General features: G+C 39.3%; 1 long non-coding RNA gene across 1 annotated transcript; it reads left to right on the top strand.

Moving 5' to 3' along the window:
• The first annotated feature begins 42,849 nt into the window (after positions 1–42,849).
• On the top strand, positions 42,850–45,031 carry LOC131179554 (uncharacterized). The gene is made up of 3 exons (XR_009148445.1): positions 42,850–42,987; positions 43,433–43,490; positions 44,756–45,031. It is a non-coding gene; the product is annotated as an uncharacterized LOC131179554 (long non-coding RNA).
• Positions 45,032–72,089: the final 27,058 nt, after the last annotated feature.

Below are 72,089 nucleotides of genomic sequence, written 5' to 3'. Positions count from 1 at the left end.
GCATGCAAGTATTTATAGGGAACGGGTGCTCTCAATGAAGGGTCAAAATCTCTCCTGGGGAGACGGAGGGTTTGGATTCAAAAGGACATAATCCGATGTCTGAGAATTAAAGAGAATCAAAATGGAGGGTTGATATTTCATTCAGAATATCCGTCCTTTCTTCTCTCAATCCAACGACTCAGGGTCTTGCCTTATAAGATGGATCCGAGGGCTGGGAATGAAAAGCACCGAACCTATCATCTGCCTTTTGATCCAAGGGCTCTGGGTCCATCCTTACAAGTATGATCAACGATGGAGATCGAGGTGTACAGGATTGCCATAACTATTTTGGCGTCAGTCAGCTAGGTGGGCAATTCTGCAAATGAGGCGTTCGGTGGAGATTTGATCACTCCTGCAACGCTTTAACTAACTCGGCTTTGATTATGAAGAGAGTTAATTGAAAGTTATTTTAATCCCTCTGTGTTTTTTGATCTCTAATTCTACCGATCTCTCTATTATGACCTTCTTCTTTTCCGATCTCTCTCATATCGGGTCCCCCATCGCTTCTCGATCTCTCCCATTCTAGATTTTCTTATTATCTGACCTGCCTAGGTCAAAGCAATTAATTCTTCAGTTACCGATGCATATGCTTCGGTTTCTGCATTTAATAAATGCTCAAGCCCTATATCTATACACCAATGAGAAATCCCCTTCATACTTCACTTCTCCTCCTTCAGTTTCTCCATTTCTCTAATTCTAGCTTCTTTAGTAATAATTCTGATTATGGTGACTACTTTTGATCTTTTTTCTACTGTTTTCTTCACCCTTCGCCTGAAAATTTATGATCCCAGCGATTGGAGAACCATGAGGACAACATCTAATGACAGTGAGGGAACCAGACTAATTTACCGATCAAGATCGAAAGTGACGATCGTGCCGATCTCGAATCGGTCTATCGATATAATCGGTGAACCAATCTCGGGCAAGAGGACTGCTAATTTCAATCTTAATATCAGTAACCGCCTCTTGAAGTTCATTTGGCTCCCAACCACACTGGGCATCCCAACTGCAGCTCGGTTCTGTTTGATAACATCGGCGATGACTCTGCTCAATATCATGGGAGTCATAGTCACCCTATCTGAGCTGCACATCTATCCAACACTTGTGGCTGGCTTTCTAATCAAACACATCTTTTGATTCAGCCACAAGACTAGGCTTTGACATAGGCCACTACTAGGTAAGATGTAGTGCTGATTGTTAGAGATTGCTCAAATGATGTAATCCGATCTTTTGAGATCGCCCTAATAATGTAATCCGATCTTTTGAGATCGCCCAACTGATGTAATTTGATCTTTTGAGATGGCCCAACTGATGTAATCCGATCTTTTGAAAATGAAATGAAATTTTATTTAATTTTTTTTTAATTATCGCATTATTTATTTTTCTATCTCTGAGAAGTGCATCCGATCTGGTCACTATCTGCCAACCCCTAAGTCTGAAAATTTATTCCATTTAGCCGATCTCATTTGTTTGATTTTTTATATGTTTCTAGAACCTTCTTGCGATATGTCAAGGAAGCAACTCGATTCCGTTAACCAATGCGTCGCTTGGGACTTCGCGATCATTTAATGCCCAGACGGGTATAAATAGGGGTGAAGTGAGTCAGTCATTTTCTTATGTCATTTTTAGAACCTCTCCTAGCAATCCAAGCATTTTCTCTGGTTTTCTCAAGTTTTTCGGCACTGATCACATTTCGATAAGGATTTTGATTCCCTTCTAGGTTAATTTCTTTTGTTTTCCCTAAAAATGAGAGGTGCCGAGGGTCAGAGAACTACTAGCCTGCCTTCCGTTCACATCTCGTAGACATCAAATGAAGTTGAGGTAATTAGGCCAAGTGGACGACCTGAACCTTTTGCAACCTCCGTCCCAGCTCGTGGTCAGGCGGCTCAATCCAAATAGGCCTCTACTTCGAGGAAAGAAAATGTCCCCCTGAATGAATTGCCATTGATCCTTAAAGAAACTAACCTGCAGTCCATTAGTCAAGAGTATAACCTCTGAACCGACTCTTTTGAGCATATACGATGCCATGGCGATCTCCGAGCCGATCATTTCTTTGAAGAAAATGACGCGATCATGGTGTATGAGAAGCAATTGAAGGGCGGACTTTGGTTTCCCTTGGACGATTTCTTTAAGGCCGTTCTGAAGCTTTATCATGTAAGCATAGCCCAATTTCACCCTAATTCATGGCAGATCCTGGTGGCTTTCTGAGGGTTATGCCGAGCTAAAAAGCTCGAGCCTACAGCGAAGGTTTTTGCTGAGTTGCATAGGCTTACTCTCCGGAAGGACGACGAGTACTGGTTCTTCCAAGCTAAACCACACTGTGGACTTTTTACCGACCTCCCCTCTTTGCTATATTGAGGAGCAAGATCCCAAATGGCTTCGAAGGTTTCCCACGCAGCTGGCAATACCTGGTCCCCTCGGCTCCAAAGAAGATCACTTTGAATAGTGATGAGGATGCCATGGTAAAGGAATTGAAGGAGCAGGCGACCACCCATAAGTATTCTAGCCTAGATGCCATAATGGCCGAACTGAAGTGGTGGCTTATGCTGGTGATTGCTAATGAAAATTACGAGCTGTAACTCTCTGACCTTAGACTCGGGATCAGTATGACTTGAATCTTTAATCTCCTAACTTAAGTGAACTCACTAACTTTTTTTCATGCAGGTATGGCTGGAGGTGAAAGCGTGAAGGAGGGTCGTAAGAGAAAGAGAGAGATCGCCCAGAAAGTTTAGGAAATGAAGATTGCTGAGATGTCCCAAACACCAAGGCGAGACTCAGTAAAAGTGCCCGGCTCTTCGTCCCGTCCTTCAGAACAACCGATCCCATAGGTGGAGGTTGCTCCCTCCCCTCCTCGATAGGAAGAACAGCCACCTCCGCCTGCTTCCTCTGAGGGAGGCCCTTCTCGATCTACTGTGAAGACCCTATCCCATGGTGCCCAAGTCCTCATTCACTCTCTCGAGAAGAACCGATCAGTTCGGGGGAACCCTGGTCTAGCCAAGGTTTTGGGAGCTACCATATGCCTCCAGGATGACCGGAACAGGCTGACCCCCGATAGTATTGATGATCTTCTGACCCAAACGATGAGTTTGAGAGTAGAGAGCTTGGTGAATCAATACATAATCAGGGAAAAGGCCCATCTTCTGAGGCAGGAAATTCTGAAGGCGGTCCAGGATGTTGCTTTTGCCCAAGCCCAACTTTCGTCCGCCCAGGACTATATCACTGAGATTGAGGGTTGAATGAAATCCTATGAGGACAGGTTAACCAAACTGGAGTGGGAACTAGAAGAAGCTCAGGCCCTCTGAACTGCTAATGTCACTCGCCTTACCAAAGAGATCAGAGTGAAAGAAGAAGAAGCTTTGACGAGGGAAGCTGGTGCCCATGTGAATGCACATGGCAATCTACTGGCCGAGCTTGAAAGGCGTTATCCTAGGGAAGACTTCTCCTGGATGATAGATCTTGCTCCTAGAGATGAAGAGGGGAGCGAAGAGGAGCTCGAGAGAGAGAGAGAGGATGAGAGGAATGATGATGTATCTGGAAAGCAGGCTGGGGGAGACCCTCCAGCCAAATGATTTGTAAATTTTCTTTGAAATGAAATGAAGTCCTCTTTTGTTCAATTTCTTAATGAGATCGAAAAGTGTCCAAATTGTATGAGTACTTAATTGTTTTAAAAGCAACCATTAAGCTAAGTATAAGAGATCGAAAAAACATTACACGTAAGCTTGAAATCGGACTAAGCCATGACCAAATGCCGGGAAAGAGTTTAAAACATTTGAATTGGAAAGACTCGATATTGATTTGAATTCTAAATATTGGGATCATCATTAGACCTGGTAGAAATCTTAACTTCATTTTAAAGAATATCTGGAGCATTCAAGTGAGAAGCTGGATCATGACATTAGCCAAATGAAGTTTCACAATATTTGTAAAAATAGATCGGAAGCAAGACTGGATGGTTCGGGGACCCCTTATTGATTTGAACCCCTCTGATAAGAGATCGAAAAAACCATTAACTAAGCATAGGATCGGTTTATTCCATGGTCAAGCGATCGGTGAGTTCAAAAAAGTCATTTGTGAACGAAAGACATCGGTTAAGAACGGATGATAAAGTCGATTTCAAAGTCCCTTGACTTCGGTGGTTGGCCAAAATATAGTGTCGACAGCTACCCCTCTTTACATGATTTCTATTAAAGGGAATGAAATTCTCTCGTATAGGAATTATGTAAAGATTTGGACCCATATTTTGGGCAATTGGGGTGTGGAAAATTAAAACGCTGGGAATTAAAATTAATTTGGAAATCAACTTGGATCAAGGAACCAGAGGTTGATGACAGGAAATTAAAATGCTGGAATTAAAATCAACTTGGATCAAGGAATCAGAGGTTGATGATAGGAAATTTAATATGCTGAAAATTAAAATCAACTTCGATCAAGGGAACTAGAGGTTGATGACAGGAAATTTAAAATGCTGAAAATCAAAATCAACTTGGATCAAAGAACCAGAGGTTGACGATAAGAAATTTAAATGCAAGAAACTAAAATCAACTTGGATCAAGGAACCAGAGGTTGATAACTGGAAATTAAAATGCTAGAAATTAAAATCAACTTGGATCAAGGAACCAGAGGTTGATGACAAAAAATTAAAATGCTAGAAATTAAAATAAACTTGGATAAAGGAACCAGAGGTTGATGACATAAAATTTAACATGCTGGAAATTAAAATCAACTTGGATCAAGGAACCAGAGGTTGATGACTGAAAATTAAAATGCTAGAAATTAAAATCAACTTGGATCAAGGAACCAGAGGTTGATAACTGGAAATTAAAATGTTAGAAATTAAAATCAACTTGGATCAAGGAACCAATGTTAATAACAGGAAATTTAAATGCAAGAAACTAAAATCAACTTGGATCAAGGAACCAGAGGTTGATGACTGGAAATTAAAATAAACTTGGATCAAGGAACCAGAGGTTGATGACAGGAAATTAAAATGCAAGAAATTGAAATTAACTTGGATCAAGGAACCAGAGGTTGATAACTAGAAATTTAAATGCTGGAAATTAAAATGCTAACAAAGCAAGGCTAACCTGACACAAGAAGTTCTTCCGCGTTGAAGTGTACTTAGTAAGATTCTGAAGATAAACAATTAATGGAGGACGAGTCCCAAGACTTGACCTACAACTTTTCCTTCCCTTACTTATTTCCCAGGATGCCCTTTTTGGTTTTCACTCCTTTCTTATTTGTAAAAAGTGCCCTTACAGGTTTTCTCATCTGCATGTTTTACTAGGAGCGCCCTTTTTGGGTTTTCACCCTTAGCCCTTTTTTGTTTTTTTTTTTTTGTTTTTTTTTTTTTGGGCATCGATCATTTCCTGCAAATCTCATAGCAAAGTACATGAGGCTATCAATATTCAAATCCTAATCTTATGACAAAGTTTTAATAGATTAATAGCGCATAAATAAAGGCGTAGAAGAAAGATAAAATTATAGTGTGGGTATATAAAAAAGACAAATTAGAGTGTAAGTATATAAGAAAGATAAATTAGAGTGAAAGAACAACTTTATTATGGTTTGAGAACAAAGGTACAGTTTCAAAGGAAAAGGGTACAAGGATAAATCTCACAAATTTCTTGTAGCTGATTTTGAACTCACTTGACTTCCATTATTTCAAGTAACCCTTTTGATGAACATTCGTGCTGTGGCGACTTATTTCCTTTCCTGGTCCTGTGCTCCCTCTCTTATTTCTCCATTTTCTGGTTCTAGAAGCGCCCTTTTGGGTTTTCACCCTTAGATTTTTTTTTTAATTTATTTTTTTTTTCAGGATGCCTTTTCGGGTTTTCATCCTTCACTCATTTTGCAGAAAGTGCCCTTGTGGGTTTTCTCCTCTTTCCCTCATTTTGCTAGGAGCGTCCTTTCGGGTTTTCACTCCTATGTTTTTTATTTATTATTATTATTTTTTTTAGGCATAATACCTTTTGACAGCATCTGCATTCATGGGTTTTGGGAATTCTTCACCATCCATGTGAGTCAAGATTAGTGCACCACTAGAAAATGCCTTTTTGACTACATAGGGTCCCTCGTAAGTTGGCGACCATTTGCCCCGAGCATCATATTGATTTGGAAGAATCCTTTTCAAAACCAGATCTCCCGGTTGGAATTCGCACTGGCGAATGCCTTTGTTAAATGCCCTAGCCATCCTTCTTTGGTATAATTGCCCATGACACGCTGCTGTTAGTCTTTTCTCGTTCAACAAATTCAATTGGTCCAACCTTGATTGAATCCATTCCGACTCATTGATTCCTGATTCTTTCAGTATCCTCAGGGAAGGAATTTCCACTTCAATAGGCAAAACAGCCTCCATTCCGTAAACCAATGAGTATGGAGTTGCCCCAGTTGATGTTTTCATGGAGGTTCGATAAACATGAAGGGCGAAGAGAAGCATATCATGCCAATCTCTATAAGTGATGGTCATCTTCCTAATTATTCTCTTGAGGTTCTTATTAGCGGCCTCCACTGCTCCGTTCATTTGGGGATGATATGGCGAAGAATTGAGATATCGAATTTTATACTGGTTGCATAAACTCCGGATCTTTGGACCATTCAAATTCTTGGCATTGTCAGTGACAATTTTGTTGGGGAGGCCGTGTTGGCAGATGACATTATTCTTGAGAAATTTGAGGAACGTATTCTGCGTGATATAGGCATATGATGTCGCCTCAACCCATTTGGAAAAGTAATCAATAGCCACCAAGATGAACCTGTGCCTATTGGATGCCTTAGGGTTAATGGGACCAATTACATCGATGCCCCACATTATGAAAGGCCAAGGTGAGACAAGATTAAACAATTAATGAGGCGGAACATTTATCGGATCTGCATAGATTTGACATTTATGACACTTCCGAAAGTACTCGATGTAGCCTTTCTCCATAATAGTCCAGAAGTATCCCCGTCTCATGATTTGCTTGGCCATCATATGCCCATTAGTGTGGGTTGCGCAATTCCCCTCGTGAGTCTCGAAAAGGATCCTCCTCGCTTCTCTTGCATTTAAGCATCTCAACAATTTGCCATTGGAGCTTCTTTTGTACAGAATTTCACCACTGGGGAAGTATTCCAAAGCTAATCTCCTGACATCCTCCTTTCATTTCTGCTTGCCCCTGGAGGGTATTCTCTGGTTTTGATGTAGACCTGGATGTCATGATACCAGGGCTTACCATTGTTTTCTTCCTCGACCACGAAGCAATAAGTCGGTTCACTCCTTGCTTTGATTTGCAATATCTGTGTTGTCTGTCCCTCTTCCATCTGAGCCATGATAGCCAGAGTGGCCAATGCGTTCGCAAACTGGTTCTTGTTGTGATTGAGGTGAGTGAAGGAAGTCTCCTCAAATTTCTTGATCAATTCCAGTAGGTACTTTTAATATGGAATCAGCTTCGGGTCCTTGGTTTGACATTCTCCCTTGACTTGATAAATGATCAAGGCCAAATCTCCATACACCTCTAACTTTCTGACCTTCATTTCAATGGCGGCCTGTAAACCCATCACACAGGCTTCGTATTTTGCGACATTATTGGTGCAGTCAAATCTTATCTTGATAACTATCGGGAAGTGTTTTCCGTCAGGGGATACCAACACGGCTCTGATTCCATTACCAGATAAATTGACTGTTCTGTCAAAATACATTTCCCATATATCAGTCGGTTCCTTATCCTCACTGCTGACTTTATTAACATGCTCATCGAGGAATTCGAAATCTAAGGCTTCATAATCTTGGATCGAGTTTTCTGCTAGGAGATCAGCAATTACACTCCCTTTTACTGCCTTCCTGGTCATAAAGACAATGTCATATTGAGAGAGTATGACCTGCCATTTTGCTATCCTCCCTGGCATGAACGGGCTTTCAAATACATACTTGATGGGATCCATTCGGGAGATGAGCCATGTCTTATGATTCAACATGTAGTGTTTGAGCCGATTTGCCGTCCAGGCCAATGCGCAACAAGTTTTCTCTAGGAATGAGTACCTTGACTCACAATCATTGAATTTCTTACTCAAATAATAAATGGCCCTCTCCTTTCGCCCTATGTCATTGTGCTGTCCCAGAACACACCCCATCGAACTCTGTTAAATCACCATGTATAGAATCAATGGCCTTCCTGCCACTGGAGGGACCAATATTGGCGGGTTTGACAGGTACTGTTTAATTTTCTCGAAGGCCTCTTGACAAACTGGATCCCATCGAGTAGTGTTGTTCTTTCTGAGTAGCTTAAAGATGGGTTCAGCTTTAGTAGTAAGGTTGGAAATGAATCTCGAGATGTAGTTCAGCTTTTGCAGGAAACTGCGCACCTCCCTTTCTGTCTTTGGGGATGACATTTCTTGAATGGCTCGAACTTTGTTTGTATCCACTTCTATTCCCTTTTCACTCATTATGAATCCCAATAGCTTTCTAGATCTAGCCCCAAACACACACTTGGCTGGGTTCAATTTTAGCTGATTCTTCCTGAGCCTTTCGAATACTTTTCTCAACACTTATACATGAATTTCTCCCTCTCTGGACTTGATGATCATATCATCCACATACACCTCCATGTCTTTATGCATCATGTCGTGGAATAATGTGACCATGGCGCGTTGATAAGTAGCCCCAGCATTCTTTAACCCAAATGGCATGACCCTATAACAGAATACCCCCCACTGAGTGATAAAAGCAGTCTTATCTTTGTCTTCTTCATCCATGGGGATTTGGTTGTAACCGAATGCCCCGTCAATGCACGAACATCTACCCAATCCCACAGCGTTGTCTACTAGCACATCTATATAAGGGAGAGGGAAATCATCCTTCAAGCTCGCCTTATTGAGATCTCTATAATCAACACATACCCTGACTCTTTCGTCCTTCTTCGTTACCGGGATAATGTTGGCTATCCATTGAGGGTATTTAACCACTTCCAGGAATCCAGCATCATACTGCCTTTTAATTTCATCCCTAACCTTGAGCAATGTGTTGGGGTTCATTCTCCTTAACTTCCATTTTACTAGAATTGTCCCAGGGATCAGAGGGATCTTGTGAGTTACTATTTAAGGATCCAATCCAGGCATATCATCATAGCTCCATTAGAATACATCGATGAATTCCTTGAGCAAGCTGACTATACTCTGAAATTCCCCATTATTTACTACTTTAAGTTCCTTTTTTATTTCATTAGTCCCTAGATTTATGGTGTGCGTTTCATCCCCACAAGATACCAGGGAAGGTTCATCTTTTTCACCCCATTCTTCTATAGGTTCTTCTTTAGAATCACTTAAAATAATGGCAGTTATGGGAGTTTCAAAATTAACACAAGGAACTTCTGAGTCAATTGAATTATCAGGTGTGAGTCGATCAATAGTCCTGAAGAAATGAGAGTGGAATATATTAAAAGAATGGATTTTAAGGAAAAGAGAATTGGATGCAAAACGTGCTATTAATTCATTAATTCATTTATCATAAAAAAAGGGTCCATTTACAGCACTACACTTATCACCATGGACAAAATGATCAAGTGTTGATAACAAAATGTACTTTACTCGAGATTGAGCACAGGAATGTTTTCTACTGCCCAATTATCCAGCTCTTGCCCCTCAACAATTGGTGAGATCAGGGATTCATATAGGGAGTCCAGTTGTATGACATCAATGGATTGGTTTTCACCTTCCTCTATATTCTTGATGGTTGGTTTGGTGAAAACATCTGTGATTTTTGGGACAACTTTCATTTTCCTAACTTTTCGGTCAAACCTTTGATCCCGGAGCATGTTCCTCATCCAGAATCGCCCATCCATGAGAGCACCTTCTCCATATCCCAAGCCGAAGTGATCGATCTTCTAAATAGCCAATATGGGTTCAACAATTCCCTGCAACGTAGCGCCCAATCCCTTGCCCATCTTGTACCCGCTCTTAAGCATCAGCTTTGCAACCATAGCCGCAGCCCCTTCTTCCCTCAGGGTAGCTTCTTGTAATTCTAGTGCCTAGAAAGAACATTCCAAGGACTTTTTAGTTGTTTTCACATAAGGAACTGATTGCGGCTTGGTGACTAGCATGGCTTCCTCCCCCTTTACAGTGATGATTTTGCCGCCCATAATGTATTTAATTCTCTGGTGCAGGGTCGAAGGCACAGCATTTGCTGAATGGATCCATGGTCTCCCCAGCAGTATGGTGTAGGCTGGCTCAATATACATCACTTGGAATGTGACGTTGAAAGTACATGCCCCAACTTGGAGAGGTAAATTGATGTCCCCGAGTACTTCCCTCCTTGTACCGCTAAAGGCTCTCACCACTATGGCACTTTGATGTATATTTGATCGGTCGACAGATAGTCTTGCAAAGGTGGCATTGGGTAAGACATTAAGGGCAGATCCGTTGTCAATCAAAACCTTGGCAACTATGCACCCTTTGCATTTGACTGTCACATGTAGAGCTTTGGTGTGCTTCAAGCCAACCCAGTCTGTCTCTTCTTCCGAGAAAGTGACAAAACTAGATGCCTGGATTTGCCCGACTATTTTCTCAAATTGCCCCGGTGTGATATCAGGGTTCACAAAGGCCTGATCCAGAATTTTCTACAAGGCTTGACGATGCACCTCCGAACTCAGAATTAGTGACAGTAATGAAATCCGAGCAGACGTCTTTCTCAATTGTTCAACAATGTCATACTCACTCTGCTTCATTATTTGAAGTAATAATTCTTCCTCTTCCTGTGGTCCAGCAAGGTCTCCCTTCTAGACTCCTATAGCCTCATCCTCCGTGTTTTCTTGTGGTTCTCCCATTTTTACTTGCCCTTTTTTCTTTTCCCTATCCTCATTTTCGTAACATCTCCCGCTTCAAGTTATAAATTCTACCTCTTGATCTGGTGGGGAGGAGTTACTGTTTGTTTTTGGGTTTGATTGGGGAGTAGCGTCGTTGGAGGGTCCAGTATAAGTCATCCTAAAGTGCTCGTGAGGATCGAAAAACGGTTTAGGAGGGGTTATGGATTGAGTATGTGTATAGTTAAGGGTCGAGGCCAAGGTACTGCTAGATGCCACTTGAGTAAAGACTTGAAGATTGTAGTTCCAAGGCACTGTGTAGGTGTTTGTGACTAGGAGTTGAAGCAGAGTTCGGATGACTGTTATTGGTGGCATGGGTGTTGGCATGCTAGGAGCAGAGAAGGTTAATCTGGGATTGGGGGTGGATGCATTCTAGCCAAACCTAGCTGTGTTCACTTCGCCTTCCAACCTCAGTCTCCGTTAACATCTCAAGGTTTTGAGTGATAGCATCCTCCGGACTTCCTGTTTGAACCCTTCACATTTGCTCAGCTCATAATCATCTGCTCCTCCATGGTAGGGGCATCCTGTTTCATTTTTTGACCCTGGTGTCTGAGGGCAGAGGTAACCTTCCCTCACTGCTATTGCAAAAATTTCCTCGAAGTGAGGAATCAGTTGATCTACCTCCAAGGTTGACCTTTCTTCTTCAGATTTTATCATGTTCACGCCATTTCCCGTACCATGATTGGGCAATGGGTTTGAAGTGACATTGGGGAGAGAACTGTTCCCTTCAATCTTTAACCAACCGTTTCTGATCAAGGCCTGTATTCTTCCCCTAAGAGCTCCACAGTTGTCAGTAGAGTGCCCGAGTGCCCTGCCATGGTATTCACATCGGGCATTGGCGTCATACCACCTAGGATAGGGTGGCTGAATTGGGTCTAGGGGGATAGGCACTTTCTAATTTATACCAAGGAGGTATCGGTATATTTCACTGAGTGGAAGGGGGAGAGGGGGATCAGGGTTTCTCTGTGGTCTAGGATTATTTTAGGGAGGAGGTGGTCTTGATGGAACTAGTTGGGCAGGTGGCCTAGGGTTGAAAGTTATTTGCGATGGATATTATGGGCGTGGGTGAGGATAATTTGAAAAAGGGGGCAGGATGTTAGCTATTACTGGGCCTTGAGTAGGAGGGTATGGCCAGAAATTATTTTGAGAGAATGGAGGTTGGTTTTGTCGAGTGATGGAGTGCACATCACCTTCTTTCTTCTTATCAAAACTGGCAGTCTTCTTTGCTGGATTCTCAGTCAACTCATGTAATCGTCCTAACCTTAAGTTAGCTTTGATTCGTTCACTAGCTTGGATGATGTCTGAGAAGCTATTGGAGGTGTTACCAATTATCAAATTGAAATATGGAGCTTTTAACGTCTCAATGAATAGAGAGCAGAGTTCATTGTCAGTTACCGGAGGATATACTTCCGCTACTTTCTCTCTCCATCTCTAGGCATACTCCTTAAAGCTTTCCCTCTCTCTTTGCACCAGATTTTGGAGGTCTCTCCTTGTAGGGGCGATGTCACAGTTGAATTTGTACTATTTTACGAAAGCATCTGCCAAATCTTTCCAGGAGCATAGTTTGCTCTTGTCTAGTTGAATGCACCATCACAGGGCTGCCCCGGAGAGACTCTCGTAGAAGAAGTGGACCAGAAACCTGTCATCTTCAGTGTGGGTAGACATCTTGGCTATGTAAGTTGCCAGATGGATGCGGGGATCTTAATTTTTGGTATACTTGTCGAAGTCTGGAACTTTGAACTTTGGTGGCACTACCACATCTGGTACCAATCTCAGCGACGATACATCTACTGAGCCGTACATATTCAGTCCCTCTATTGCTCTTAATCTCTCTTCCATAGCAGATAACTTCTCATTCTATCTTGTTTTACTTTCTCCTCCTACTGCATGAACTATTCCCCCAGTTGGGAAGTAAGGGGCAGGGTGAACTGGAGGGATTGGGATAAAATGGTGTAACTCGGTATTTGAGACAGCGGGTAACATGGAAAAGGTAAGTCATTATTTGGGAGGGTCAGATTGACAGTGATTATCGAATCCAGAATGGATGGTTAAAAAGTGAAAGAGGTTGAAGCTTGGTGGGAATCAACCATTGTAGGAAGTGGGGGAGGTAGTGGCAAATTTGGTTCGGATGCAGGCTTATTTTGGGATATCTCCTTCATCAGTTTCATGAGCTTTGAGACTTAATCTCTTAATTCGGAAACTTGTCCCTATAGGTTCTAGACTTGTTCCTGATCTTCCATTATCTTCTTCGTTCGTGATCTTATTAAGTACACTCGTCTTGGTCGAACTGCTTGTTCAGTCAGGCATGCTTTGCTTGAAGCAATGTTGATTTCCTATGATAAAAATCGTTAAACGAATTTCAAATTTTGTTAAAATTAAAGGTCCTAACTTGGACAAAGGATACGATGGCGTATGAAAGCCAATAATGGAATCTGTAAAAGGATAATTATGTCAATTTTATTATGGCATCGCTCGATAGTCTAACGGTGAATGACTGGATCGAATACGTGTCTATGACACTTGTCTATATGGCACATTCGTCTTTTCGTACAACCCTAGCGAGGATAGTTCCTACGAGAGTCATACTATTTATTCACATTTTGCTAAACAATGGCCCAAAGTGATTCATTAATCAAATAGTTCATACATAGCATTTTTACATTTGCCTAGGCTCAGGGAGGCTTTACAGAATGCAATGACATCTTTTGAGGTACTCATAGAGACTTTCTTCTTGTCTAACGGGGTTGAATGTTCTCAAGGCATATTCAGATTCTGGCAGGAGCTCTTGCTTTCCTTGTGCTATCATTCTCTCTAGCTGATCAACATTTTCCCTCAGCTCTTGATGGAGAGTAGCTTGTCTTTCCTTTTCTTTTCTTTCTTTAGCACACTCCTTCAAAATATCATTGATAAGCTATGTTTGCTCCTTTAGTTCAAGCTTCTTCCTTTTGCCCTCTTGTTTGTACTCTTCCATGTGTATCTCTTGGTATTCTAATTTCTCTTGCAACTCGCCATTCCAAACTCCCGCCTCATTTATTGCACCTTGGAGGGAGATCTTTTCCTTCTCCCACCGCATTTCTTTTTCCTCGAATTTCACCTTCTCTGTCATCGCTTCTTCCTTGAGCCTTTTTACCTCCCTTTTAAGGATTTGCTGTTAGTCTTCCAACTGCCTTATCCGTTCTAGTAATTATTGATTCTCGATATCCGATCTTTGTAGAGAGCTGACCAATTGAGCATTAGCTTCTTCTGAAAGGATGTTCTGATGAGGGGTGCTACCTTTAGGTTCTGTTGGCTCTGCAGTTGGGTTTCCTTGATCTCTACTGGCCCTCCATCTAAGGTAATTTTTTGTGTTGCTCGGCTCTTTAGGCGATCTTTCAATCATAGTGACGCTCTCCTAGGATTTGGGGAATACTTTCAATTCTTCCTCGCTACCGAGCTCATGATAGAAATGAGTTTGATGGAGTTCTTCAACACTGAGTGTGGATTGGGTTGAACCGAACTGCCTCATTACCAAAGCCGGGGCATAACTTGTGTATCCAGTCACTCTGATCAAAGATACTGAATGATTCCTCCCTGTACTGAACAAAATAGGCTGACCCAACGTCCACAATTTCCTCCAGCAATAGTTGTGACTGTTGAAGCCTAGAATCTGCTCTTACCACTGCAGCTCGTTCTTTGGACTGATTGCTAATCTGGCCATCTTCTCAATAAGTGGTAGGTCAGGATACCAAGTTAATCCCTTAGTCTCCAGTGGACACATGTGACTGAGGGTCCAAATGTATAGCAATTGAGAACAGCACTTAAAAGATCCCCTGCGTTGCCGTCGATAATAAGTAAGAGTCAATAGGGTCTTTGCAAGGATTGCTGGTATTGAGTTGACCTTTTGCTTTTCTACTACCTAGAACATTTCCGTGACACTGCTAGTTATAATTCCCAAAGGTCGAGGGAATAAAATCATGCCGTAGATCACTAGAGCCAGTGCTAACAAAGCTTGCTCCCCTTGTTTGTTCTGGATGTACAGATCCAACTACTTCTTGAGGTAGGTCCAATACCATCCATGTGTGTTTTCTTTGACAGTTTCTCTTGCCTTTGCTTCCTCAGCAGAGACCCCTAACATATGCACGAACCATTTCCAAGGCTGCCTATGCTTTAAGTGCAGGTAGATCTGATTCTGTGCTGCATAAGGAATTTCTAGCAGCGCCTGATATTCCTCCATGGTGGGGGTCGTGTCAATATTATTGAAGGAGAATACCCCATACTTGGGATTCCAAATTGACAGCATGGCTTTTAGTGCTGGAACTTGGACTCTAACCAGTATCAAGGTTGCAATCCTTCCATATTTTTCCTCGAACTTTGCCTTGACGTGATCGAGAAGCGATTTCCAACTGCTGGATAGACCCTCGAGACCGATCATTCTGACTTCGACCTTGCTTGGATCTAATAGAGGTAATAGGCCAGTATCTGCCCTAGTGGCATCACTCTGTGGGGACTCTGAACTATGAAGCGGTTTGAACCATGGTCTAGCATTTTGTTCATGTCTAGGAACTTCTTCCATTGACTGACTCGAGGATGCCATGTTAAAGTTTTTGTTTATCCTCTTACATACCTCAATTTGTAATGCCCACGGAGAAAGTTTGTCAGCAGAACAAATTCAAGTAATTTTGAATTATATTGTTGGCTCGGCGATATCTATACACCTATCAAAGTAGAAAGGTGTTTAGATCAACCTAATAGTATGATTCAAAATTACCCTCAAGAATTTTAAAAAAAATACAAACAAAGTAGGGTGAAAGCAAGTATATCCCTTTTGTCCTAAAATAGGGAGAGTCCTAGTACCGGGTATGTGGTATCTAATTGAATAGTCCTATCTTACAAGGTAGTTTGCTACGGCTTCCAGCTACTGTGATAGTTCAGCTCAAGGTCTAATTTTCTAAAAGCCACAGGTTCCCAAATTGCCCTTACTGTAAACAATAGAGCCCCATTCCACCACCATGATACTAATGGGAGAATTCCACGGGTATTGTAAAAGATGGAACAAGTTTCAATCTAAGCAGAAGCCTTCACAGATACTAACGGGGTAAAACCCACGGGTACCGCTGCATAACCCGCTCCTATTTCCCTAAAGGGTAAAGAAGCCTGGGTATAGGGCTGAAGTGTGTGAGGACATTGTGTAAGTAATTAGTGTGTGAAGGGATATATTTACCTCTTCCATATGAGGGGGGAGTTTTTTTTTTTAGACGAAAGTTGCTGTGACAATTAAGATAATTAAATAAGCAAAAATTTGGTTAGTAAGAATAATAATAATCAATATGTCCAGATTTTCGAATTTTGCAAGTTAAACCCTCCTAATTACAGTTTTAATTTATAAGAGCATAAAACTAAATCTGTTTTTGGACCTCTAAACCAGGGTATAATTTTAATCCCCAGTGGAGTCGCCAAGCTGTCGCAAGGGTTTTTGCGGTCGCCTGGCGAGCACTCACCAAAGTGGGAAAGATGAGGAGTCGCCACTTTAATTTTGAGGGAAATTAAAGAAAACCATTTGTGAAGATAATTTAAGGAGAAACCACTTCGAAAATAGAGATTCTAGGTTCGGGGTCCATATACGGATGGGGAAGGTGTTAGGCACTCCACCTTGTCCCTCAATGAGGGTAAGCAGATTTAACATTATGCTCTTTATAAATTGAAATTGGTAATTTGGGGGTTGGAGTGAAGATGTTATTCCTTAATAAGGGAAAAAGGAATATTTGATATTTCACTATTCAGGGCTGCTCAAGGACATGAGTACATGAGATAACCCTTAGTGAGTGAGTGTCGGATAGCTGATTTTGTCTAAGGGTTACTTTATGTATTGAAGTTGTGGTGTTTTAATTCAGGTTTTAGTTAAGAGAATTCAGGTAAGGACTCTCTCCCGATCCCTTGATGTATTAATTTAAGTGCGAGATTTCGGATAAGAACTCTCCTCCGATCTCTATATATTTTATTAAAATTTTGGCTGAGAATCAGGTAAGAACTCTCTCCCGATCTCTTAAAGCATTCTGTTCAAAATTTTGGGTGAAGGATCTCGGATAAGAATTCTCCTCCAACCTCCACATTTTTAAGATTTTGGCTGAGAATCAGGTAAGAACTCTCTCTTGATCTCTTTAATATATGATGTTTTAAAAAAATTAGGCCGAGATCGGGTGAGGACTTTCCCCCAAATCTCTTAATGTGTTACATCAAAAATTAGATTGAGTTCGGGTAAGAACTCTCCCCCGAACTCTTAATGTGTTTATCATAATTGCATTTTATAAGAACTTTGAACTGAAGATTCTAGTGACCGAGGGCATAAGAAACCCGTGCAAAACTTTTCCTAACCCACTGAACCTTTAATTAGAGGATAGAAGCAAGACCGAACTTCTTATCGACCGAACTATGTGATCGCCTTACCAGAACTCTTTGATTAGCGATGTCTGAGCTCTTTTAGTCGCTAGTCAGGGATCCAATCCTATCTCGACTCCTGATCTATTACATTATCACCTGGGCTCGTTCTGTGGCCCGACCTCATAACTTATTTATTTGACCTGCTATTCTTATTTCTAATTTATTTGACCTTTTGCTATGCCTATCTTTTGTCATTTTTTATTCATTCAGGCTTGAGGTTCTCATGTTAGGATATTTCTACCAATATCTTTTAGATTATCTACATGTTGTCCATGACCTGAACATCCATGCTCTAAAGAAATGAAAACTATGAGGAGATAAATAGAGTTTACGAATGAATAGAAAAAGAAGACTCAGGAAATGACTATTGGCTTGGACAATCTACTTTAGGATTTTAGTGTGACTAAATATAACAAAAATTTTAAGAATAAAAATGGAGAAAATTAAAGCACGAGTATTCGACAAAATGACAATCTAAACACTTACCTGTGAGAAGTTGAGGAGACGGATGGAATGACATCGAAATCCACAACTACTGTAGAGTTGAAAACTGACGACCGAAGGACTACTGCTTATTTCAAAGTAATGAAAACCAGGTCAGAATGCAATTGAGTCGAAGTGATGGGAACCGGGTCGGAATGAAGTTAAGCTAGGAGAATAATATACTGATGTTAGGGTGGTGAAGATGAAACTGAACAAAAAATGGTCTTGCAGAGTAATGAATAGACACTAAAATGAAGAATTTTATGGTCCAAAACTCTTTCAATGAAGATACTTAAGAAAACTAGTTTCTAAAGTTTCTCGATTCTACAAAAGTTCAGAATGGCAAAGTAGCAAGACTGAATCAAATTTCAGAGTCTTTCCACTATAATCACCACAACCTTTTTTGTCCGTCCCTTCTACAGTATTGCATGTAGGTATTTATAGGGAATGGGTGCTCTTAATGAAGGGTCAGAATCTCTCCTGGGGAGACGGAGGGTTTGGATTCAAAAGGACATAATCCGATGTCTGAGAATTAAAGAGAATCAAAATGGAGGGTTGAGATTTTGTTCAGAATATCCGTCCTTTTTTCTCTTAATCCAACGGCTTAGGGTCTTGCCTTATAAGATGGATCCAAGGGCTATGAATGAAAAGCGCCAAACCTGTCATCTACCTTTTGATCCAAGGGCTCTGGGTCCATCCTTACAAGTATGATCAATAGTGGAGATCAAGGTGTACAGGACTGCCATAACTATTTTGACATATGTGGGCGATTCTGCAAATGAGGCGTGCGGCGGAGATTTGATCATGCCTGCAATGCTTTAACTAACTCGGCTCTGATTATGGAAACAGTTAATTGAATGTTATTTTAATCCCTCCATGCTTTCTGATCTCTATTTCTTTCGATCTCTCTATTATGACCTTCTTCTTTTCCGATCTCTCTCATATCGGGTCCCCCATCGCTTCTCGATCTCTCCCATTCTAGATTTTCTTATTATCTGACCTGCCTAGGTCAAAGCAATTAATTCTTCAGTTATCGATGCATACGCTTCGGTTTCTGCATGTAATAAATGCTTAAGCCCTATATATATACACCAATGAGAAATCCCCTTCATACTTCACTTCTCCTCCTTTAGTTTCTCCATTTCTCTAATCCTAGCTTCTCCGGTAATAATTTCGATTATGGTGACTGCTTTTGATCTTTTTCTGACTGTTTTCTTTGCCCTTCGCCTGAAAATTTATGATCCCGATGATCGGAGAACCATGAGGACAACATCTAATGACAGTGAGGGAACCGAACTAATTTACCGATCAAGATCGAAAGTGACGATCGTGCCGATCTCGAATTGGTCTACCGATATAATCGGTGAACCGATCTCGAGCAAGAGGATTGCTAATTTCAATCTTAATGTCGGTGACCGCCTCTTGAAGTTCATTTGGCTCCCAACCACACCGGGCATCCCGACTGATGCCCGGTTCTGTTCGATAACATCGGCGATGACTCCGCTCAATATCATGAGAGTCATAGTCACCCTATCTGAGCTGCACATCTATCCAACACTTATGGCTGGCTTTTTGATTAAACACATCTTGATTCAGCCACAAGACTAGGCTTTGACATAGGCCACTACTAGGTAAGATATAGTGCTGATCTTTAGAGATCGCCCAAATGATGTAATTCGGTCTTTTGAGATCACCCCAATAATGTAATCCGATCTTTTGCGATCGCACAACTGATGTAATTCGATCTTTGAGATCGCCCAACTGATGTAATCCGATCTTTTGAAAATGAAATGAAATTTTATTTAAATATTTTTGTTTTATTATCGCATTACTTATTTTCTGATCTTTGACAAGTGCATCCGATCCGGTCGCTATTTGCCGATCCCTGAGTCTGAAAATTTATTCCATTTAGCCGATCTCATTTTTTTGATTTTTTTATATGTTTCTAAAACCTTCTTGCGACGTGTCAAGGAAGCAAGCCGATTCTGCTAACCGATGCGTCGCTTGGGACTTCGCGATCATTTAATGCCCAGACGGGTATAAATAGGGGTGAAGTGAGTCATTCATTTCCTTATGTCATTTTTAGAACCTCTCTTAGCAATCCCAGTGTTTTCTCTCATTTTCTCAAGTTTTTCAGCACCGATCACATTCCGGTAAGGATTTTGATTCCCTTATAGGTTAATGTCTTTTATTTTCTCAGAAAATAATTCCAAGCCAAGCCGCACTTTGGGCTTTTTACCGATCTCCCCTCTTTATATTGAGGAACAAGATCCCAAATGGCTTTGAAGGTTTCCCACACAGCTGGCAATGCCTGGTCCATTCGGCTCCAAAAAATATCACTTTGAATAGTGATGAGGACGCCATGGTAAAGGAATTGAAGAAGCAGGCGACCACCCATAAGTATTCTAGCCTAGATGCCGTAATGGCCGAACTGAAGTGGTGGCTTATGCGGGTGATCGCCAATGAAAATTATGAGTTGCAACTCTCTGACCTCGGTCCCGGGATCGGTATAACCTGAATCTTTAATCTCCTGACTTAAGTGAACTCACTAACTTTTTTTCATGCAGGTATGGCTAGAGGTGAAAGCGTGAAGGAGGGTTGTAAGCGAAAGAGAGAGATTGCCCAAAAGTTTGGGAAATGAAGATTACTGTGATGTCCTAAACGCCAAGGTGGGACTCAGCAAAAGTGCTAGGCTCTTTGTCCTGTCCTTCGAAATAGCCAATCCCAGAGGTGGAGGTCGCTCCCTCCCCTCTTCGACAGGAAGAACCGCCACCTTCATTTGCTTCCTCTGAGGGAGGCCCTTCTCGACCTATTATGAAGACCCTATCCCGTGGTGCCCAGGTCCTCATTCACTCTCTCGAGAAAAACCGCTCGGTTCGGGGGAACCTTAGTCTACCCAAGGTTTTGGGCGCCACCATATGCCTCCAGGATGACTGAAACAGGTTGGCCCCCGATAGTATTGATGATCTTCTGACCCAGACGATGAGTTTGAGAGTAGAGAGCTTGGTGAATCAACATATAATCAGGGAAAAGTCCCATTTTCTGAGGCAAGAAATTCTGAAAGCGGTCTAGGATGCTGCTTCTGCCCAAGCCCAACTTTCATCCGCCCAGGACTATATCACTGAGATTGAGTGTCAGATGAAATCCTATGAGGATAGGTTAATCGAACTGGAGCGGGAACTAGAAGAAGCTCTGGCCCTCCGAACTGCCAATGTCACTCGCCTTATCGAAGAGATCAGAGTGAGAGAAGAAGAGGCTGTGACAAAGGAAGCTGGTGCCTATGTAAATGCACATGGTGATCTGCTGGCCAAGCTTGAAAGGCATTATCCCGGGGAAGACTTCTCTTGGATGGTGGATCTTGCTCCTAGAGATGAAGAGGGGAGCGAAGAGGAGCCCGAGAGAGAGAGAGAGGATGAGAGGAATGATGATGTATCTGGAGAGCAGGCTAGGAGAGACCCTCCAGCCGAATTATTTCTAAATTTTCTTTGAAATGAAATGAAGTCCTCTTTTGTTCAATTTCTTGATGAGATTGGAAAGTGTCCAAATTGTATTAGTACTTAATTGTTTTAAAAGCAACCATTAAGCTTAATGGTTAAAAAATACTATGTTGTTTTCATGGTTCAAGAGAAATGTGATTAGATTATTATTACTAGACCAAAATGTCATTCAAACGAATGATTTGCATGATTGAAAATATTAATCTTGATTTTATAAATTTTGAAGAATTTAGAGATTCCAAGCTCTTTGTTATGGTTTGTCAAAGCATGTTTTGTATTTAGTTTTTTTTTTTTTTTAATTATTAGTTGTGCACCGCTGAGTTCACCGCTCAGCGATAGCTTTGTGTGCTGTCGCAAGTGAAAGGAAAAATAGGGCAGCTGAATGAAAACACTTGAGATTGTGACTTGAAGACGTGTTGAGACTATCTTCGGGAATATTATAGGTATATCCTTATACATTAAGTTTTGGTCTAATAATGTAATTATATGTATGTAACCACATTCAAGCAGTTGTACATAAACATTTGTAATATTATTTGGGATTGTAATCAAATGTAAATTTTGTAATTTTAATTTTGTTATCTCAATGAATGCAACCATTTAAATTTCTTCCTGAGTATTGTAAATAATGAATTATTTTCTTTAAATGAGAATTATTGAGAATGAGTTGATTGAGTTCCCAATTAGACATGATATATTTTTCATAAATCATTTTTCAACAGATTGTGAAGAATTTTTTTTTTGTATAATTTTAGCCGTAACCATGCAAAATTTCCATAAAATTTTAAAAGTGCCTAATTATTTCTAAATAAGTCTTATAATACATACTCGAATTAATAACATTTAAATTAAATTTATCACCACGCCAAACCTTAAATTGAAATTTATTTTGCTAAAACCCCTTATAGTATATTTAATAGATTATCGGTAGGTGAAACTCGATAATTTATTAGGTATACTATGGGATCATGCCACATCTTACGGAGGAATAATGTGTAACAACTCTTAGCTGATGATACCCTGGTCTGAGATCAATTTTAGAAAATATGCCTGCTCCCTTCAATTGATCAAACAAATCATCAATTCTTGGCAATGGATACTTGTTCTTCACAGCCACTTTGTTCAACTGTCGGTAGTCAATGCATAGTCTTAATGTCCCATCCTTCTTCTTCACAAATAGTACTGGAGCTCCCCACAGTGACACACTGGGGCGTATGAACCCCTTATCCAGTAACTTCTGCAACTAGATTTTCAACTCCTTCAATTTAGTGGGTGTCATTCTATAAGGAGCAATGGAGATTGGAGCTATACCCGACATTACCTCAATAGTAAATTCTACTTCCCTTTCTATAGCAAACCATGTAATTCTTCAGAGAAGATATCGAGGAAATCACTTATAGTGGGTATGTCACACAGGTCAAGTTTAGCCTGCCTAGTATCAACCACGTGTGCCAATTAGGCTTCACAGCCTTTTCTCATCAACTTCCTTGCAGCAGTGGCTAAGACAACATTAGACAGAAAATCTATCCTTTCCCCCTCAACTATTATCTCATCATTCTCAGGAGTTTTCAAGGTAATCCTTTTCAGTCTACAATCCACTATTGCCTGATGATGTGAACCAATCCATTCCCAAGATCACGTCAAACTCGTAAAAAGGTAATTCAATCAGGTCTGCCAAGAATTCATACCCCTGAATCCTCAATGGACAACCTTTACATACTCTATTTACCACCACACTGTGGCCTAGTGGGTTAGTGACTATAATATCTTGGTCACTTACCTCTACTTGAATTCCCCTCTCCACAGGTAACTCAATGCAAATACATGAATGTGTGGATCCTGGATCCACCAATGCATGCACAGGTGTGTTATAGAGAGAGAACATACCCCTGATGACATCTGGTGCATCCTGCTTCTCCTGAGCCCTCATAGCATATGCCCTTGCTGGTGCCCTAGCCTCTGGCCTCTCAACTGACTTTGATACCAGCCTCTGTGAAGTTTCAACTGCCTCAGATTTACCCGGTCTTCTACCCCTTTGAGCTATAGGGGCAAGTCTGTCTACTTGTACTGGAGCAGCTGTAGTAATCCTCCTTGGGCAATCTTTGATTTGGTGCTCAATAGACCCACACTGGAAGCAACCCCCAGTCACTCGCCAACATTCACCCTTATGCCACTTATGGCAGTGTGGATAGGCCAAAGAGATTGCTGGGGCTAGTCTCCTATACACCGTCCCTGGAGAGCTACTCACTAATGGTGTGGACTAGCCTCTCCTCAGTGTGAACTGAGATCTAGGCCTCTAGGACTGGCCCTGACCTAGTGTCTGCTCTGGCCTTGAGATTGAGGACCTTTAAACTTCTTACCAGGTGCAGAGGAAGAACTGGTCTGACCCGGACCTCTCTTCTGTTGTCTATCCCTTCTATTCTGCTCATTAATTCTGACTTTTTCTACTTTCAGTGCAGTTTCAACTAATTTTGCCAATTCTGTAATCCCCAAAGCTGTTATCATGAGTTTGATATTATCATTTAACCCTTCCTCAAATCTCCTGCACCTCTCAGCTTCTGGGGGAACTATCTCTCTTCCATATCGGCTCAGTCTAACAAATTCTCTTTCATACTCTACCACTGACAACTGTCTCTACCTTAGACTGATGAATTCTATTCTTCTCTCTTTCAGGAACACATTACTGACATACTTCTTTCTAAACTCTGTGAGGAAGAATTCTCATGTGATCTGATCTGGCTATACCTCCCTGGATACTGTGTCCCACCACTGATAAGCATCATCCTGAAGTAGGGACACAGCACCCTCTAGGTTTTGCTCTGGGGTACAGTGAAGTTGTCTTAGTACTCGTTCTGTTCTGTCTAGCCAGTTTTCTGCTATTGGAGGATCATCTTCCTTCTTTCCTAGAAAGGTCATAGCCCCATATTTTCATAACTTCTCTAGATGGGACTTCTAGGATGATTGCTGAGGTGGTGGAAGGGCCTCGGTCATTTGTCTGAAAAATTCAGTCATTTGCTAAAATAGGGCCTACTGAGGCTGTGCAGGTGCCTCTTGTGCTGGTGGAGCAGGTTCTCCCCTACCTCCAACTTCAGCCATGGGTGGAGCATGACTCTCCATTTCTTCCTCAATCTGCGATGTCGGGTCCATATCCTAACCAAAATAATCAAACCAAACAGATTTGTATTAGTGTCACCTGAACACTTACAAATGCAATGTATGGCATAGACTCTATCTAAACCCAAAAATGCCTAAACCGTGCTCTGATACCACTAAATGTGGCACCCCTTACCCATCTACAATGTAGCCGAGCGAGGTATGTCACACTAGGTACCAAAGCGCCTTAACTTATCCTATTTCATTTCTTACTAATTACATTTTATTTTATTTATTTAGGGTCAAATTATTAACTGGAGAAATTGTTGGAGTTTCCCCTAATTTATTCATAATTTTGACAATTTTCACCTATTAAAAGTCTCAATAATAATTTCAAATATGTATAACTTTTCTTAATCTCAATTCTTATTTCAATATTTCAAACTCAAATCTTCATTCATACATTTCATACATAATCAAAATAGTGCTCATTCATAAATGAAATACTAAACTTCATTAATTTACATAAGTACAAATAATTACATAAGTCTATAATTTATATAACAAAATAAATATCTAACACAAAATGCAAAATACTAAATCTTTGATGGAGCCTAATGGTCCTATCCAAAATGCACTGTAGTGAAGGTGACACCGAACTCAATGCAGATCTAGACTCTCAATCAGTCTGGGGTCTTCTGGGCTCTCTATCTGTGTATTTAGTACCTACACATGGTAAAAAGCGACGTGCTAAGCAATATAGCTTAGTGGTGCCAATATAAAATAAAAGTAAACTAAATAAATAAATATGCAGAAATTATGTTTTTATTTCATGCAGACTGAAATTTTAGTAATTATTAGTAATATTATTAATTTAGTACTTTTTATATTCATTATTTGGTAATAAATTATTGAGAATTATCTTGGTTGCCCAAGTCACCTATACTAGTTGACTGGACTAGATAAATGGGTAAACTAGCACTAGGTACTAAGTACCTTGGGCCGTCACACCATCAGTCACACAGTGTCTCCAGGTGTGCAACAGAACAGCTATTCTTCATGAAATTTGTTCTAAATTGTCTAAGCTTTCCATGGGTTCAAGAATCAGGTCATTTGGACCTCTCTACATAAAGTTATGACCATTGGACCAAACATTGTTCATTTGGTCATTTTTCTAGGTCCAGATTTGGTTACCCGGATTTAGGAAAATTTTAGGTCACTCTAAGTTGGTTTTCTGGACAGGGCCTCTTCATCCAAGTTGTGGCATTATGTACCAAGTTTCACTTCCAATTGGCCTTGCACTAATTGAAGGAACACAAATCAACTTATGGCTGCCCAAACCCACTAGACTTAAGTCCAGAATTCCCAGCTCATATGCAGCCTATCCTATCCAATTCACAATCCAATTCCATAACCAACACCATTTTTAGGTTCAATCATGCCAAAAGGTCACTAATTGACCTTAACATCATCCCTTCCATAACAATTGAACAAATCTCCAATTTGGTCTCAAACCCTAACTCTCAATTTATCAATTTCATGTATAACTTATGAAATTCAACTTTAAATTCATATACACTTATCAAATACTATCATTAGGCAAGTTTAAACTAATCAAAACTAGAAGAACCACCACTCCCTTAAGGCTACCGAAACTCATGCACACTTCCACATATATGTTTTGTTCAATTTTTCACCAATTTCTCATTCAATTTAACTTCCTAACAAAGATTAAAGAGAGAGAAAGGTGAGAATTACACTAACCTCTCGAAGCGAGATTTCTAGGGTTCCAAATCTTCACTTTCTTCTTGATTTCCAAACACTTTAACAAGGTGAGATGGAAAATTTTGATGAAGGAAATTATGGATTTGATGGTGGGAAATCAAGAAATTTGGAGGTTGAAGAAGAAAGAGCTGTGGAGGAGAGAGAGAGAGAGAATTCGGCCAAGTGAAAAGAAGAAGGAGTAGATTTTTCTTTTTATTTATTTGACTTCTTTTATCCTTTTTAATGATTTTTTTGTGTATTTGTTTAATGGTGATTGGCTAAGAGATTTTTATTGCATCATGCTTGCATATGGCTTATGTCATAATTAGGATTTAATTTTATTTTCTTTTTCTCTCTTCTCTACTCATTTTTAATTAAATTTTCATTAATATTTATTCACATTTTATATCATCTAACTCACTTACTTAGATGAACAAGTTGGTCAAAAATCATCTCTGAAGGTAAAATGACCAAAATGCCCTTCATTGTGCTTACCGAGTTAAAATTATTTGTACAGATTTACAAAATTTTCTTAGTATTTTCTTAGCATTTTATATCATCTAAGGTTCAATAATTCTTCACTGGAGTCCCAAAAATTATTTTACAGGATTCTCCATGGGTTTAGGATCACTAACTATCTTTACAGCCGCTTCCCGTTAGGGTTACCCATCGCCGGAGCTACGACTCATTTAACCTTTTTACATTTCATTGCTTTAATTTTTCTCATAAATTTTCTTGTCATTATTAGGGTTATTTTTGACTCCTCACTCTATTTTATATATAGTTCCAGATATTTTAGCTATCCGAACAGACATTAGTCACCAAAACAGTGGAATGTACGGACTATCTAAAGTGAGGGTGTTACAGGATAGATTCATAGTATTTTCGTATTTGAATTTTTATAATTAGTTAAACATTTACAAAATTATACAAAAATTCTAGAAGTATGGCAATACTTCATATCAAATTATAAAATTATTAACTAGTCTAAAATCTCTACCAAAAATTTTATAAAAATTGTGGTTCACCACTATTATGTATCAGAGATAGATCTGTACTACTTTTTGGAAATTAATATATCTCATAAACTATAAAAGATTTTTATATGAAACCAATGGGAAAAGTTATAAAAGATCTTGAAATTATTTTTAGAATCAAGAATTGTAGAAAAAGATGAAATTTGACGGAGATATTGGCCTCACAATTCAGCTATCTTGCAAATCGTAAACACAGAAGACACCCTAGCTTTAAACAGCCATAATACTCACAATTTAGAAGCTTTTTGTATAATTCTTGAAGCTAAAATCATTATAATTTCATGAAAAATACAAATATAATTTTTATACAAGTTTTAATGAAATAGTAACACATCAAAAATAATAAATAGCATGGAGACAAAAATTAAGATATGTAGAGTTGTAAGTTTCCCTCAAATGTATCATATGAACATGAATGTTATGAACATATAATACCATCTAAAGGCATATCAACAAGAAAGAATAGAAGAGCACATATGTTGAAGAATTCTTAAAGGTTTTTTGAAAAAAAAAAAAAGAAAGAAAGAAGAAAAAGGGAGGAAGATGTGGAAATTAAAGCTTACCAAATTGGAGAGATAGAGTAGGAGTTTTTTTTTATTTTTTTTATTATTTTTTTTTGTTATGTTGTTCTCTCCTCTCTCTCTCTCTCTCTTTTTTCTCGTCTTTTCTATGAGGTATTTATAGGGTTTAGGCCAAAAAATTATGCAGGAAATTTATATAATCCCTAAATAAGAAGATTTAAAGAGTCTAGAAGAGGAAAGTTTCCTGTTTAATTTGTATTTTTCTTTAAAAATTAAAAAGAATTGTGGGCTTTTATTTATTTAATTAAAATTTCCTAATAAGCCTTATTGGCCTTATAGAGCTCAAATAGGTTCAATTAGATTTTTTAATAAAATAAATTCTCAAAATTAAATTTAAACCAAAAAATAAATTTCATTTAAATTTAATTACAAATTTTTTACTCTTCAAAATTATTTTCTTAAAGAAAATATATCTGTTTTTAATACCTTTAAATATATCTCACAGTTATACAAATTTTTCATCATCGGATTCCTCATGACCTCAATACACATGCTCACAAGGTCACATAAATAGGAGGTCTACAATGGACATCCACCATAAATATATTCATAACATATATTAATTAAATATTATAATTATGTATTTTGAAAAAAAACATATTAGTTGGTCTCTAAATTTTAATTTTGTCATACACTTTCATCTCTTGGTCTATTTCTTTTTTTCAATTTATGCCATTAATAGTATACACTTTCATCCATAAGTTTTTACTGTTATAAATATTTTCGTCTCTGATGTAACACCCTCACTGTAGCAATTATGTACATTCTACTGTTTCGATGACCGGTGTCGGTCCGGACAGCTAGAACGTCTGAAAAAATATTTAGACTAGAGTGAGGAATCATAAATAACTCAAATATAAATAAGAAAAATTTAGGAAAAATTTTAGAAATAAAATACAACAAAGTTAATGAGCTGGTGCCCTAGCGATAGGTAGCCCAGTGGGAAGTTGCAGTTTTCACAACTAGAAGCCCTAAACCCAGGAGAAAATTCATGAAATAATTTTTGAGACTTCAGAGAAGAGTCATTAAGGTTTCTATGGCATTAGAATGCCAAGAAAATATTTAGAAAATTTTTTTTATTGGTACAGACGATTTTGGCTCAATAAGCCAAACGGAGGGCATTTTTGTCATTTTGCCTTCAGAGACGATTTTCGGCCGACTTGTCTAGTTAAGTAAATAAATATTATGATATAAAATGTGAATAAATATTGCTAAAAATTAAATTGAAAATGAGTAGAAAAGAAAAGAAAAGAAAATACAAATTATGACATAATATGATGCAATAAAGTGTGCTCCACCCAATCACCATTTAACTAATTAACTAAAGAAAAAAAATGAAATAAAAAGAGATAAAAACAAATAAAACAACAGCTTTCTTCTTCAAATGAACAGATCCATAGAGAGAAAGAGAGAGAGAGAAGGGGTTCCACCATTGATAAAGCTTGTAAGCTTCATTTTCTCCCTTATCTCACCCCAAAACTCCTAGTTTTCTTTACTAAAATTTCATCTTACACCTTGAGGAAGCTTTATGTAGCAGAAAATTGAAGAGAGATTGAAGTTTTAACAAGTCAAGGGTTAGCCAATTCAAGGTTAGTGCTAAATCTCTTACTTCTCTCTTTATATTTTTTATTTGAACCTTGAGTTAAGTTAGAAAATGGAGAATATTTAAAGAAAATATGCATGTTATGAACATTCTAATTTTGGCAGCCATGGGGGAAGGTTGAGAATTTTTAAATTGATTGAATTAAATTGCTTGGGAATGATGTTTGATAATTATATTAGAGTTAGAAGTTGATTTGTGTATGTTAGATAAAGTGATAGATTGTTAGGGTTAGGGTTTTGAGATTTAATTGAGGGTTTAGTGCTTAGATGTTTAAATTAAATTATAATGGTCAATTAGTGACCATTTGATGAATTTTGACCTTAAATTGGAGACCATTGTGGTATTGGAATTGAAACGGTATGCTACCTTGAGTGTCCCTACAAGTCTAGAAGTGAGTCCAGTATGTTTGGGTACCTATAACTTGAGTTGTGTAGGTTCAATTGGTGCAAGCCTAATTGGACATGAAACTAGACACATAATGACACATTTTTGGTGAAGAAACCATGCCAAGAAAACTAACTTAGGATAACTTAAAAATTGCCCCAATCTGGGTGACCAACATGCTGTCCCTGGAAAATGACCAAATGAACAGTATTTATTCATTTGATCATAACTCAGTGTAGAAAGGTCCAATTGACCTGAATTTTTACCAGTGGAAAGGTTAGATATAGCCCTACAACTTTTATGAAGAAAAAAAAAACCAAAATTTTGACCATAACATGTCCTAAAATTGACCTGCAATCAGTGTATAAAAACTACATAATTGATTCTGCCCAGAAATTCTGGAAAAATTGCAATCCGGCCAGTTATGGTGTTTAGGCCATAACTTGAGCTACAAAACTCCAAATGGAGTGATTCAAAAAAGGAAATTAAACTAGATACATAAAAGAACAACTTTTATGAAGAAAGATTAGCCAAATTATTACTTTAGCACAGACCAATGAAATAGTAAACATAGGACGTAAAAGTTGAAAATTTGGAAATACTTTTAGAAGGTTTTGAATTGCAATTGGCAATCAATGCCAACAAATTTAGAACCCAAAATGTGGGATCTTAGTGCAATTGGAATTAACACACCTATTATATATGAAAAGTCAATAATTTGAGTGAATAGTGATGTGTGAATAGTGACCTTAAAGATATAAGAAATAATAAAAGAAATTAAAGAAGTCATTATGAGTAATGTATAAATATATATTGTAATTGGTGAATTTGAATGACTTAATGAACACCAAAAATCTTGTGAATAGGTAATTGAGACTTATACTACCAACACCAATGGAATTCATAATATATTAACAATAAAACTTGAGGTATGAAATGTAATTTACATGAATAGATTGTTGAGTGTATAAATGAGATAAAAGTGTCATTTGGGATTTAGGTTCCCATCAAGAGAGAAAGGAAAGATGTTTTGAATGTGAATGGTACATGAGATCAAATGAATGTGAATTGTAATTAGTATGAATATTACGATGAATACATAAATTACCTAGAAATGTGAATTTGGAAATTATGCTTCCACTATAAACAAAATTAGAATGCTCTAAAAATATAAATGAAAAATATAATGAAATGATGAAACATATAAACTCTTAACATTACTAATGTGCCCATGTATTGCCTAGACTTGTGTGTCCAATTGGATAGATTGGCATGCCAATAGGGTATTGTTTTAGCAGTACTGTGAAAGGCTTTATACCTGTATCCATGGCTTTATGCCCGCACTCATGGCTTTATGCCCACACTCATGGCTTTTATGCCCGATTATGTGTTTTTATGGCTTTTTGCCATATTGATTGTGAAAGAACAGAAGCGTGAAAAACACAAGTTTATACTATTGAATTCAAAAATTTTCACCTAGGGTCACATGCATCATGCAAGATTTATTTTTATCTATTTGATTTCAATGATAAACAACATATTAAAACTCTTTTAATATGTTTTTGGATCTGTATTTGCCATTTAAGATTTTAAAATTAATCAGATTAATTTTAGAACCCTAGATTAAATCAAGAATGATTACACTAACCTCTTGATGCACTACAGCGTGTCTGCGCCTTTGAGATTTGTCTTGAGACACGGATGTTGTCCCTCTAGTTTGTCCACACCAAGAACACCTATGGCAGCCCTTGAACAGCTTCTAAAGCTTTTTCTATTAATTAGAAATTCAAGTTCTGCCTTTTAAGAAATTAGAGATGTAAACAGGACACTAGAAACAATTTCTAGTGTTCTTAATTCAAGAGATTGATGGCTAAGCTCTTTGAATTGATGAGAGATGAAGAAGAATAGATGGAGAGCCTCAAAATGGCGTGACAAAGGAGAGGAGTGGCTGCTAGTTGTTTTTCTTTTTCATAACAACACTTATATAGCTAGGTTAACACATTAAACCCTTGCCACATGTCACCCTTTGATTAGCTCTAGGTTTAAGTGACCCAATCACATTGTGCCAAGTGTCAAACCTATATTTAATCTTGATTTTAATCATCTTACATGATTAAAAAAAACATTTGGCAAGCTTATGTGTAATCCCATGTGTCACCATCTCATGGTGCCACGTGTCACACTGTGAAATGACCAAAATGCCCTTGTGTCTTAATTTTGAGTTCTTAACCCAAAATAACATTTGGCAAGCTTATGTGTAACGTGTCACCATCTCATGGTGCCACGTGTCACACTGTGAAATGACCAAAATGCCCCTATGTCTTAATTTTGAGTTCTTAACCCAAAATAATTATTTTTCTTCTTCTAATTTATATCAAATATAAATTAATTAATTAATCTCTATTAATTAATTTCTCATTAATTAAATATGAATTTAATTAATGAGAAATTAATTAATAGAGATTAAATATGAATTTAATTAATGAGAAATTAATTAATAGATATTAATTAATTAATTAATGAGAAATTAATTAATAGAGATTAAATATGAATTTAATTAATGAGAAATTAATTAATAGAGATTAATTAATTTATTTATATTTGATATAAATTAGAAGAAGAAAAATAATTATTTTGGGTTAAGAACTCAAAATTAAGACATAGGGGCATTTTGGTCATTTCACAGTGTGACCCGTGGCACCATGAGATGGTGACACATGGGATTACAAGCTTGCCAAATATTTTTTTTAATCATGTAAGATGACTAAAATCAAGATTAAATATAGGTTTGACACTTGGCACAATATGATTGGGTCACTTAAACCTAGAGCTAATCAAAGGGTGACATGTGGCAAGGGTTTAATGTGTTAACCTAGCTATATAAGTGTTGTTATGAAAAAGAAAAACAACTAGCAGCCACTCCTCTCCTTTTTCATGCCATTTTGAGGCTCTCCATCTATTCTTTTTCATCTCTCATCAATTCAAAGAGATTAGCCATCAATCTCTTGAATTAAGAACACTAGAAATTGTTTCTAGTGTCCTGTTTACATCTCTAATCTCTTAAAAGGCAGAACTTGAATTTCTAATTAATAGAAAAAGCTTTAGAAGCTGTTCAAGGGTTGCCATAGGTGTTCTTGGTGTGGACAAACTAGAGGGACAACATTTGGTATCCTGAAGACAAATCTCAAAGGCGCAGACACGCTGCAGTGCATCAAGAGGTTAGTGTAATCGTTTTGAATTAATCTAGGGTTCTAAAATTAATCTGATTAATTTTAAAATCTTAAATGGCAAATACAGATCCAAAAACATATTAAAAGAGTTTTAATATGTTGTTTATTATTGAAATCAAATAGATAAAAATAAATCTTGCATGATGCATGTGACCCTAGGTGAAAATTTTTGAATTCAATAGTATAAACTTGTGTTTTTTACGCTTCCGTTCTTTCAATTGGTATCAGAGCCACTATATTTGCCATTTAGATTGATGTTTATATGATTTAATTGTGTGTTTGATCATGAGATCAAAAGTTCATTGCTGGTTGCAAAGCCAAGGTGGCGGCACAAATGATGAACACCATGGTGCGCATGGTTGATGCACCACAATGGTGTGTAAAGGTAAATGGATGGTGAATGTGCAATTGTTGTATGATCTAAGATCCATTTTATGTCTAATTAAATTGTTTAATTAGAATTTTTATCACACAATTAAATTATGATTCAAATCAGAATTTTAAAAATTGTTTGAATGTGATTCAAATCTGAATTTTAAAAGTTGTTTGAATGTGATTCAAATCTGAATTTTTAAAGCTGTTTGAATCATATTTAAAACTGATTTTTTAAAATTGATTGAATAAAATTCAGATCTGATTTTTTAAAAAATGTTTGAATGTGATTCAAATCTGAATTTTTAATGTTGTTTGAATGTGATTCAAATTTGAATTTTTAAATTTGTTTGAATGAGATTCAAATCTGAATTTTTAAATTTATTTGAATCATATTCAAATCAGGATTTTTAAGTTGAATATGAGATATTCAATTTAATTTAAGTATGTATGTTTTATTTAATTGTTAAATAGTGATATGCATGATGGATGATCATAGACTATAAAAGACCAATGTGATTGAATTTATTTCTTTTATGTTTCTTTGGGATTGTAAATTAATTAATTTATTTTAATTTATTTTGGGTATGTATTATTAAGTTTGTAATAATTTTTGAGTTGTAATTTCATTTATTTAAGTTCTTATAAATTCACCTTGGTATGCCAAGGATTACTATGTAATATTGGATTGCAAGAAGTTCAAAGAGGTCAAGAGCATTAGTGGGACTAGTGGGAGGAATTCAAGATCAAGTGTTAATTATGTACTCCTTCAGCAACTCTTGTAAAATGAATGAATGAAATGCACCTAGGAATGCCCTGATTCAATTCTTGGTGGCTCAGAATTGAATCCCTTAGAAAGTCCATGATCATGCCATATTTATTGCTTATCTATGAATGCATGAGATGTATGGGAATGTATGCTATTAAATGATATATGCATGCTAATTGGATAATGTGCAAAGTGAGACCTTAATAGTAATTAGAATGATCATAAAATCTTCCAAACAAATGATTAAGTTGGAAATGCTATAATTAAAGTAATTATAACATAGGCCCTCTATTAGGGCAATTATTTTAAGAAATTTTAAATAGTTGCATAAGATGCAATTAATTTAAGAGATTTTCTTAAGAATAATTGTTAAGCATGAGATGTTGTAAATATGTAAATAGTTGGGTGGCCAATATTGGATGTACCTAAGGACATTAAAATTATTTGCATAATTACTGGCTCAATGGGATCAACTTAACTAATGCAAGATAAGTCAATAATGGATGTACCTGAGATTTTGAGCATTAGGGGCTAGGTAAAGGATTGAACCTTACATGAGATATGATGGGCAAGGAGTTGCTCACTTATAGTTTATTGTAATTCCAATAATGGATGTACCTGAGGATGATCAATAGAATTATAAGAATTCAATCACCCAGTAGAAATCTATCCAACTAGGATTTCCGTTTTCTACATTGGAAGTGTAAGATTCGCTAAGTTAGTGGGAGGACCAATTTGATTAAAAGACCATAATCATTTTGGTTAATTACATGATACATTTACTAATTAATCTGGTTATTTTCTGCAGTTAATTTTCTGATAAAAATGAGCACAGAACAACCACCACCATCCAATATCCTTGTAAGCATACTTGATCGTAATAGGTTGACAGGACCTAATCTGTCTGATTGGCTAAGAAATTTGAAACTTGTCCTGAACCTTGAACATATAGGATATGTTCTAGATTCAAATGTTCCTGGTCCCTTACCTCCAGAGGCCACACAAGAGGAACATGAAACTTTGGATAAGTGGAAGGAGCATGATATGAGAGCTAAGTGTTACATGCTTGCTTCCATGAGTAATGAGTTACAAAAGCAGCATGAGAACATGTTGAGTGCAAGTGAGATCCTCCTTCACCTACAAGAGTTATATGGTGAGCACAGCAGGAATGCTAGGTATGAGATATCTAGAAAGCTATTCCGTATGAGGATGTCTGAGGGACAGAATGTTGGGGATCATGCCCACAAGATGATTCAGCTGATTGAGCAGTTGGAACATCTTGACTTCAACATGGATTTTCAACTACAGACGGATTTGATCCTTCAGTCCCTTCCTGAGTCTTTTGGGAATTTTGTGACAAATTTCCATATGACTAAACAGGAATGCACCTTAGCTGGTTTACTCAACATGCTGGTTATTGCCCAAAAGAAAATGCCGGGCAATAAAGGAAAAGAGGTAGCTTTGATTGCATCTTCTTCTGCTGGAAAGTCCAACAAGAAGAAGGGTAATAAGAAAAAGAAACCTCAGATTCCTGGTCCTTCCAAGAAAATAGCTAAACAGAAAAGGAAGACTAAAGCTAATGGAGGCAAAGGAAAGTGCTTCCACTGCCAAAAGGATGGGCACTGGAAAAGGAACTGCCTAGAGTATCTTGCTTCTCTGAAGGACAAGAAGGATACACCTACGGAAGGTATGTCCATATCTTGTTATTTAGATTTTGATGATACTCATAGTTCATCTACAGCTTGGGTTTTAGATACTGGTGCCAGTTCTCACATTTCTAATGATATGCAGGAACTAGCAAATAGTAGCAGCTTGCGTTCTCAAGATATTAGAGTCTGGATTGGCAATGGCTCAACTGTTGAAGCTTTAGCCATAGGATCTAAATCTTTTTACATGTTTGGACATGTTTTGTGTTTGGATAATATTTTATATGTACCTGATGCTTTTAAGAACATCATTTCTATATCTAGTTTGACTAGAAATGGCTATGAATTTTAGTTCACAGATGATGTTTGCAATATTTATTTTAGAAATAAATATGTTGGTTCGGATTATATGAATGATGGTCTTTATTATTTGGATAATAATGACAAACACAAATTGAATGCCAGTGATCTAAAAGAATGCAATGCCATGGTGAAAACCAACTCAAGTTGAAAATATATTTGGCACTTAAGGTTATGTCATGTTTCAGAAGATAGGATTGCAAAACTGGAGAAAATGGGGATTCTATCCTCATTGGGCTCTGAGCCTACTCCAACTTGTGAATCTTGCCTTTAGGGCAAAATGACCAAATCACTCTTTGTTGGACAAGGGCAAAGAGCTGAAAATATTTTGGAGCTAATACATAGTGATGTATGTGGTCCATTTAAAGAAATGGCTAGAGGGGGCTTTCATTATTTTATTATCTTTACTGATGATAAATCAAGATTTGGGTATTTGTATTTGATGAAATACAAACATGAATCCTTTGAAAAGTTTAAAGAATTTAAATCTGAAGTAGAAAATCAAACAGGAAAGAGTATTAAAGCTCTTCGATCAGATCATGGAGGTGAATATTTGAGTACTGAATTTGATGAATACTTCAGAGAGCATGGCATTGTTTCTCAGCTGACTCCTCCAGGAATGCCACAGCTGAATGGTGTATCTGAAAGGAGAAATCGTACCCTATTGGATATGGTACGTAGTATGATGAGCTATACTGATATGCCAATCTTCTTTTGGGGATTTGCATTAGAATCAGCTTTGTATATTATGAATAGGATTCCATCAAAATCAGTTTCTTCCACAACTTATGAGATATGGCATGGAAGAAAACCAAGTCTTAAGCATGTTAAGATTTGGAGTTGTCCAGCTTATATCAAAAAGCTGAACACTGATAAATTGGAGACCAGATCAGAAAAAGGTCGATTTGTTGGATATCCAAAAGATAGTTTTGGATGTTATTTTTATTTTCCTACTTCACAAAAGGTTGTGATAAGTAGAGATGCCACATTTCTTGAACAACAGTTTGTTCAAGAAGGAGGCAAAGGAAGGCAAATAGAGTTAGAATTGGAGAATTTTGACCAACCAACAGATCAGATGGATATAGATCCATCTAGTCAACCTATACCCGTTAATGAAACATCTACAGCTGTTCCTCGTAGAACAACCAGGGTATCTCACCCACCAGTGAGATATGGTTTTCTTCATGAAGAAGAACAAGAGTTGTCTACTCATGAAGAAGTAGATCATAGAGATGATCCACTTTCCTATGAAGAAGCTAAATCAGATATAGACTCTTCAAAATGGATTGATGCTATGAAATCCGAGATTGATTCCATGTATAAGAATCAAGTTTGGGATCTTGTTGACCCACCTGAAGGTATTGTATCTATAAGGAACAAATGGCTTTTCAAGAAGAAAATTGGTTCTGATGGAAAGGTAGAGACCTATAAGGCAAGGCTAGTAGCGAAAGGGTTTCGCCAAAGGCAAGGAGTTAACTATGAGGAGACTTTTTCGCCTGTTGCCATGCTTAAATCAATTAGGATTTTATTAGCAATAACTGCATACTATGATTATGAGATTTGGCAGATGGATGTCAAAACAGCTTTTATCAATGGATACATTGAAGAAAACATTTTCATGTAACAACCTAGGGGTTTTGAATCCTAAGATAGTTCCAAGGTATGCAAGCTAAAGCAATTCATTTATGGGTTGAAACAAGCTTCGAGGAGTTGGAACATCCGTTTTGATGAAGCCATTAAATCCTTTGGTTTTATCAAAAATGAGGATGAGCCATGGGTATATAAGAAGGTTAGTGACAGTGCTATCACTTTCCTTGTCTTATATGTGGATGACATACTGTTGATGGGTAATGACACAGGTATGTTGACAACTATAAAGGTATGGTTGTCAAATACATTCTCCATGAAAGACTTAGGGGAGGCAACCTATATTCTTGGGATTCGCATCTATAGAGATAGAGCAAAAAGAATAATTGATTTATCCCAAAGTCTATACTTGGAAAAAGTGTTAAAGAGGTTTAACATGCTTGATTCCAAGAGAGGATTATTACCAGTGAGACACGGCATCCACCTTTCAAAAGAGATGTCTCCAAAGACACCTGAAGAAAGAGATAAGATGGCTAGGATTCCATATGCTTATGCTATTGGAAGTTTAATGTATGCAATATTGTGTACTAGGCCAGATATCGTATATGCTGTTAATTTGACTAGCAGATATCAATCCAATCCAGGTTTGGAACACTGGATAGCTGTCAAGAATATCCTTAAGTACTTGAGAAGAACTAAGGATTTATTCTTGATTTATGGAGGTGGAGACTTACAATTGGATGGTTATACTGATTCTGATTTCCAATCAGATATCGGTGATAGAAAGTCTACCTCTGGATATTTGTTCATTTGTAATGGAGGTGCAGTCAGTTGGAAGAGTTCCAAACAGAGTACGACTGCAAATTCCACTACAGAGGCTGAGTATATTCTTTGCATCGAATCGCAAAGGAAGCTGTTTGGATAAAGAAGTTCGTGATAGAACTTATAGTAGTTCCTTCCATTGAGTCAGCAGTTCCACTACACTGTGACAAAAATGGAGCAGTCATATAGGCTAAGGAACCAAGGTCTCACCAGAAATCCAAACACATAGAAAGGCGCTACCACATTATCAGAGAAATAGTTGGGCGAGGCGATGTAGCCATGCAGAAAATAGCATCAGTTGAAAATCCAGCTGATCCATTCACTAAGCCTATGTCACAGACTCAGTTAGACCGACATCTTGAGAAGATAGGTCTAAGATATTGTAATGAATGGCTCCAATAATCTAGATTTGGTTTCAAGTCATGCTAGGGACTTTGCAATTTAATTGCAAACTAAACCTATTTAATTAATCAATTAAACTCTTTAATTAATTAATTAAATCATATTTAAATAGGTGATAACTTGTGTATGTGTGTGACTTACTAGGCTCATCACTAATTAGCAATGAGACATGATATCAACTCTTAATATCATCAGAACTCTTTCTTACCATAAATGATTTCTCTAAATCATTTTATGAACCTCATAGACCATGGTTAACACCTAGCATAGCATGCCATGGCCACCCAATTAGTAATAAGGTTTACCTTAAATGAACCTATAATCATATGTTACCATGCATTAGAATCTCTCTGTTACAAAATCCCAACTTAAGCTGGAGTCATGGTTTATGTCAAACTCCATTTGCTATGAATATTATGTTCTCTTTTAATTCCAGTTCTTGATTAAAAAGATTTTCTCATCAGAAACTCTTTTCTGAATAAATCTACCTGTCCTGGCTAGGAACTTGCAACATCAAGAACAATTAAATGAACATAGGATTTTATCTCTATTTACTTAGAGGAACAGATTCCATCTTGATCAACACCTACCTCCATATATAACTAGTAGGAGCCAACAGATGCCCATATACCCATACACAGTACAAGTATGAAAGCAGTATCAAACTCAAACTACCTATATACAAGATAACTGTGCTATCTCAAGTCTAAAGATTATATGCACTGATATGATTTATGATAAAACATTGACAAGAGTAAACTCCAAGTGCTTGTCATAAGTGTCACTGGTTCGGCCTACTTATCATTTATAAGTGCCTATCATATTTGTTATATGGCATGAGACTCACCATTCCATCTTATTTATATCTCATATAAATAACTTGGGAAAAAATATGAATACAATCTTTCCGGATAAGTCATGTCCTTATTATGAAGTATCCTCGATTGTGAACCTATTTATGATACTTTGTGCTAGAAATATTGTCACTCATATTCTTAACAACTTAAGAATAATATTTCTAACAAAATATCAATGGACCTTTTCTATTACACATAAATATATTATGTAAACGGAAAAGTGGAAATACCTTTTATTAATAAAAATATGTACAAGATACATACTAAATGATATGCTCTAGGGCATACTACTAACAGATTGCATACGTGGTTGACGTACTAAGCTTACACGTCCCATGGTATGACGGCCCGAGACACTGCGGTGTTTAGTGCCAACGACCCGTTATCCAGTTTAGTCAGCCTGTCATAGGTTACTTGGGCAGTCTAATTTATTAAAATAAGTTACGAATATTAGTAATTAAAAATATTAGAAAGCAAATAAATGAGTAAGAAGTTCTAAATAAATTAGATTAGCTCCAAAAATTTGTTTCTTAGAAGGGTCTAAAGTAAATTAGATTAGTTCTAAAAATTTTAAATATTACGAAATGATTGTAAACAACTTAGAAAGTATCAAGGAAGTGATAAAAAGACTAGTAGAAGAATTATAACTTAAATAACATTACAAATGTGACTTACATAAGAATATAAGTATAAGTTTAAATTTTAGATTATTTGTATCTGGTACATTATTAATGCAAATTTTTGAACTGAGCACCTCCAAAGAAGAACATGGCAAGATAGAGTATAGTTAATATTAGAAACTAAATTAATTATAGATCTAAATTATTTGAATTATAGTTTATTTCTACCTTTATTTGTATATTATTTTCTTGCTATATTATTGCACCACTAAGCAGCAATGCTTAGTGCGATGGATTGTTTCCTTCGCGTAGGTACTGAAGATAAAAACCTAGTGGATATTAGACTGGGTTTTTAGAGTCTAGATCTGTGGAAGTATCAGAAGTGTACAAGGTTGTCACCTCCTCAGCAATGCATCTAGATAGGGCTCATATTACACATGTTATGAATTTTGTTAATTCTAAGCATATTTTAAATTATTTGTATATCCTGTACTTGACAAACTTATGTAATTAGTTGCAAATTATGTAAATTAATGCAAATTTGAGAATTTTGCTATAAGAATGGAGCATGAATGAATTTGTACAAATGAGTATGGATTTGAATTATATAATAATTTTTGAAATGATGAAATGAGTATGGATGAGATTATTATTAGAAATTATTATTGAAATTTTTAAACAGGTGAATAGTAAAATATGCCAAATGATAATAGAAACAGGGGAAACTCCGCTAGTTTCTCCTTAGAAAAATAATTGATATTAAATTGTAATGAAAAAAAAAATTATTAAAAGAATAAAGTAAGATAAGATAAGATGCTCTGGCACCGAATGTAGCATGCCTTGCTCAGCTACACTATAGTCGGGTGAGGGGTGTTACATCTGAGATTTTATTATCATTAATACTTTTATCTCTCATTGACCACCTCTAATTAGTCCATTGACTAATGATTAGATTGACAAAAATAAAGGGAAGGACTAAATAGTCAATATAATCAAATATGAGAGACTAAATCGTATAAAGATAACCAAATCATTAATTTTAACATAATTGAAGAATTAAATAGTAATTTTTCCTGGTAAATAAAAAACCAACATCTTTTAAACTCATAATGAGGTGTAACTAATAGAATCAAGATTAAAGATCGTTATGGCTATTTTATGAAATAGGAAAAATTGATAATTTTATTAAGTTGTGACGACACAGTAAATTAGAGGTTTTTAAATGGGTTTTAGAGATGAACAAAAAGAGAGGGGTTGTAACATAACTTAGGGCTACATGTGCTTTTTAAGTTTCAAACTTGAATAAGGAATCGTACTGAAACTAAAAAACAAGCATTACTATAAGAATCAAATCATATTGAATGAAACTTATATTTACTATGTTGTCCCTTGTAGCAACCCAAGAGGGGGGGTGAATTAGGTTCTACTTGCAAAATTAAAGACTAAAAGAAATTTAAACACAAAGAAAAGTAGAGGAAGAATGATGACACAAGAAATTTATTGTAACACCCCAAAAATTTTAAATTTATGAGCATTTTTGGTATTTTAATTTTATTTAAATTTTAGGAATTTTTTGGAGATTTTTCGGATTTTAAAAATCGGGTTCGATTTTTCGAAAATATAAACTTTGATGATTTTTAAAAATTAATTTAAAGACCACGTGGCAAAACTAAAAATATATTTGGAGTCTACGTATTTTTCTGAGTTTTCTAGAATTTTTTTGGAATTTTTGGACCTCGTTTTCGGTCCCGAGGCAGAGTAAAAGTTCAAAATTTTGTATCTTGAATCGAACTGGCCGAATCGAACCGGACCGGATCGGACCGGTCGAATCGGACCGGTCTTATTCTCTTTTTCTCCTCCCTCCCGCTCGCGTCGACCCTCTCCTCTTCTCTCTCTCTTTTCTCTCTCCTCCCTCCTCCACTTGCCGCACCGCCGCCTCCCTTGCGTCCCCACCTCCCCGGCGCCCCACCTCGGCCCTCCCCCACGGCCAGCCGCCGCCTGGAACGCCGGAAAACGGCCTTGGAACGGACGCGCAGCGCGTGCGCGACTGTTGGACTTCCCGGCCAAAATCTGGCCGATCCAGCCACCAATTAGACCGGGTCTTGTGTCTAAATCATCTACTCGACGAGAGCTTTCCATAGACACCAAGAACGCCGAAATCCATCGAGCGGTTTGTCCAATTTTTGCTCGGGAAGTTTTTAGCCCATTTCGACTTTTGGGCTAGATTTTTCGAAAATCTTGAATCCCACGAGAAAACCGAGGGCACCAGCACGCTCCACTCGTCGAGAGCTTCGCGGCGACATAAATTTCAAATTTTTCCGACACCATTTTTCGGTGGGTCCCACGGAACTTCGCAGTATTTTTTCGAGTATTTAATGAGCTTAGAAAATTCTGAAAAAATTTATGTACTAACCCCCGTGTTATGGGGTTCGTGTAGGTATCCTCGATTCGCGGAAATTCGACAGTTGACCGGGTCTGCGAAATTCCGGCCAGACAGACCTGTTACCGGAAAAGTCTCCGAATTGGACCGAAGTTTTGGCTAGCCCCCCATTGTCAGACGTCCCGAGCGCGTTTCCGAAGTCGAAATTGGCAAAGGTAAACCCGAACCTTACTTTTTCATAATTTTCTAGTGCTTAAATAGGATTAAAAATCCGTAAAATATTCGTGGTAGCTTAGAAAATTATGATTCTTTTTGCAATAGCTTAGTAATATTGCTAAGGACCGTGGGGCAAAGTTTTAGAATTTTTAGAGCTTATTTGGGCAGTTTTTGCAAAAATGATTAATTATAAGGACTAAAATGAAATTTTACATATTGTGATGGATGACTGATTTGATGGGCCTAGGAGGGGCTGTGTGAAGTGATTGAGTTGTGAGCATATGGATTGTGAATATATAAGTGTTTTGAGCCCTTTTGCAGGTTGGGTAGGTCCTAGGTATAGGGGAGACTCTGCCGGATTTTCGGCACGACTTAGGATGTATTGGTCTTTTTCTTTGTTTGTATTGAGTCAAATTTATTAAATGATTGTAATAAAATTGTCAGGTGAGCCGGGACAGCCTTCTTCCTCCGCCCAGCCGCCACAGTGATTGTCGTCAAGTCTGTGAGTAGAATATTAATTTTAATTGTAATTTCGATATTTTTATATGTTCAAGCATGCCCATGCATCACTTATATGCATATATTTATGTAGTTAAACTCTAGGCACGATTTATGTTGCATTCATAACTGTTAGCGTGCCATGGATGTTGTTGTGGTAATTTGGAGCAGTGTGCGTGCGTTGGCGTGCGTGTGATGTGGTGTGGACTATGGATAGGACGGGTAGACACGGCTTGAGATCTTCAGGGACCGGTCCTTCGGGGTAGACACTGCTTGAGTTCTTCGCAGGCACCCCGATTAGGAAATTAAGAGGAAGTCCGAGTGAGTTCTTCACGGCACTGTGTTGGATTTAAGAGAGTCAGATAGGGGATCAGCTCCCATATATTATGATTGATGTTACAGGGTGCGTGAGTGCTCCAAATTTACCTTTTTGATGTTATGATGTGAAAATGTTGTTGATGTTGTATTTCACTCTACAGGGTGCATTAGTTTTAGATAGTTATAGAGATTATGGTTAAAATTGATATTTTACTCTCTGAGTCGAACGCTCACTCCTGTTCAATATTTTTCCAGGCCACAGGAGGATATTTTTGAGGTTAACCTGCTTCCTTTCCTCACAGGTTGTTTATCAATATTTGTGTAATTTTATTTACTCCTAGAATTTCCGCATGTGTTAGAAATGTTTATTTGATTTGGGTCTGTAAACTAAATTATTATTGTGGACCTGTAAAATTATTATATGCATGCTTGATGGACTGGATGAGAGAGCTGAGCTCCCATTTATCATTATGATGATATGAGTATGTGGAGGGTGAGCTGAGCTTCCCAATGGATTGTTTATTGTGTTTACAGGTCGGGTGAGTCAAAAACTCCCCGTTGGTAGGTCCATTTTATGGCCGGACTCTGTCCGGTTGGTTTCTTGAAATTGGGCCCAAATGGGCCTTAGAGTTGGGTAAATGAATAGTTAAGGCTTACTACGCGCCTCGGGGGCTTTAGGCTGGCCCAGGTCCTAGTGTCGGTCCGGCCCATAGGTTGGGTCGTGACAAATGTGGTATCAGAGCTTAGGCTTCAGATTCTTAGGGAATGTTTGTCTAAAGTGTTGGGAAGAGTCTACTAGGAGTCACATGCGGAAAAATAGGGTCCACATTCGTCTTGCATTGTCATCTTTGCTTCTAGTTTCTGCTTCATATAATTATGTATAAATATGAGTCTATAGAGCTGTGTAATGTGCAGTTTGGAATTTTGTGGGCTAATGCTACTGAATTTCAGGAAAATGCGTAAAAGCAGGAGAGCTGCCACTGCACCAGAGCCAGATGTGCCTGATGAGGTGTCAGCACAGGATGAGGCACCTGCCCCGAGGAGGCGAGGTAGGAGGCCTAGAGCTGCTCAAGTAGAGGAGCAGCCACCCCCAGTACAGGATCAGTCCTTTATGGCATCGGGTCCCATGGACCCAATGGCAGCTACTCTAGCTGGTCTGCAGAGAACCATCGATATGATGGCGTAGTATATGGTCCACCCTCCACAGCAGCAGCAGTCCACCGCACCAAGAGGGGAACCTTATAAACAGATAATTAATTTCAAGAAGTTAGTGCCTGGAACTTATGATGTGTCAGACGATGCATATCGGTTTTTAGATTCTGACGGCGAGAGCAATTAGTCTGATTGGTAAGACTTATAGAGTGTATGCAGCATGTCATGGGGCCTATGCCTAGACAATGGATGAATGACTACGTGTTACCTCAGATGGAGGGTTTGACATGGGCTCAGTTTGTGGAACTTTTCATCAATCGGTTTGTGCCAGAAAGCTTCAGAGATCAGAAACAGTGGGCCTTTGAGGCCTTAAGACAGAATGGCAGGTCTGTAGATGAATATGCTCTGCAATTTACGGAATTGAGCGGATATGCCCCCTACAAAGTATCTCTGAGAGACTATGAAGGTGAAAAGATTCCTAAAGGGGCTTGACAGGAGGTATGCGAACCTGGCCATGATGTCTGATCAGTCTTTTGATGTGGTGGTTGATCGAGCCAGACAGATTGAGATTAGCTATGCTGTGGATTACAGCAGAAGAGCAAAGAAAAACATAGCAGAGGGTTCTTCAGGTGTTCCCCACATGGGTACTACGGATAGTGGTGGCCAAACTACTTACAGAGGAAGAAGCAGGAATAAGAGGAGTGGTTTTAGACACAAATCCCGAGGGTTCGCACTGTGCGGATCAGCAGGTGATAACGATTCAGGTACGGCGATTCGCTCTGGTTCAGGATCCTCTTTGGCACCATGTGCACAGTGTGGAAGAGGACATGCAGGACCTTGTTTGATGGGATCAGGAGTATGCTTCAGGTGTGGCCAACCAGGTCACTTTGCTAGAGAATGCCCCGTTTTCAGTGAGCCACAGATGGGGTCACGAGTTACATTGCAAATGTTCCTCACGATTGTATCCGGTACTTCCAACATGGCAGTAGTCGATTCGATGGCCAACAGGCCGAGGACAAGGGGACGTGGATTTGGAGGCGGTCAGAGGTAGAAGTCGATCGTGGTTACGCCACTCGGGGTAGGGGTCAAGCTCGTGTTTTCACCACGACCCACCGGGATGCTCGAGCTTCTAATGCGGTTGTGGCGGTATTCTTCTGCAGTCTTCTTATGAGGCTCGTGTTTTGATAGATCCGGTGCTACGCACTCATTTGTCTCCCTGTGTTTGCCATGTGGTTGGGTAGAAACCCTACAACTTTAGAGTGCCCTTTGTCAGTAGCTACCCCACTTAGCGACAACATAGATGTAGATATGATTTTTCCAGGTAGCCCAGTAGTAGTGGATGGAAAGATCCTCCCAGCAGACTTGGTTCCTCTACCGGCAATGGATTTTGATGCAATCTTGGGGATGGATTGGTTGTCAACTCACTATGCCACTTTAGACTGCAGGAACAAAAAGGTGTATTTCCACATACCGTGTGGAAGAGTTTAGCTTTGATGGTGACAGGAGCGTGGCTCCATATAATTTTGTGTCAGCAATTAGTGCTAGAAAATTTTTGTGGCGTGGATGCCAAGGGTATTTGGCATTGGTGTGAGATACTTCTGTAGTAGGTGTCAGCATGGATATTGTTCCTTTTGTCTGAGTATTTATGGATGTCTTCCTGCAGGAGCTTCGGGGTTGCCACCGGGAAGGGAAATAGAGTTTTGCATTGATATTGTCTTTGGGTACAAACCCCATATCGATGCCACCTTACAGGATGGCACCAGTGAAATTGAAAGAGTCAAGGAGCAACTACAGGAGCTTTTGGACAAGGGTTTTATACGTCGAGCACTTCACCTTGGGGCACTCCTATTCTATTTGTGAGAAAGAAGGATGGGTCATTGAGGTTGTGTATCGACTACGCAATTAGAACAAGGTGATTGTGAAGAACAAGTATCCACTTCCTCGGATCGATGATTTGTTTGATCACTCAAGGAGCTAGATTCTTTTCCAAGATAGACTGCGATCGGGCTACCATCGATTGAGAATCGGGAATGAGGACGTGTCCAAAGCGGCTTTCGAGGACAAGATATGGTCATTATGAGTTCTTGGTGATGTCTTTTGGACTCACTAATGCACCAAAGACCTTCATGGACTTGATGAACAGGTGTTCAAGCCATTTTGGACCCGTTTGTCATCGTATTCATAGATGACATTTTGGTATACTCTCGGACCGAGGAAGAACACGTGTGGCACTTGAGGATGGTGTTGCGACGTTGAGGAGCACCACTATATGCCAAATTTTCAAAATGTGAATTTTGGCTAGAAAGCATCTCATTCTTGGGACACGTGGTTTCTAGTGACGGCATTCAAGTGGATCCCAAGAAAATTGAAGTCAGAATCGATTGGCTTAGGCCTACAACAGTCATTGAGGTGCGAAGTTTTCTGGGTTTAGCTGGCTACTATAGGCGTTTTGTACAAGATTTTTCCAGGATAGTGGCTCCCCTAACTAAGTTGACTAGGAAGAATGTTCCATTCATTTGGACAGATGACTGTGAGGTGAGTTTCCAGAAGCTTAAGGAGTGTCTAACCACTGCCCCTGTGTTGACACTACCTGTGAGTGGTGAAGGATACACCATGTATTGTGACGCCTCCAGAGTTGGCCTAGGGTGTGTTTTGATGCAGAATGGAAAGGTAGTGGCTTATGCTTCAAGGCAGCTGAAGAGGCATGAGCAGAACTACCCCACCCATGATTTGGATATGGCGGCTGTAATCTTTGCACTAAAGATCTGGAGACACTATCTGTATGGTGAAGTGTGCGAGATATACACCGACCACAAGAGCTTGAAGTACATCTTCCAACAGAGGGATTTAAACTTGAGACAGAGGAGATGGATGGAGCTTCTGAAAGACTATGATTGCACCATCCAGTACCACCCTGGAAAAGCCAATGTTGTGGCAGATGCCTTGAGCAGAAAATCTTCTGGCAGTTTGGCGCACATTTCAGTAGAGAAGAGACCATTGATTCAGGAGGTACATGAGTTGATGGATCAAGGTTTAATCCTAGATCTTTCAGATGAGGGGGCATTGTTGGCTCACTTTTCAGTGAGGCCAGACTTGAGGGACAGAGTTAGAGTTTCCCAGCACAGAGACCAACAATTGATGAAGATTATAGAAAGAGTATAGCAAGGTGAAGGTGGTGAGTTTGGATTTGCCACTGATGGTGCCCTAGTGCAAGGTTCTAGGATATGTGTGCCCGATGTGGACAACCTCAGGAATGAAATCATGCGAGAGGCACACTACACACTGTACAGTGTCCACCCAGGTTCCACCAAGATGTACCATGATGTGAAAGATAGCTATTGGTGGAATGGCATGAAGAGAGACATAGCAGACTTTGTGTCCAAGTGCCTGACTTGTCAGAAGGTGAAGTTTGAACACCAGAGACCGTCAGGGAAGCTGCAAGAGCTCCCTATCCTAGAATGGAAGTGGGAAATGATCACTATGGATTTTGTGACTGGGTTGCCTCGTACCACGCGAGGATATGATTCGATATGGGTAATTGTAGACCGCTTGACCAAATCAGCTCACTTCTTGCTTGTGAAGACTACACATTATGTGGCACAGTACGCCCAACTCTACATTCAAGAAATAGTCTAATTGCATGGAGTTCCAGCTTCCATAATATCTGACAGAGGGCCCCAGTTCACTTCTCGGTTTTGGAGAAAGTTGCAGGAGGCACTTGGCACACAGTTGAACTTTAGTACGGCTTTCCACCCTCAGACAGATGGACAGTCCGAAAGGACAATCCAAACACTGGAAGACATGCTTCGCATGAGTGTCTTGGATTTTGGAGGTCAATGGGATGAGCAGCTAGCTTTGGTGGAGTTTGCCTACAACAACAGTTACCACTCTAGCATAAGGATGGCACCCTATGAGGCATTATATGGAAGAAAGTGTAGGTCTCCTCTGCGTTGGACAGAAATGGGGGAAGCGAAGGTGCATGATGTAGACCTAGTGCAGTACACTTCAGAGGTAGTTCCTTTAATCAGGGAACGACTGAAAATAGCTTTCAGTAGGCAGAAGAGTTATGCAGACCCCAGACGGAGGGATGTGGAGTTTGCAGTGGGCGACTATGTTTTCCTGAAGGTTTCTCCAATGAAGGGAGTCATGAGATTTGGAAAGAAGGGCAAGTTGGCACCTCGGTATATCGGACCTTTTGAGGTTACTGATAGAGTTGGAGCAGTTGCCTACCGGTTGGAGCTATCACCCAACCTTTCTCACGTTCATCCCATGTTTCACATCTCCATGCTCAGGAAATACATTCCAGATCCTTCTCATGTACTACAGCCTGATGTGATAGAGCTAAAAGAGAACTTGACATTTGAGGAGCAGCCTGTAGCCATAGTGGACTACCAAGTGAGGCAGCTGAGATCCAAACAGATCCCTATGGTTAAGGTTTTGTGGAGGAGTCAGTCAGTGGAAGAGTGCACCTGGGAGTCAGAACGGGACATGCGTAGCAAGTACCCTTATTTGTTCAATGTATAATCATGTGCTTTATTTGTTCAATCCTTTACAGGACGAATTTTCTGTAAGGGGGGAAGAATGTAACACCCCAAAAATTTTAAATTTATGAACATTTTTGGTATTTTAATTTTATTTAAATTTTAGGAATTTTTTTGAGATTTTTCGGATTTTAAAAATCGAGTTCGATTTTCCGAAAATATAAACTTTGATGATTTTTAAAAATTAATTTAAAGACCACGTGGCAAAACTAAAAATATATTTGGAGTCTACGTATTTTTCTGAGTTTTCTAGAATTTTTTCAGAATTTTTGGACCTCGTTTTCGGTCCCGAGGCAAAGTAAAAATTCAAAATTTTGTATCTTGAATCGAACCGGCCGAATCGAACCTGACCGGATCGGACCGGTCTTCTTCTCTTTTTCTCCTCCCTCTCGCGCGCATCGACCCTCTCCTCTTCTCTCTCTCTTTTCTCTCTCCTCCCTCCTCCCCTTGCCGCGCCGCCGCCTCCCCTGCGTCCCCACCTCGCCGGCGCCCCACCTCGGCCCTCCCCCACGGCCGGCCGCCGCCTGGAACGCCGGAAAACGGCCTTGGAACGGACGCGCAGCGAGCGCGCGACTGTTGGACTTCCCGGCCAAAATCCGACCGATTCGGTCATCAATTGGACCGGGTCTTGTGTCTAAAATCATTTACTCGATGAGAGCTTTTCATAGACACCAAGAACGCCGAAATCCATCGAGCGGTTTGTCCAATTTTTGCTCGGGAAGTTTTTAGCCCATTTCGACTTTTGGGCTAGATTTCTCGAAAATAGTGAATCCCACGAGAAAACCGAGGGTACCAGCACGCTCCACTCGTCGAGAGCTTCGCGGCGACATAAATTTCAAATTTTTTCGACACCGTTTTTTGGTGGGTCCCACGGAACTTCGCAGTATTTTTCCGAGCATTTAATGAGCTTAGAAAATTCTGAAAAAATTTATGTACTAACCCCTGTGTTATGGGCTTCGTGTAGGCATCCTCGATTCGCGGAAATTCGACAATTGACCGGGTCAGCGAAATTCCGGCCAGACAGACCTGTTACCTGAAAAGTCTCCGAATTGGACCGAAGTTTTGGCTAGCCCCCCATTGTCAGACGTCCCGAGCGCGTTTCCGAAGTCGGAATTGGCAAAGGTAAACCCGAACCTTGCTTTTTCGTAATTTTCTAGTGCTTAAATAGGATTAAAAATCCGTAAAATATTCGTGGTAGCTTAGAAAATTATGATTCTTTTTGCAATAGCTTAGTAATATTGCTAAGGACCGCGGGGCAAAGTTTTAGAATTTTTAGAGCTTATTTGGGCAGTTTTTGCAAAAATGATTAATTATAAGGACTAAAATGAAATTTTACATATTGTGATGGATGACTGATTTGATGGGCCCAGGAGGGGCTGTGTGATGTGATTGAGTTGTGGGCATATGGATTGTGAATATAGAAGTGTGTTTTGAGCCCTTTTGCAGGTTGGGTAGGTCCTAGGTATAGGGGAGACTCTGCCGGATTTTCGGCACGACTTAGGACGTATTGGTCTTTTTCTTTGTTTGTATTGAGTCAAATTTATTAAATGATTGTAATAAAATTGTCAGGTGAGCCGGGACAGCCTTCTTCCTCCGCCCAGCCGCCACAGTGATTGTCGTCAAGTCTGTGAGTAAAATATTAATTTTAATTGTAATTTCGATATTATTATATGTTCAAGCATGCCCATGCATCACTTATATGCATATATTTATGTAGTTAAACTCTAGGCACGATATATGTTGCATTCATAACTGTTAGCGTGCCATGGATGTTGTTGTGGTAATTTGGAGCAGTGTGCGTGCGTTTGCGTGCGTGTGATGTGGTGTGGACTATGGATAGGACGGGTAGACACGGCTTGAGATCTTCGCTGGGACCCGGTCCTTCGGGGTAGACACGGCTTGAGTTCTTCATTTGGGACCCCGCATTGGTTATGAAGTGGAAGTCCGAGCTGAGTTCTTTCTTTGGCACGAGTTGGATTTAAGAGAGTCAGATAGGATCGGCTCCCATATATTATGATTGATGTTACAGGGTGCGTGAGTGCTCCAAATTTACCTTTTTGATGTTATGATGTGAAAATGTTATTGATGTTGCATTTCACTCTACAGGGTGCATTAGTTTTAGATAGTTATAGAGATTATGGTTAAAATTGATATTTTACTCTCTGAGTCAAACGCTCACTCCTGTTCAATATTTTTCCAGGCCACAGGAGGATATTTTTGAGGTTAACCTGCTTCCTTTCCTCGCAGGTTGTTTATCAATATTTGTGTAATTTTATTTACTCCTAGAATTTCCGCATGTGTTAGAAATGTTTATTTGATTTGGGTCTGTAAGCTAAATTATTATTATGGACCTGTAAAATTATTATATGCATGTTTGATGGACTGGATGAGGGAGCTGAGCTCCCATTTATCATTATGATGATATGAGTATGTGGAGGGTGAGCTGAGCTCCCCAATGGATTGTTTATTGTGTTTACAGGTCGGGTGAGTCAAAAACTCCCCGTTGGTAGGTCCATTTTATGGCCGGACTCTGTCTGGTTGGTTTCTTGAAATTGGGCCCAAATGGGCCTTAGAGTTGGGTAAATGAATAGTTAAGGCTTACTACGGGCCTCGGGGGCTTTAGGCTGGCCCAGGTCCTAGTGCCGGTCCGGCCCATAGGTTGGGTCGTGACATTTATAGAAGTTTGGCTATCCCAAGCCTATGTCCTCTCCTCAAGGCCCTCCTTGAGAGTTAAATCCACTAAAATTCTTCTTTGGGTGAAGAATAAACCCCTTATAAACACTACAAGAGTAAACCCTTACTCTTTTACAAATCTCTTTATACTCAAGAGCTATTTAAAGTTCTATCACACTCAAAATTACAATAAGTGCTCACAACAACCTTGAATGAACTCTCAGAACAAAGAATTTATAACTCAAATATCAAGTTCTCAACATTAACTATGGTAGCTCAAGTTCTAGAGAGAGAGAATGAAGAAAATCTTTAGAACACAATAAATTTCCAAGTCAAAACTTGTTTCTAGTCATAAATGGTGCCTATTTATAGTTTTTGCAAGAAAATAACCGTTAGGGGTACATTAAATGCAAAACTAGCTGTTTAACAACCCAAAGCTCTATTTTATCATGTTGTAGAAACTCATGTTTGGCTACCAAAGATTGAAGCACCAAAAAATAGCTTTTGAAAAGTCACTTTCGGCTACTGAAGTGCTCTCTAGACAGAAAGTGTCAAAAGGGCACTTAGGCTTCGGAAATGCGTAACTTTTTGGCTGGAACTTGGATTTTGTATCCATTTGAACTGTTGGAAAGCTAATTTGATAAAATTTTCAATGAAAACACTTTCAAAAACAAATTTGTATTTCTCAAATGTGAAAATTTCATTTTACTCCCCTTTCGTTAAGAAAAAGTTATAAGTAAAGACACTAAAAAATTAAGAGTTTAAAAAACTCATAACTTTTTTATCTGAACTCAGATTGTTGATCCGTTTGAACCATTAGAAAGATAATTCAATGTATTTTGCAATAAAATACTTTTCAAAATTAATTTTTCATTTTTGAAAATTTTATTTAATTTTCCCTTGATACAGAATTAGATGAAAACTAAGTTGAATGAGATATTCTTAGTACCACCTAGACTTGAGCCAACACAATTAATTAAATGAGATTTACAAGATATAAAATAAATAAAAGTTACATTGTAGGGTTTCATAAATGTTTGCTTCCTTATCTTGCTCTTCCTTAAACTTGATTTGAAGTAATTTGGCAATTTTGAATCTAGGGCCTATAAACTCAACATAAATACTTTCAAAACATATTAGTAGCACACTAATTGTTTATTATCATCAAAACATGGGTTAAGACACCTAGGTCCAACAATCTTTTCCTTTTTGATGATGACAAAAAATTAATGGATGAGGAAAATTAAGCACAAGTGAAGTGTGTGTTTTTCAGAAATTCTCCCCCTTAATGTACTCTCCCTTTCAAAAGTAGTTTATGCCTTACTAAATAGAATTTGGAGAGCACATAAGAGAGGCTTTGACTTAATGAATGCAATGCCATGAATCCTAGGTGAATGATGATGCAAAGTTGTTTTATATATAAAAAAAAAATTCAGAATATGTATCAAAGGATTACCAAGAAGCATCGCATAAGTATACCCAAAACATGTATCCCACTAAATCATCATTTATATGTTATGTTTAAAGCTTAAAATTTGGAATTATTCATCCACTCAGCTAATTCATCCACTAGCTATATATCTCCCCCTTTTGGCATCATCAAAATGTACTCTAAGAGGAAAGACATACAAAAATTATGGCATCATTCAAAGGCTTACCACTATGCCAAAAGCTTCAGCTTTTAGCTTCATTGTCAATTCAGTAAGCATTTAAAGGATAACTCCAGTTAGAAGGTTTACATTTGAGCACAAAAAGGATACCATTAAGGTGGTTATATGGTCGCTAAGCAAATGTGCATAATTAACTTGATTTGAAACTGAACATGAGTATAATTATGTCATTGAGACACTTAAAACACATATATAGTATGTGCTCAATCTAGAGGTAACATAAACAGCTATTATCAAGAATAGCTTAAAGAGCCAAAGGACTAAAATACAAATTTAGTAATTTTATTTGCATAAGACTCGTAAAACCATCAAAGAGTCTATTAAAAGCAACAATAGAATTTTGGCAAATAACCTTCATAGAACAATCAAGGAAAACAATCTAAATTAATGAGGAATGGTATTGTGCTCATATGGTGGCCAAAATAGGAAACCAATATTTTGCTCATGTGAACAGTCATGTGAACAGTAAATCACAATCTCAAGCATCAAGGTTGTCAAGTATGCCTAATTCTCTCTTAATGAAATTAAACATATCTTCACATAAAGGTTTTGTAAAGATATCAGCTAATTGGTGATTTGTATCAACAAACTCAAGAACAACATCACTGTTCAATACATGATCACGTATAAAATGATGTCTAATATCTATATGCTTGGTTCTAAAATGTTGTATGGGTTTTTTGGTCAAATTGATTGCACTTGTGTTATTATATTTAATAGGAATGTGATCAAGAGATACATTGAAGTCTCTCAATTATTGCTTGATCCAAAGTATTTGGCTATAACAAAGACCCATAGCCACATATTTGGCTTTGGCCGTGGAAAGTGCAAATGAGTTTTGTTTCTTGCTACACCAAGAAACTAAAGAGTGTCTTAGGAGTTGACAAGTACCTGAGTTAGTCTTCCTATTAAGGATGCTTCTAGCAAAGTCAGCATCCGAGTAGGAACATAAATCAAAGGATGCATTTCTAGGATACGATAGACCTAAATGCAATGTACCATTCAAGTATTTGAGAATATGTTTAACAGCATGCAAATGAGACTTTTTAGGACATGATTGAAAATGTGCACATAAACATACCAAAAATGTCACACCCCTATACTAAGTAGTATATACATTTTACTATTCCAATGACCAGCTTCTGTCCAAACAGTCAGGATGTGTAAAACCATATTTATGCCATCCAGAAAAGCCATAAATAAAAATTAATAGAAATTATATGAAGGTGAAATGGAAATAAGTAAAACAAAGCATAATCGGTTAAATGAACCGAGGTCCCAGCGATGGGTGATTGAACCAGGAAGTGACTGCAAGCTCAGTTGCTACCCTAATTTTGTATGGGATCCCATGACACCTTAGGCCTAGAAATAATTACGAAGCTAATGGTAATGTGAAAACCACAGAAAAGAATAGAGAACAAGTTTAAATAATCAAATCAGAGTTTAGGAAGCAGCCTAGTGCTATTAGAAAAGCTGATCAGACCGATAAGAGGCAATTTGGTAAATTCACCCTTAGAGGTGACTCTTAGCCTAAATGTCCATTAAAATGTAGGAAATTAAAATTATGAAAAATAGATTAAAAGTGAAAGGTGTTAGCAGTATGCCCTAGAGCATATAATTTAGTATGTATCTTGTACATGTTTTTATTAATAAAAGGCATTTTCACTTTTCCGTTTACATAAGATATTTATGTGTAATAGAAAAGGTCCATTGATATTTTATTAGAAATTCTATTCTTAAGTTGTTAAGAACATGAGTGACAGTATTTCTAGTACAAAGTATCATAAATAGGTTCACAATCGAGGATATTTCATAATAAGGACATGACTTATCCAGAAAGATTGTATTCATGTTTGTTCTCAAGTTATTTATATGAGATATAAATAAGATGGAATGGTGAGTCTCATGCCATATGACAAATATAATAGGCACTTATAAATAATAAGTAGGCCAAACCAGTGACACTTATGACAAGCACATGGAGTTTACTCTTGTCAATGCTTTGTCATAAATCATATCAATGCATATAATCTTTAGACCTGAGATAGCACAGTTATCTTGTATATAGGTAGTTTGAGTTTGATACTACTTTCATACTTGTACTGTGTATGGGTATATGGGCATGTGTTGGCTCCTACTAGTTATATATGGAGGCAGGTGTTGATCAAGATGGAATCTGTTCCTCTAAGTAAATAGAGATGAAATCCTATGTTCATTTAATTGTTCTTGATGTTTCAAGTTCCTGGCCAGGACAGATAGATTTAATCTGAAAAGAGTTTCTGATGAGATGTCGACACCATATTTTGGCCGACCCCCCCTCCCCCACAACCCCACCCCCCCCCCCCCCCCCCGAAAATCAATAGGCTTTAAAGCAGATCCCCAGCATTAAGTCTCCAATCATTTCCGATCTCTCTTTGCCAGTTAGTCTCATTTCCGATCCCTCTTCAAAAGGAATCGAACCAGTACCAGATCTCCTTCCTTACCGATCTCTCAAATCAATTACCATGCTTCCTGGCCAGTCAATCACACGTCCGATCTCTTGTCAAATGAAATTGAACTAACATTAGATCTTCATGCCATCCGATCCCCCTTTCATAATATTGCAGATAGTTGTTCAATAAAGTTAAAGTTTAATTCGGCTTAATGGTGCTTTCTATCTTAAGTGTTCATATTAGGTTTCCAATTTTAATAATCTAAAGTTCCGTTCAGTGTTTGTTCTCGGTTTAGGCCAATCTCATGTTTACAATGTTTTACCGATCTCTCATACATGGATTAATAATTGCTTTCAAGTTATTCTAATATGTTTAGACAATCAGGCACTTATGCAACTTAGATATTTTCTGATCTCATCCGGTCATTGAACATAAAAAAGAACTTTATTTCATTTCAAAATAAAAATACAAGTCATTCAACTGGAGGATCACCCCTAGCCTTTTCTACATCTCGTTCACCCTCTCTATCACCCTCAGCCTCCTCCTCGCTATCCTCTTCTTCTTGGGGAGCCAGGTCCACCATCTAGGAAAAGTCCTCCTCAGGATAACGTTTCATGAGCTCGGCCAAGAGATCCCCATGGGCGTTCACATAGGCACCAGCCTCCCTTGTCACTGCCTCTTCTTTTTTTGCTTTAAGTTCCTCAGTGAGGCGAGCGACATCAACGGCTCGAAGCGCCCGAACCTCTTCAAGAACATGAGCTTGCTCGACCAGTTTATCCTCGTAGAATTTCATCCGCCCCTCAATTTTAGCTATGTAGTTTTGGGTGGATGAAAGTTGGGATTGGAGGGAAGCGGCTTCCTGACCCACCTTCTCGATCTCCTGCCTCATACGATGAGCTTTCTCCCAGTTAATGTGTTGGTTCACCAAACTCTCCACGTTCAGGGTCATAGTCCGGGTCAGGATATCATCGAGACTGTTCGGGGACAGCCTATCCCGATCCTCCTGAAGGCAGATCGAGGCCCCTAAGACCTTAGCCAAGCCTAGATTCTCCCGAACCGTGCAGTTCTTCTCCAGTGAATGGATCAGGACTTGAGCGCCGCGGGAAAGGGTCCTCGCAGGAGGTTGGGAAGGACCCCCTTCCGCACTCGAAGCAACTGGCGGAGGTGGAGGTGGCTCTTCGTGTCGAGGGGGAGACCGAACCACTTCTATGTTAGGGATTAGCGGTCCTAAGGGTCAGGACGAGCCTCCCTGTGTCTCCCCCAGATCGTGCCTTGGTGTCTGAGAGGCCTCGGCATATTTCATCTCCCGCACCTTCCTAGAGACCTCTCTCTTCCGCTTTCGACTCTCCTTGGAAGCCTTGCTGCCCGCCATGCCTGCATAAAGAAAAAGTCAGTGAGTTCGCTAAGGCCCAAAGATAAGAGATATAGAAAGTACCGAGGCCAAGGTCAGAGAGCTGAAGCCCGCGTTCTTTGCCGGTAATCAGCTGCATTGTCCAATGATGCAGTTCGGCCGTCACTGCATCTAAACAGGAGAACTTCTAAGTGGCCGCCTGATCTTTCAACTCCATCACCATTATGCCCTCTTCCCTATTCAGGATGATGCGCTTCGAAAGTAATGGGCCCTGATGCAGCCAACTGCGCGGGAAACCCTCAAAACCGCTCGGAACCTTGCTCCTCAGAATAAAAAAGCAATTTTTCCAATTCTTCAGGGAGAAAGGCAGATCGATAAAGAGCCCGCAATGCGACTTCACTTGAATGAACCAATACTCATTGTCCTTTCGGCGAGTTAGCCTATGCAGCTCGACGAACACCTTCGCTGTTGGATGGAGTCCCTTAGCTCGGCAGAGGCCTCTAAAGGCTACTAGGATCCGCCATGAGTTCGGATGTACTTGAGCTATGCAGACTTGGTGGAATTTCAGGACTTCCTTGAAGAAGTCATCAAGAGGAAACCGCAGCCCGGCTTTTAATTGCTCTTCTTATACCATGATCATATCATTTTCTTCGAAGAAGTGATCAGCTCGAACATCACCATGGCATCTGATGAGCTCATACGAATCTGCCCGAAGGTTATATTCTTGGGTGAACGACTGCAGATAGGTTTCTTGAAGGATTGATGGCAGCTCATCCACGGGAAGGTTTTCTCTCCCTGAGGGATGCGTTCGTCTTGAGGGTCCCGCTTGACCACGGGCTGGAACGGAAGATGTAGAAGGTTCAGATCGCCCACTAGGTTCGACCACCTGAACTTCATCTGACGACCACAAGACATGAACGGAAGGGGGGCTCACCACTCTCTGACCCTCGGCACCGCTCATTTTCAAAGAAAAGAGAAAATTTAAACTAAAAGAAAGATCAAAACCCTTACCGCAGTGTGATCAGTGTCGGAAGAACTTGAAAAAATGAGAGCATTTTGGATTCACTCGCAAGAGGCTGAAAATGACATAAGGGATCAACTGGCTAACCCATCCCCTATTTATACCCGTCTGAGCATTTAATGCTCACGGTGTCCCAAGCGACGCATCGGTTAGCGGGATTCGCCAGCTTTTTCTGACACGTCTCACGAATATTCCAGAAATTCCATAATTGAATAAGGAGAGATCGGATAGTTAAAGATCGGTAGACTTAGGTAGATGTTTAATAATTACAGATCGATTAAGGACTATTCAATTAGGAGTCGGATCGGATAAACACATGAGAGATCGGAAAATAACAAATGCAATAATAATAAAATGATAATTGTCAAAATAAAATTTCATTTCCAAAAGGTCGGATTACATCATCTGGGCGATCTCAAGAGATCGGATTACATTAAAGGTCAAGTTACAACATTTGGGCGATCTCAAGAGATCGGATTACATTAAAGGTCAGATTACATCATTTGGGCGATCTTTAGAGATCGGCAGTACATCCCATCTAACAAAGACCTATGTCAAAGCCTAGTCTCGTGACTGAATTAAAAGATGTGTTGGATCAAGAGACCAGCCATCGATATCGGACAGATGTACAGCTCAGATGGGGGGATTATGACTCTCATGAGGATGAGAGAGGTCATCATTAATATTACCGCTCAGAACCGAGCTGCTGTCGGGACACCCAATGTGGTGAGGGGCCGAATGTACTTCGAAGGGCAGTCACCAATAATAGGAGAGAAATTAGCAGTCTTCTCACCCAAAATCAGTTCACCGATCATATCGGTCAACCGACTCGAGATTGACACGATCGATATTCTCGATCTGGATCGGTAAATTAGTCCAGTCCTCTCACTGTCATCAAATATGGCCATAGTAATTTTTTGATCATCAGGGTCGAAAATTTTCAGTCGGTGAACAAGGTGAATAGCCGAAAAAAGATCAAAAGCAGCTATCATGGCCGAGATTGTTACCGGAGTTTTTAGAACAGGAAGAGTGAGAAAGAAAGAGGAGAAAATGAAATACGGGAGGATTTCCTGTTGGAGGTATTTATAGACAAGGTCTGAGCATTTATTGCTAGCAGAAAACGAAGCGGACGCCTCAGAAATTGAAGTTAGAAAAAGTTACTACTCTGCTATTTTTAAGTTAGAAAAACTTCAGAAACCAGTTTTCTAAAGTATTTTCTTTGAAGAGATATTGAATACTGAAACTCTCCATTTTCAGTTCGTTCATTACTCCGTGATACCCTCTCTTAGTTTCAGTTCTATCTTCATTTCCACTTTCATTTTCCAAGCTCAATATTATTCAAACTCGATTGTTGTCATTTCGGTTTGACTGCATTTTAACTTAGTGCTCTTCATTCCAAGGCGAACGTTAGTCCCCAGGCTATTAGTGCACAACTCTACTATATTTTGTGACTCCATAGTTAGTTCTATAGATTCGATTCTCTGCAGGTGAGTGTCTATACCGCTGCTTTATCAAGTGCTCGTTTTTTATTTTATGTATTTTCTTTGTATTCATGTTCGTAATTTTCATTAAGTTTATCTCATGTTGAAAACCCCCACGAAGGTGGTTATCCTCCTTGGCTTCCCTATTATTCATCCGCACATGTCATTTATCTTTTTTTCTTAGCCTTTATTACCTTCAAACGTGGGTGTTTTGGTTCCGGGTAACGTATAGGTAGTTTGATAAAATGTTGGTAGTTGTATCTTAACATAAGAGTTTTCTTTAAATAAAAGTTCGGATAATAAATTAGAGGAAATTATGAAGACGAGCCATTAGACTAGCTCAGGAAGATGACTGGGTAAGGTGGGGGATTGGAGAAAAATTGAATTTCAGACTAGCAAATGAAATAGAGCAAATGTTGCCTAAGGAGATCACATAGGAGATTGGTTAAAATTCAGTCTGGTATCCCCTATCTAGTCATAAGGTACCAATGAGTAAAAGGGGCCTAATCCGGGTTTCCAGTGTCTTCGGATGCCATAACCCTTAGCCTAAGGTCCTTGCGCGATACGATCATAATCGAATTTCAAGAGGTCGGGGGAAGAGTTCTTACCTGATCCTCATCCGAACCAAATAGGAGATCGGAGGAGAGTTCTTACCTGATCCTCATCCGAACCAAATAGGAGATCGGAGGAGAGTTCTTATCCGATTCTCAATCAAAATTTTAATAAACATCTAAAAGAGATCAGAGGAGAGTTCTTATCCAATTCTCAATCAAAATTTTAATAAGTATAAAGAGGTCGGAAGAGAGTTCTTATCCAATTCTCAAACCAAATAGGAGATCGAAGGAGAGTTCTTATCCGATCTTCAATCGAAATTTTAATAAATATTTAAAAGAAATCGGAGGAGAGTTCTTATCTGATTTTCAAATCAAATTTTAACAAGAACACAAAGCAATCCCATAAATGAAAACCGCTACGCGACATCAACTCACTAAGGGTCGTCTCATTTATTTGTGTATCTGGGTAACCTGAATTAGTGAAAAGTCAAATATTCCCTTTTATCAAAAGGATTAACATCTCCATTCGAACCCTCTAACTATTGATTTTAATTTATAAAGAGCGTAAGGTTAAATCTGCTCACCCTCATTGAGGGACAAGGTGGGGTGCCTAACACCTTCCCCACCCGTTTACGGACCCCGAACCTAGAATCTCTGCTTTTGAAGTGGTTTCATTTTAATTTATTTTCACAAATGGTTTTCTTTAATTTCCCTCAAAATTAAAGTGGCGACTCCTCACTCTTTCCCACTTCGGTGAGTGTTCGTCCAGGTGACCACAAAACCCCTTGCGACAGCTTGGCGACTCCGCTCGGGATCTTTATTTTTCCTTTTGCCCCGGTCCAGAGGTCCAAAAGCAGATTTAATTTTATGCTCCTATAAACTAGAATTGTAGTTAGATAGGTTCAATTTACGAAATTCGAAAACCTTAATCTATTGATGATTGTTATTTTCGCTAACCGCTTTGATTATTTTTGTTTTATTTCCCTACAACACTTTTTGTCTAAAAAAAAAGGAAAAAGAAAAACTCCCCCATACTGGGAAGAGGTAAAGGTGTCCCTTCACACACTGAACACTCACACGATGTCCTCACACACTCTAGCCCTATACCCAGGCTTTCTTACCCTTTTAAGAAGTAGGAGGGAGTCATGTAGCGGTACCCATGGGTTTTACCCCGTTAGTATCCGTGAAGGCTTCTGCTCAAATTGAAACTCATTCTATTCACTGTGATACCCGTGGAATTCTCTCGTCAGTATCGTGGTGATAGAATGGGGCACTACTGTTTATAGTAGGGGCAATTTGGGAACCTGTGGCTTTTAGAAAATTAGAACTTGAGCTAAACTATCACGATAGCTAGAAGCCGTAGCAAACTACCTTATAAGATAGAACTATCCAATTAGGTAGCACCTAGCCGATACTTGGACTCTCCCTATTTTAGGACAAAAGGGACATACTTACTCTTACCCTATTCTGCTTGCGTTTTATTTTGTTCTTATTTTTTAGGGTAATCTTGAATCATACTGTTAGGAAAACCTACACACTTTTCTACTTTGATAAATGTGTAGGTGTCACTCTGCTAATAGTATAATTCAAAATTACCTGAATTTACCCTGCTAACAAGTTTTTCTCGCAGGCATCACCAAATTAAGGTCTGTAAAAGGATAAGCATCATTTTTTAAACATGGCATCCTCGAGTTAGTCGGCAAAAGAAGTTCTTAGACCAGAACAAAATGCTAAACCGTGGCCCGAACTGCCTCATAATTCAGTGCCCCCACGAAGTGATGTCACCAGGGGACATACTAGCTTATTACCTCCATTGGACCTGGGCAAGGTTGAGGTCAGAATGAACAGTCTCGAGGGTTTATCTAATGGTTGGAGGTCATTTCCCGATCAGGTCAAGGCACGATTTGAGGAGAAATATGGGAGGATTGCAACCTTGATACGAGTCAAAGTCCAAGTCCCGGCATTAAAGGCCATGCTGTCAGTTTGGGATCCTAAGTATGGGGTGATCTCTTTTAATGATATCGATACTGCTCCCACTATGGAAGAATATCAGGCATTGCTAGAAATTCCTTATGTGGCGCAGAATCGAATCTACCTACACCTTGAGCATAGGCAGACCTGGAAACGGTTTGCACATATGATGGGGATTCCCCCGGAAGAAGCAAAGGTGAGGGAAACTGTCAAAGGCAACACGCATGGATGGTATTGGACTTATCTCAAAAAGTGGTTGGATCAATACATCCAAAATGAACAGTGGGATCAGGCTTCATTGGCCCTCGCCTTGGGGATCTATGGCCTGATCTTGTTCCCTAGACCTTTGGGAATCATAACAGGCGGCATTGCGAACATATTCTGGGCAGTAGAAAAATCGAAGGTCAATCCAGTACCGGCAATTCTTGCCGAGACTTTATTAACCCTTACTTACTGCAGACAACAAGGCAAGGGATCCATTAAGTGCTGTTCTCAATTGTTGCACCTCTGGATCATCAGTCATATATGTCCTGTGGAGACAAAGGGGTTAACATTGTATCTTGATCAGCCTCTTATCGAGAAGATGACCAGATTAGTAATTAGCCCAAAGGATGAGCTGCAATGGCAAGAACGGATTCTGAGCTTCAACAGCCACGACTACTGTTGGAAAAAATTGTGGACGTCAGGTCAACCCATTTTGGTCAGCACGGGGAGTAACCAATCAGTATCCCTAATAGGAGTGACTGGATACACAACTTACACTCCAACATTAGTAATGAGACAGTTCGGCTCAACCCAGTTCAGAATCAACATTGAAGAATACCACCAAGGTCATTTTTACTATGAGCTCAATAATGAGGAAGAATTGAAGATAGCTCGCAGATCCTGGGAAAACATCACTATAATGGAAAGGTCGCCTAAAGGTCCGAGTGCCACGAGCGATTACCTTAAATGGAGGGCTGGCAGGGAACAAGGACACCTAACTGCAGATCCAACCAAATTCGAAGGCAGCGACCCCTGTCAAAACATCCTTTCAGAAGAGGCTAGTGCTCACTTGGCCGACTCTCTATAAAAGATGAATACCAAAAACTCCCAATTACAAGAACGAATAAAACAGTTAGAGGACCAACAGCAGATCCTCAAAAGAAAAGTAAAAAGGCTCAGGGAAGAGGCAAGAACCGAAAAGATAGGGTTTGAAGAGCAAGAATCACGATGGGAAAGGGAAAAGAGCTCTCTCCAAGCTACAATGAAAGAAGCAGAAGTACAGAATGGCAAGCTTCAAGAAGAAATGAAATACCAGGAGATACTCATAGAGAAGTATAAACAAGAAAGCAAAAAGAAAAAGCATGAACTGAAGGAGCAAGCACAGCTTATCAATGATATCCTGAGAGAATGTGCTAAAGAAAGGAAGGAAAAAGAAAGACAAGCCACTCTCTATCAACAACTAAAAGAAAAGGTTGACCAGCTGGAGAGAATGATAGCACAGGGGAAACAAGAACTCTTACCTGAATCAGAGTATGCCCTGAGGATATTCAACCCCGCTAGACAAGAAGAAAGGCTTTATGAATATCTCAGGAAATGTCATTACATTATAAAGAACCTCCCTGAGCCTAGACCAATGTAAAGAATTCCATGTATGAATTATTCAATTAATGGAACAACTTTGGGCCATTGTTTAGCAAATTGTGAATGGATAGTATGACTCCCGTAGGAACCCCCTCGCTAGGGTTATGCGAAAAGTTGGATGCGCCATATGGATAGGTATCACAAACGCGCATTCAATCTAGTCATTCACCGTCGGACTATCGAACGATGCCATGATAGAATTGATGCAATTATCCTTTTGCAGATTCCATCTTGGCTCAGATGCCACCGTATCCTTTGTCCACACCGGGATCCTTTTAATTTTTAATTCAAAATTCACTGAAAATTTTCCTTTTTTTAACTTCCTACAGAAAATCAACATTGCTTCAAGCAAAGCCAGTCTGACCAAACAAGTGGTTCAACCAAGACGAGTGTACTTAACATGATCATGAACAAAGAAGATAATGGAAGATCAGGAACAAGTCCAGAACCTACAAGGACAAGTGTCCGAACTGAAAGGCCAAGTCTCAGAGCTCATGAGACTAATGAGGGAAATGTCCCATAATAAGCCTGCTTCAGAGCCTAACTTACCACTAACTCCCCCACCTCCTACAACGGTTGATTCTCATCATGTTTCAACCTCTTTCACCTTCCAGCCATCAATCCCAGATCTGACAATCACCATCAATCCGGCCCCACTGAGTAATGACCCACCGTTCTCCTATTATTTGGCTGTCTCGAATGCCGAGCCATACCCTTCAATCCTGATCCCTCCAATTCATTCCACCCCTCATTTCCCAACCGGGGGAGTATCTCTTGCAGTGGGAGGAGAAAATGAGAAGCTATCCGCTCTAGAAGAGAGACTAAGAGTAATAGAGGGACTGAACATGAATGGTTTAGTTGATGTGGCATCGCTAAGATTGGTGCCTGATGTGGTGGTGCCTCCTAAGTTCAAGGTCCTTGACTTCGACAAATACACCGGGAACTCAGACCCTCGCATTCACTTGGCCACTTATATTGCCAAAATGTCCGCCCTAATAGAAGACGATAGACTCCTGGTTCATTTCTTTCACGAGAATCTCTCCGGGGCAGCCCTGAGATGGTGCATTCAGTTGGACAGGAGCAAATTGCGCTCCTGGAAATATTTGGCCGATGCTTTTCTGAAGCAATACAAGTTCAACTGCGACGTGGCCCCCACAAGGAGAGACCTCCAAACCTTGGTGCAGAGGGATAGGGAAAGCTTCAAAGAATATGCCCAGAGATGGAGAGAGAAAGCGGCAGAAGTATATCCTCCGGTTACTAATAACGAGCTTTGCTCCCTGTTCATTGAGACATTGAAGGCTCTATACTTCAATCTGATGATTGGAAACACTTCCAATAGCTTCTCGGACATCATCCAAGCTGGTGAGAGGATAGAAGCCAACTTAAGGATGGGACGACTGCAGGAGTTGACTGAGAACCCTGTAAAGAAAAATGCCAACTTTGGCAAAAAGAAGGAGGGTGATGTGCATTCCATCGCCCGGTAGAACAATCACTCCCCACTTCCTCAGAATAACTATCGGCCATATCCTCCCCCTCATGGCCAAACCATTGCAAACATTCCACCCCCTTTCCCAAATTTTCGTCACCCACGCCCACAGTATCCACCACCAACAAACTACCAGCCCAGACCACCTCCTCCACCTACCCAACCCAGACCACCTCAAAATAACCTGAGACCACCAAGAAATCCTGATCCACCTCTTCCCTTGCCACTTAGCGAAATATACCGATACCTCGTCGGTATAAATCAAATAGTGCCAATTCCCCTTGACCCAATTCAGCCGCCATACCCCAGGTGGTATGATGCCAGTGCCCGGTGTGAGTATTATGGAGGGGCACTGGGGCACTCCACTGATAATTGTGGGGCACTCAGGGGGAGGGTGCACGCCCTAATCAGGAATGGGTGGTTGAAAATCGAAGGGAATGGTTCCCTCCCCAATGTTACCTCAAACCCATTGCCCAACCATAGTACGGGCAATGGTGTGAATATGATAGATTCAGAAGGAGAAGGGTCAACCCTGGAGGTAGATGAGCTGATTCCTCACTTTGAGAAATTTTTTAGAATGGCAGTGAGGGAAGGTTACCTCTACCCTCAAGCACCAGAACCTGAAGATAAGGCGGGATGCCCCTATCCTGGAAGGGCAGCTAACCACGAGCTGCAAAATTGTAAAGAGTTCAAGCAAGAGGTTCAGAACTTAATGTCTCTCAAAGTTTTAAGATGCCAAACAAGGTCGAAGATGGAGGGTGGAGTAAATGCAGCCCGATTCGGCCAAAATGCCTCTAATCACAGAATGACCTTCTCTGCCCCAGCATCCTTAGCACCAGTAATAATCATCCGAACCCCGCCTCAACTCCCTGTCACAAACACCCATGCCGTACCTTGGAATTATAATTTCCAAGTCTTCACCCAAGGAGCATCAAGCAGTACACCAGCTCCTAGCCTTGCTTCACCCTCGGCTCCTCCTAAACCGTGCTTCACTCCTCATGAGCACTTCAAGATGACTTATGTCGAACCTTCTGGCAGTGCTACTCCCCAAGCTAATCCTCAGCCTGTCACTACCACAAAATCTTCCCCACTTGAGCCAGAAGTTGAGTTTATAACCCAAAGTGGGAGATGTTACGGGAGCAAAGAGAAAGAAAAGAAGAGAGAAAAAGTAAAAATGGGAGAGTCACAGGAGAATACGGAAGAGGAGGTTGAGAAAACAGAGGGAGAAGAACCTACCAGATCAAGAGAAGAGGAGGAGCTATTGCTTCAAATAATGAAGCAAAGTGAGTACGACGTTATTGAGCAGTTAAGAAAGACGCCTGCTCGAATTTCATTACTATCCTTAATTTTGAGCTCAGAGGTACATCTCCAAGTCTTACAAAAGATCCTGGGAAAGGCCTTCGTGAACCCCGACATCACACCGGGACAGTTCAAGAAAATAGTGGGACAAATTCAGGCATCCAGTTTTGTCACTTTCTCAGAAGAAGAAATAGATCCTGCAGGCTTAACGCACACTAAGGCTCTGCATGTGACAGTGAAATGTAAAGGTTGCATAGTTGCCAAGGTCCTCATTGATAATGGATCTGCGCTCAACGTACTGCCTAATGCCACCTTGGCTAGGCTACCGGTCGACCGGTCAAACATACATCAAAGTGCTATGGTGGTAAGAGCTTTTGACGGTACAAGAAGGGAGGTGCTAGGAGATATTGACTTGCCACTCCAAATTGGTGCATGTACTTTCAACGTCATGTTCCAGGTGATGAACATTGAGCCTGCATACACTATGTTGCTGGGGAGGCCTTGGATCCATTCAGCGAATGCCGTTCCTTTGACTTTGCACCAAAAGATCAAATACATTATGGACGGCAAAATCATCACTGTGAAGGGGGAGGAAGCCATGCTGGTCACCAAGCCGCAATCACTTCCTTATGTGAAAGCTACTGAGGAATCCTTGGAAAGCTCTATCCAGGCCCTTGAATTGCAAGAAATCGCTTCGAGAAATGAAGGGGCTACGGCTATGGTGGCAAAGGTGATGCTCAAAAGCGGTTATGAAAAGGGCAAGGGGTTAGGCGCCACATTGCAAGGGATTATCGAACCTATACCAGCTATCCAGAAGGTTGGTCATTGCGGCTTGGGTTATGAGGAAGACGCCCTCATGGATGGACGATTCTGGATGAGGAGTATGCTTTGGGATCAAAGGTTTGATAAGAAAATCGGGAAAATGAAAGTAGTCCCGAAAATCACAGACGTCTTCACCAAGCCGGTTATTGAAAACCCGGCCAAAACTGAAGAATCACCTGATGAACCATCCATTGATGTCATCCATCTCGATTCCTTGTACGAAGCTCTAGTCTCGCCAATGGCTGAAGGACAAGAACTGGACAACGGGACGGCAGAGGACATTCCTGTACTTAATTTCGAGTAAAGTACCTTTGGTTATCTACACTTGATCATTTTGTCTATGGTGGCAAGCGTAATACTGTAAATGGACCCTTTTCTTATGATATAAATATTAATGAATTAATAGCGCATTTTATATCCAATTTTCTTTTCCTTTCCTTTTGAAATCCATTCTTATCATATATTCCGCTTTCGTTTCTTCAGGACCATTCATCAATTAACACCTAATAACTCAATAGACTCAGAAATTCCTCCGGTTAATTTTGAAATCCCCATAACTGCCATTACTTCAAGTGATTCTGAGGGAGAACTCATAAAAGAAAGGGATGAAAGAGATGAACCTTCCCTAGTTCCTTGCAGGGATGAAACACACACCGTGAATTTAGGCACAGAAGAAATAAAAAGGGAATTTAAGGTTGTGGAGAGTGGAGAGTTTAAAGATATGGTCAGTTTGCTCAAAGAAGTTTTGGATGTATTTTCATGGAGTTATGATGATATGACCGGCTTAGACCCTCAGATTGTGACGCACAAAATTCCCCTAATTTCGGGGACAGTCCCAGTAAAGTAGAAACTAAGAAGAATGAACCCTGACACACTGCTCAAAGTTAGGGATGAAGTCAAAAAGCAATATGATTCTGGGTTTCTGGAAGTAGTCAAATATCCTCAATGGATAGCTAACGTCGTCCCTGTAATGAAGATGATTTCCCTCTTCCACACTTAGATGTGTTAGTAGACAATGCTGCAGGATTGGACAGATGTTCGTGTATCGATGGGCCATCTGGATACAACCAAATCCCAATGGATAAGGAAGACAAGGAAAAAACTACTTTTATCATTCAATGGGGGGTATTTTGCTACCGGGTCATGCCTTTTGGGTTAAAGAATGCTGGTGCCACCTACCAGCGTGCTATGGTTACATTATTCTATGATATGATGCATAAAGAAGTGGAGGTGTACGTGGATGATATGATCATCAAGTCCAGGGGAGGAGAAAGCCATGTGCAGGTGCTGAGGAAAGTATTCGAGAGACTCAAGAAATATCAGCTGAAACTGAACCCTGCCAAATGCATATTCAGAACTAGATCTGGGAAGTTGTTGGGATTCATAGTGAGTGAGAAGGGAATAGAGGTAGATCTAGACAAAGTTCGAGATATTCAATAAATGCCATCCCCAAAAACAGAAAGGGAGGTGCGCAGTTTCCTAGGGAAGTTGAACTACATCTCAAGATTTATTTCCAACCTCACTGCTAAAGCTGAGCCTATCTTTAGATTACTCCGAAAGAATAACACCACTCAGTGGGATCCCATTTGTCAAGAGGCTTTCGAGAAAATTAAGCAGTACCTGTCAAACCCACCAGTATTGGTTCCTCTGGTGGCGGGAAGGCCGCTGATTCTGTATATGGCAGTCCAACAAAGCTCAATAGGATGTGTTTTGGGACAGCATGATGATACCGGTCGAAAGGAAAGAGCCATCTACTATTTGAGTAAAAATTTTAATGATTGCGAGTCAAGGTACTCTTTCCTGGAGAAAACTTGTTGCGCGTTGGCTTGGACGGCAAATCGACTTAAACACTACATGTTGAATCATAAGACCTGGCTCATCTCTAGGATGGATCCTATTAAGTATGTGTTCAAAAGCCCTGTGACACCCCTTACCCGTGTACAGTATACCCGAGTAAGTAATGCCATACGGTGTACTGGCACACTCTAATATACCTTACTTAATTTGTGTCATGCTTTTGAAGTTAATTTATGAAATATGATTTATTTTAACTATTTATCAAAAGTATTATTCATTTGAGGTTCTGAAGATTTTAAAGAAAATCCGGCGGAGTACCGGCTAAAAATGGAGAAAACCGTTCTTCGGAACCTGTTAAAAACACTTCCAATATTTTTATTCCATCATCTCAACAATATTTCTCAATTTCAATTCTCAATAATCTTTTCATTTCTCAAACATCCTTTATCAATACCAAACTCAATATCAAGATTTCAACATTTCAATTTCTATTTTCATTCATCACTCACATGTGATGCTCGCATATAAATCACAAGTAAACATTTGCTTTTCCATTAACAAATACAATTTTCATAATTTACATATACATCAATATACATTACATAAGTTTAATTACATATGAAGAAAAAAAATCTGCTACAAAATATCAAAATGACAAAATGACACCTAGTGCCCTACCAATGCTCGCAGTAGTGAGGTGACACGGACACGGTCAGAAGCTGCGGATGGACTCACCCGATCGAGGTCTCACGGGCTCACGATCAGGATCTCCGGTACCTACGCGTGGCAAAAGCAACGCGCAAAGAATAATGCTTAGTGGTGCAATAATAAAATAAAAGAAAATAGCAAGAAAATAAATGTGTATAGAATGTGTATGCTTTCTTTGTTTGGTATTGATATATTCATTGTTTCATTAATGTTGTTCACTTTTATTCATTTGGTTGCCCCAAGTAACCTACACTAGATGACTGGACTGGATAACGGGTAAACTGGCACTGGGTACCTAGTACCTCGGGCCGTCACACCATCGGTCACATATGCATCTCTGTGCAGCAGAGCAATAACAAAGTGTAAATAATATCGAGCACAAGGCCAAGTCTCAATACAAAGTCAGAATGGCTAAAAGCCATGAAATCTCGGAATGGCATATTGCCATGTGCAGTACTGCTAACTGAACCCTATTGGCATGCCAAACTATCCAAACCAATCTTGTTAGGTATACTAGGGCATTTGAAACTTTTAAATTCTTCAATTTGTGAATTTCAACTTTTTTGGTGTCACTATTCATCATTGGTCAACAAAAATGTTGACTTTTGGAATAAAAATGTGTACATTGACTTTGGCACTCCCAACATACCACATTTGGTGTTTAAAACTTGTTGGCATTAAGTGTTAATACCATTCCAAAGTGAAACTCAAAACAAGCAGAATTTTCAGTTTTGGTGAGTCAACTTCACTGTTCCATTAGACACTGTTACTGTTGGAATTTGAAGAAATGTAAAACATTAAGTTGTTCCTTATTTTGTCTAATTGAATTTCCTTTTTTGAATCACTCCATTTGGAGTTTTGTAGCTCCAGATATAGCTCAAAAACCCAAGCTGTCCGGATATGCATTATGCAGAAATTTACCATATCTACAGTGCATGAACAGTAACTTGAGTCACTTGGTTGAATGGGTTCTGGCCATAATTTGGGGTAGGTTCCTTCATGAAAGTTGTTTGTCTATGTCGTAACTTGTTGCTGTAAAAATTTCAGGCCAATTGACCAAATCTACAGTGAGTTATGGCCAAATGAACAGTTACTGTTTATTTGGCAAATTCTGCAGAATTTAGTGCAGGGTATCTGGATTGTGGTTGAGTTTTGACCCTTTTGCTTTGGTCTTTTGGGCATGGTTTCTTCAGCAAAAATGTGCCATTATAAGCCTAGTTTCATGTCCAATTGGCCAAACACCAATTGGACTAACACAGCCCAAGTTATGGCTGTGCAAAGGGACTGAATTTTCAGTCCCTATCTTTCTTGTCTAGGGCAGATTTCACTTTCAGTTTACCCTACCATTTTTCAGTTCTAATTATGGTCAACATATCCAAAATGGTCACTTATTGACCATTAGAGTGTTCTTTAATAGGTTGGTCAGCCAAGTCACTTTTTCATGCCTCAAAACCCTAGTGTCCAAGGCAATTTACCCATAAACCTCCTTTAGCACCCTAGTTAAACATCTAGGTAATTATATAACTTAAATACAATCTCCAACTCATGCTAAGTCCATTAAAAATATTCAAAACACTCCCTTATTGGTTCTTCTTAGGGCTGCCGAAATTGAAGTGTTCACACCCATAGGTTTTTTGTTCATTTAAACTACAAATCTTACTAAGTTCAAGTCCAAAATCGTGGAATTAAAGAGTTTAATGG

This window comes from Hevea brasiliensis, chromosome 4 (genome assembly GCF_030052815.1).
Source record: "Hevea brasiliensis isolate MT/VB/25A 57/8 chromosome 4, ASM3005281v1, whole genome shotgun sequence".
Taxonomy (NCBI): Eukaryota; Viridiplantae; Streptophyta; class Magnoliopsida; order Malpighiales; family Euphorbiaceae; genus Hevea; species Hevea brasiliensis.
The sequence above is the reverse complement of the archived record's forward strand: the minus strand, read 5'-3'. Positions and strand labels throughout refer to the sequence as shown.